The sequence below is a fragment of the Eretmochelys imbricata genome, chromosome 14 (assembly GCF_965152235.1).
Source record: "Eretmochelys imbricata isolate rEreImb1 chromosome 14, rEreImb1.hap1, whole genome shotgun sequence".
Classification (NCBI taxonomy): Eukaryota; Metazoa; Chordata; order Testudines; family Cheloniidae; genus Eretmochelys; species Eretmochelys imbricata.
In genome coordinates, this window is record NC_135585.1 from 43,138,145 (window position 1) to 43,209,311 (window position 71,167).

Here is a 71,167-nt window from a genome sequence, read left to right on the forward strand (position 1 = left end):
CCTGCTCTAACTCGTACTTCAATGAAGTTGGAGTTATTGCATTTGGTGTGTGTTTAACCCTAAGTTGCTTTGTTTTTATAATTGTGACATATGTTCAGATCTTGACCACGGTATTGAGAATCCCCTCTGAGCAGGGCCGACATAAAACCTTCTCCACATGCCTTCCTCACCTCCTTGTAATTTTCATGTTTCTTTCCACTGGTGTCTTTGCCTACATGAAACCCATCTCCAGCTCTCCGTCAGCTCTGGATCTCGTGGTGGCTGTTCTCTATTCCGTGCTGCCGCCAGTGATGAATCCGATCATCTACAGCATAAGGAACAAGGAAATCAAAGCTTCCCTGAGGAAACTAACTGGGTGGAGGTTATTCAACTAGAATAAAATGTCTGCGTTTCTCTGATGAACATGGTTTTATCTCTTTTTTTTACAAATACAATCAACTGATGACATTATTGTCCCCATAAGAATATGGTGTGTGATTTTTTTATGCAAAATGCTGTCTGTATAGTGGTAAATCCACACTAACTCCACTAAGTCAGTGGAGTTCTTCCAGGTTTATACTAGTATAAGTAAGATGAAAATCTATCGATCTCCTGCTTTTATACTGCCACCCCTCACCATGTTATCTGAGTACCTTCCACATAAAATCAGTAGCCATTAGAAAGTACCCAGTGGACTTCATGGAGTCTCTGGTTCTTCTCCTTTTCTGGGGTCAAAACTTTGCTTGGGGTATGATGGCTTTTGGGTTTCTGTTTGCTGATGTGACAGAGTGGGATATGGCAGCATCAGATCATGAACTCTGTGTTTTGCTGTCTGGGTAAAATATTGACATGGTGACTTCAGAAGCCTTGGCTTGCTCAATAGCTGTCTATCGCTCTTTGTTCATGGCAGCTCTCCTCCTACCTGAGAAAGGTGCATGTTACTTTGCTGAAGAAAGAAGAGAAATCACTCAGAGAAATCAAGACTGAAGTCTGGGGCCTTTGATTTTTGTTGCCTTTCACCTACAGGCCCTGCTGCATGGAACAAGTCTTTTGCTATATAGGGAGTCTGGAAGTGAGGGGGGGAGGGCGGGGGCATGGCTGGTGTGTCTGGAAGTCTTAATTTTAGCACATGACAAAGAGACAGGGGACCTGTTTAAGTGCAGAGTCCTACCCTGTGTCAGGTGCCAACCATAATCCCACGTAAGAAAGACTTGCAGGAGTTTGTTCTATCTAATCTAATCTATCTATCGTAGGATTCCACACTGTCACCCATCACCATGCTATCTGAGCACCTTCCACATAAAATCGGGAGCCATAGCAAAGCCCCTAGTAGACCCTGAGGAGCCAGAGACTCCATTCCTTTTTTTGTTCTTCCTTCTCAGGGTAAAAGATATGATTGTGGTATCAGTGCAGTTGTTTGGTTCTTGCTTCTTTCTCAGATTTTTTAAATTTTATTTTAGCGGGTTTTTTTTGTTTTTCTTTTACTGGTGAATTGATTTGTTTCTTTATGAGGTGGGAGTGCCTGGGGACAGGAGCGCTGGAAGCTCCCTAGAAGTGTGGGGGGGGGGCACCGACACCTGAACCAAGGTCCCACCCCCACACGTCCTCTTCCCCCAAGTCCCCACCCTCGTGCCGCCTCTCCCCCCCAAGGCCCTTCCCCACGCTTGCTCCTCTCTGCCCCTTCCCCACCATCGGTCTCCCTTAAGGCCAGTAAAAAGTGGGAGAACATACCCTTCCCACTTTTAAAAGTGATGGGGCCATGGCCCCCTGCCCCCCCACCCCCATCTCCAGTCTGGTTCCTCTGCCTGGGGAGAGGCTGAGTGTTTGGGTAGACAGTGTTGTCAGTGTTTTCTTCTTTATTGGGCGTGCCCGTATGTCATCTCCTTGATGGGGTTTTCCGAGCAGTGGGTGAAGTAACATCCTGTATTGGCCCAATTTCTGTTGTTGGGAAAGACAAATTTCCAAGCTTACACAGAGCTCTTCTTCGGGTTTGGGACAGGTGTTCAGAATGTCACAGCTAAATACAAGTTTCAGAGTGGTAGCCGTATTAGTCTGTATCAGCACGTTTTAAATTTTCATCCAGATTTGGGATAAAAACCAATTTCAAAATATTGGAATTTCCTCTACAATGAAAATTCCAACCAGCTCTAATTAGGCCTGGGACTTCCAAAGATGCCAAAGGGACATAGGTGCAAAAATTCTATTAAAACTCTCTCAGGTTCCTTTGTTAAACCCAGCCTACGTCTTTACCTCCTTTGAAATCCCCAGCCTTAATAAGTAAAACACTTTCCAAAAGGTAGGGGGATACAAAGGTAAAAGTTAAAGTTTATTTACACTTTGATGATAAGACTGGTCTAGATACAAATAAACAAAAATACAAATAAGTCAGGCATCAAGGGCAAGATATGTAAAGGTATTCAGGAACCTAGTGGGATTCTCAAAAGCATCTAGGCATCTATCACCCATTAAAATGAACAGTTCCTATCAACAGTTATGTTTTGAGAACTATCAGTTAGCCAGTTTTTAATCAATTTACTATTGTTTTTGTGTAGTGTTATTTTTAAATAGTGTGATGTTACCCTGAATCAAACCTTTAGAAAAATGCAAGTCTATCACGTCAATACCATTGCCTTTAACAATCAGAAATGTCACAGTCAAATCAAGTTCATTTGATAAAAAACATTCTGTGAAAACATATTGATCACCATTAATTGAAATTCTTTCGCCCTTGTAATTCCTTTTTGTTGAAAAATGACCATTTTCAAAAATAAAAATTTTTGTAAAGAACTGTTGATTTAGTGATTTTTTTTCTTTTTTTAATTCAATTTTTCATTTCAATTTTTGACCACATTTCAACGGAAAACTTTATAAAAAAACATGATTGAATTGTTTCCATTTACCAATATGTAGGACCCCCAAACTTAGAACCCTTAAAAAGGGAAATAAATTTGATTTTTTGAAATTCTTCACTAATTAAAAAAAAAAATCCACCATCGTTGTTCATCATTCTTTATTTCCTGCATGTTGTTCTTTAGTCTGCTGTTTAATAATTTTTCAGCTATTGAACCAAGGAACAGACACAATGTCGTGTGAGTTGGCCAACCAGTCATACATCACAGATAATGAAAATTCTGGAGTTGCTACAAATTTAAACTTAGGACAAACTTCTGAGTGCAGATTCAGTGTCACTAAGGTCTTGATCCTGCACACGCTTTATGCACAAGCTTTCTTTCCTAGTGTGAATAGTCCCATTAGAGTCAAGTGGACGACTCAAAATAATATAATTTAGCACTTGAGTGAGGATCTCAGGATGGGGGCCTAAATGTGAATTGCTAAAAGTAATGTCTACATAGGGCCTGATCGAAAGGCCATTTAATTCAGTTGAAAGATGTTCATTCATGCCAATGGGACCTCTCGAGAGATTTTAAGGGACAGATTTTCAAAAGTATTTGTAGCTACCACTGAAATCAATGGGATTTTGGTGCCTCATCTGCTGAAGTGCTTTGGAAAAGCCCACTAAACAACTATCTGCATCTTTAGACATCTAAATATCTTCGAAAATATGCCAGTAGATTTTCAATAAAAATTAGGCTCCTAGAAACCACATCTTTCATGGTGTTTAGGGGCCAATCTGAATCTTTAGGTGCCTAAATTCCTTTGCAAATCTGGCCCTTAGGCACTTCTGAACATTTTACCCAAATACAAAAGTTGTAAATGTAAAACTGGAACCAGGATTAAAAGAACAACAACAAGGACGGTTACTACCAAAGGGAACATGAGCACAGGCTGAGAATCAGACCCAGTAACATCTAAGCCATTCAAAAACAACTTCATGGCCCACTGAATACCTTCCATAAAGGCTCCTTCATCTCTTTGTTTCTCAGACTGTCAATGAAGAGGTTGAACAGCGGAGTTACAATAGTATTCAAAGTGTTGACAGTCTTGTTCATGTCCAAGGCATTCTGTCTGGAAGGCCTGACATACAGGAAGATGGTGGAGCTGTACCATATAATCACAAGAGTGAGATGGGCAGAGCAAGTGGAAAAGGCCTTTTGCTGGCCTTGGGCTGATGGGATTCTCAGTATGGTGGAGAGGGTGTAAATGTAGGAGACCAGAGTTATTGAACATAATCCCAGGATGACGATGATCGAGATGATAAAAGCTGCCATCTCAATCACATAGGTGTCTGGGCAGGAGAGAATGATGAAGGAATCTATGCTGCAGAAGAAACGAGTAATGACAGTGCCACAGAAGGACAATCTAACTCTCAAAGATTCTGGGATAGAAATAGCCAGGAAACTACACACCCAGGAGCCAAGGGCCAGCTGAGCAGACAAGGTGCTGTTCATGATGGTGCTATAGTGCAATGGGTAGCAAATAGCCAGATAGCAGTCATAGGCCATGGCAGAGAAGAGGAAATATTCTGTGCCCCCCAGGAAGAAAATGAAGTCCATCTGCAGGATGCAGCTACTAAAGGGTATGGTTCTACTTTTCCCCAGGAAAATCTCAATGGTCTTGGGAACACAAGCTGTGGTGTATCATATCTCCAGCAAGGAGAGGCTGCAAAGGAAGAAGTACATGGGGGTGCGGAGTTGATGGCTGGCCCTCACTAGGACTAGGACGGCAACATTTCCTGCAACTGTCAGGACATACATCATGGTAAACACCACAAAAAGAGAGATCTGCAAATATTAACTACGGGGGAAGCCCAGAAGGATAAATTCCTATATCCTGGAGTAGATTTCCTTCTCTATTCCAGTCACAGGCTCCATCTGTCAAGATACAAGAGATCATAATTAAGGAGAAGCTTTGTTACATGGATTGCTAGACATCACAGGTACAATTTTCAAGGGTGCCTGTCAAGATTCCTTCCCCACTCTGAACTCCAGGGTACAGATGTGCGGACCTGCATGAAAGACCCCCTAAGCTTATTCTTACCAGCTTAGGTTAAAAAAATTCCCCAAGGTACAAACATTGCCTTGTCCTTGAACCCTATGCTGCCACCACCAAGCATGTTACACAAACTACAGGGAAAGAGCCCACTTGGAGACGTCTTCCCCCAAGGTATCCCCCCAAGCCCTACACCCCCTTTCCTAGGAAAGGCTTGATCAAATCCTCACCAATTTGTACATGTGAACACAGACCCAAACCCTTGGAACTTAAGAACAATGAAAAAGCAATCAGGTTCTTAAAAGAAGAATTTTAATGAAAGAAAAGGTAAAAGAATCACCTCTGTAAAATCAGGATGGTAAATACCTTACAGGGTAATCAGATTCAAAACATAGAGCATCCCTCTAGGCAAAACCTTAAGTTACAAAAAGACACAAAACCAGGAATATACATTCCATTCAGCACAGCCTATTTTACCAGCCATTAAACAAAAGGAAATCTAACGCATTCCTAGCTAGAGTACTGACTAACTTTTTACAGGAGTTCTGAGCTGCATTCCTGATCTGTTCCCAGCAAAGGCATCACACAGACAGACAGACAGACCCTTTGTTCCTCCCCCTCCAGCTTTGAAAGTATCTTGTCTCCTCATTGGTCATTTTGGTCAGGTGCCAGCGAGGTTATCTTAACTTCTTAACCCTTTACAGGTGAAAGGGTTTTGCCTCTGTCCAAGAGGGATTTATAGCACTGTATGCAGAAAGGTGGTTACCCTTCCCTTTATATTTATGGCAGTGCTTAAACGATATAGAAGCCTAAATCCCATTACAAAATCATGTAAGTTGCTTAGGAGCCTAAGAGCTAGAGTTTCAAAAGTGTTTAGATGTCAACGGTGCAGACTGACAAAAATGCTTAAGCAGATTAGGCACCTAATGTGGTTAGGTGTTTTTGAAAATCCCGCTGAGCATCTATCTGAAGCTTTAGACATCTTCATACTTTTGAAAATCTGGCTCTGAAAGATTAAAGCTCTTTTGAAAATTGGATGTAGGCTCTCAAGTCACCCAGGGCCAGATTTTAAATGGTATTTAGGCATGTAGTGGGATTTTCAAAAACACCAAGGCACCTAAACTCATTGGTTTCATTGATTCATAGATTGCAAAGCCAGAAGGGACCATTGTGATCATCTAGTCTGACCTTCTGTATAACACAGGACATAGATCTTCTCCAAAATAATTTGTAGAGCAGATCTTTTAGAAAAACATCCAATCTTGATTGAAAAATTCTCAGTGATGGAGAATCCACCATAACCGTTAGTAAATTGCTCCAAAACTTAATTACTCTCACTGTACGCCTTATTTCCAGTCTGATTTTGCCTAGCTTAAACTTCCAGCCATTGTATGGTGTTATCCCTTTCTATGCTAGACTGAAGAGACCATGAAGGAATTTATAGACTGTGGTTAATTCACCCATTTACCTTCTTTTTGTTAAGCTAAATAGATTGAGCTCCTTGAGTCTGTCACTATAAGGCGTGCTTCCTAAACTTTTAATCATTCTCATGGCTCTTCTCTGAACCCTCTCCAATTGATCAACATTCTTTTTGAATTGTTGACACGAGAACTGGACGTAGTCTTTTTCCTCTTTATGCATCCAAGAATTGTATTAGTCCTTTTGGCACAGCATCACCCTGGGAGCTCATGTTCAGCTGATTATCCACCATGACCACCAAATCTTTTTCAGAATCACTGTTTCCCACAATAGAGTTCCACGTCCTGCAAGTATGTCTTACATGCTTTGTTCCTAGATGTAGACATTCACATTTAGCCATAGTAAAATCATATTGTTTGCTTGCGCCCAGCTTACCAAGCGATCCAGATTGCTCTGTAACCCTGTCCTCTTCATTATTAACTACTTCCTCAATTTTGTGTCATTTGCTAACTTTATCAGTGATGAGTTTATGTCATCTTCCATATCATTAAAAAATGTTAAATAGAGTTAGGATATGAACAGAACCCTCTTGGACCCCACTGGAAACATACCTGTTCCAAGACAATTCCCTTTAACAATTACATTTTGAGACCTAACCGTGAGCCAGCTTTTAGTCCATGTATTGTGTGCCATGTTATTTTTGTATCCTTCTAGTTGTTTAGTCAAAATGTCAGGCAGTACCAACTCAAATGCCATAGAGAAGTCTATTATATCAGCACTATTGCCTTTATCAATCACAATTGTAATGTCATCAAAAATGATACCTAGTTAGTTTGACAGGATACCATAAACCCATGTTAAATGACATTAATTATATTACTTTATTTCTTTATTAATTGAGTCCCTTATCAGTGTAACGATGCTGGTTCTGGCGGGACCCAACGGAGAGTGCCCATTCAGGACAAATTGCTTCAAGCAGGGCAGTTACAGCCCAAGGCTGGGGTTTCTGTGCACACCAAGGCAAACCAAACCAGCCAGACAGAGAAGACTTTGCTTTTACCCCACTGGCTAACCACAAGTCACACAAGCAGTTCCCTTAGACACCCCAGTTTCCCAGTATCACCACCAGTGCCACAAGTTATGAGGACAAATGGTGATGAAAACCAAGACCCCAGTAAAGGGAAAAAGCTTCTCTCCATCCCAAAGGACCAAGCCCCAGACCCAGGTCAATATACAAATCAGATCTGACCCACAAATCACGCTGTTGCCAATCCTTTAGAATCTAAAACCTAAAGGTTTATTCATAAAAGGAAAACGATATAGATGAGAGCTAGAATTGATTCAATGGAATCAATGACATACAGTGATGGCAAAGCTCTTGGTTCAGGCTTGCAGCAGTGAGAGAATAAACTGCAAGTTCAAATCAAGTCTCTGGAGAACATCCACAGCTGGGATGGGTCTTTCAGTCCTTGGTTCAGAGCTTCAGTGTAGCAAAGTCCCTCCAGAGGTAAGAAGCAGGACTGAAGACAAGATGGAGGAGCTGCAGCAGCTTTTTACAGTCTCTTGCCATGTGGTCTTTCTTTCTTTGTGCCAAAGACAAGCTGTCCATCACCTGGCCTAGAAACACCTGAGAGTTCTGTCCATAGGTAGGTCCCTGAATACCTTGCTGAGTCCCAAGGCGTGTCTGCCTTCTCTCAATGGGTCAATTGTATATCTGGTGGTCCTTAATGGGCCATCAAGCAGGCTAGGCAGAGCTGACACCAACTTGTCTGGGGTGTCACGGAGAAGCGTAGCATAAGTTTGCAATACAGACAGTATAGAGCCAATATTCATAATTTTAACTACAAAAATAATACACACAAATAGACAGCATAATCAGAACCAGCAAACCATAACCTTGTCTTTGACACCTTATTTGACTCCCTTTATACAAGATTTGGTGCCACTACAGGACTTTGGTTGCAACAATGATCTATACGGTCCCAGCTCATGTCAATCACCTCACAATCAGCCACTCCCTTATCTTGCCTGACAGGCCTATAATTACCTTGGTCCTCCCATTTACCCTTTTTCAATATTGGCACAACATTAGTTTTCTTCCAGCGTTTCAACAGTAAAGGCCCAGTGAGCTCCTCAGCTAGCATTTTTTAAACTCCTGGATGCGGGTTATCTGGATCTGCTGATTTAAAAATGTCTAACTTTAGTAGCTTCTGTTTAATTAGTGAGCTCCTGAGGTACTAGTGGGTTTGAGTGGGTTTTAGCCACCTCGATGCTATTGAAAATCCCACTAGGTGCCTAAAAACCTTTAAAAATCTGACCCTTAGCTGCTGTAGAAAATTTTACCCCACCCCACACAGTGACCAAATTCATTTGGTCCACAGATTTCCTAACATCTGGAGAAACAAATGATACTTTGTATTGAATTCTGTTCTTCTCAGTCCTCCTGATGAGAAACAATCTCATCATCCATGGGAGTGGACACTTCCTTCCATATGCAAATAGCAGCAATTGGGAAATCCAGGACTCAGAGGGTGAAAACCAGCACATCAAATCAGTTTTTCATCTCTACCCCAGTCTTGATTTCTGTAGGTCACAAGAGATGCTCATGGAGTTAAACAGTTAAAATGCATTATTTGATGTTCCTTGAATGTTCAAGTCAGAATCCTAGTGCCTGAATAATTATTATCACCTCCCCTATCTCCCGAAGCCTCAATCAGCTACAACTTACAACTAGAGTTTGTCAAGAAACAGGGCAAGGGAAGGGAAGGGGATCCTGATCATTTCATCATTTTTCCCATTGACATTGGAAATGTTGATGGCACTTTTGACCTACTAATTGTTCATTCAATCTTCAGCCAGTGCTATTCCTTGTCAAAAGTCCCTCCATGCTCTTAGCTGGGATTTTCAAAGGGGCTTAAGAGAGTTTGGTACCCAATACCCATTGAACTCCATTAGGTTATGGACACACAGTATGTAGAATTTCCCTTGATTCTGGATGTCCATATTTAAGGGATGATCTTGACTTGCAGTCTGGAGAATCACTGATATGCAAATCCCATTTTAACAGATTACGGAATTTAGCATGAAGAAGAATAGGAAGAAAAATATCCCAGTTTCCCTGAAAATTTCCTTTCTTCTAATATTAAGGTAAATGGGTCAGTCTTGTCCTCTGCTATTTTCTCCTTCATGAATCTCTGCTGTGCTCTGCGGCAGGCACGACTTGTCTTTGTTCCTCAAAGGCTCTACGATGAACATTTTACATTGCTATATTCCAAGGCAGAGAATCCTAATCTCTAGTTCCAGCACAACATTGCCAAACTTGAACTCCTAATCTTTTCTCCTAGATCCTCCCTCATTTTCCATTCTCCAGCTCATTTCAGAACTCAGCTACCCTTCCCAATACACACCTTCGGAACACTGGGGTTATTTATGTGTCTTCTTCTGAGTCCAGGACCATGATTTTTGTCTTTGGTGAAAATTTTCAGAGGCAAAGAGGGCAATTCTGTGGCCCAACTCCCATTGAAAATCCTTTGACAATCTCCCCCTTTGTATCGAACATGAAAACTGATTTTACAGTTTGCCCAGGATCAAATTCTAACAACCGAGGAACAGACGTCATGACTAGGCTTGGAAGGATTAGATTTGTATTGGTGAATGTTGGTAAATGTCGATTTCACCACACACACACACACACACACACAAACTGATGAAAATGTATTTCCATCGATAATACTCAAAATTTACAGATAGGCAAAGTAAGAAAAATACTGCGGGAGAACTTATTAGAGTCAAAATCCAGTGATTTAGACTTTTGAATTAGGCTTACAAATAGATTAGTGAATGAACAGTAAAAACAGGTATGATCTGTTGAATTAAGGATATTTACTTTCTATAGTTTAACACATGATGTTGACAATTTGTGTTTTAATGGTTTATAGAGCTTTCACTTTTTGAATCTCAGTGTTAACTATCATTTGTCCGACAGTCTCCCACGCCCCACCCCCATAATTTTGTACAACTATGAACACTGAAATAAATAAAAAGTGGAGAAAATGCTTAAAAACAAACAGTGACAGTACCCATCAAAATTATAAATAATAAAAATAAAATGCTGCCAAGCCTATCCATGACATATTAACGTACAAGTGAGAACAGAACAAGAATTTCATACAGAATTATGTACCAGACAGTGCTTAATTGTCAATGCTCATTAAGTATAATCCCTAGCTTTTGTGCAATGGTTTTCATCAGTAGATCTCAACACATTTTACAACTGGAGTCAGGGTCATTGTCCCCATTTTACAAAAGAAGAAATTATAAACCAAAATAAATGTACCTGATTTTGCAGTGCCGGACCTTAGAGGCACATTCCATGCTCAGCTGAGACGGAAATAAGACTTTGCCCTCAAGGATAAACGATTGATTGTCACTGTGCAATGGGATTTTCAAAGGAGTTCAAAGCAATTAAAAATTCAAATCTCCTTGTGATTCAGTGGAATGTAAATGCCTGATTCCCACAGACTCTTTTAAAAATCGTACCCATAATGATTATCCTCCTTATGCTAATCTGAGCTAGTCTGGCAAAGATAATAATACCTTGTACTTATAAACATCTTTACATCTTCAAATCACTGTCCAGTCCTAAGCTATTTTATTCTACAACAGGTTGAAAAGAACTCCCTTTGTAGCCATAACTTCAGTGTTGTTTGGAATGGGCCCAATGCCCTTCTGTAGTAAATAATTAAGCATTATCAATCCTCTGCCATATGAGGAGACATTAGGGCAGAGGGGTAAAGGATCTTGCTTAGGGATGCATCGGAAGTCAGGGGAAAAGCCCGGAACAGAGACCATCTCCTGCCTTCTAATACCCTAAACTTCATAGTTACAGAGGGCCTGATCCAATGACAGAGGATGTCAAAGTTATTCTATTCATTCACTCTAGTAGACTTGGGAAGAAATTCATGGTGCTTTTTCACCTGTAGATTTCAAACCATTTTACCAAGGTGGGTGAGTGGGATTATTTCATTTATTTACAGATGGGGAAACTGAGGCACAGACAGTTAATCTGACTTTCACACAGTAAATGAGTGACAGAGCTGGGACAAACTCCAACTCCTTATTTCCCATCTACCAGACCAGGCTACAGCTGAGATTTCAAAAGCTGCCTAAGGGATTATGGGGCAAATTCTTAAAGGCTTTTAGGTGTGTAGTGGGATTTTTCAAAGCAGCTAGGTGTCTAATACCCATTGCAATCAAGGATTTTTAGATGCCGAGATACTTCTAAAAATCTCATTAGGTGCCTAAAAACCTTTAAAAATCTGGTTCTTAAACAAACAAATGCCCGTGAAAATGAATGAGGAGTGGGTGTCCATGTGGCATTTGTGGCTATGAAAACCTAAGTCTACCTCTTAGAGAACTATCCATTCCATTTTTACATTCTTATCTATGCGACTTAATAAATTACAGCAGCAGCGAGTTCCACAGATCTATCATATAGTTATTTTCTCTTCTGCATTCAAGAGTTGAAAAAGATGAGTGAAATTTAGAAAGTGAGAAAGTAAGTGAGAGAGAAGGAAGTATGTTACAGATGAACCAATTACTCACTGGGAAACCTATTCCTTCCAACCAGATATGGCCCAGTAGGTCACTTTACCAAGTATACAAAAAATAGGTCTTAATACAAGTGGTTTAAAGTATATTTCTGGGATCCTCTCTCTCTCTCTCTCTAGTGGACCTAACTTATTAGCTTTTGCTGACAGAACTAGCCAGAACAGAGCTCCTTCACACATTATATTCTCTCCTTAGACTGAGGCGTTCTTGGATTCTGAGGAAAAAAATGCACTGCGAGCCATATTTTTTCCTCCAGCTATAAATCAAACATTTAAAGGTTTCATACACAAAATCGTCCTACTATTGCATAAATTTCTATATTGATTAGAATCTCATTGCATTACCATTTTGTCATCACCCTGCTGTCTTTTTCCCTTACCAGTTTGTTAGCCGACGGCCAAGGATGTTTGGTGAGGTGCCAGCTATGCCCGTTTATACCATCCGTGACTTTAACCGCTAGGACGCACTGTCCCTTCGCGGCGGGCAGCCCGGGCTAGGCTGACGGATGCCCCAAGGTCCTAACCACCCGTGACTTTAACTGCTAGAGCTCAGAGCTCCTTCGCAGCGGGCAGTCAATACTGACTGACAGGTGCCCCAATGGCAGCACTAAGAGCCTCTCCACACCCGTGACTTTAACTGCTAGAGCTCAGAGCTCCTTCGCAGCGGGCAGCCAGGATTGACTGACAGGTGCCCCAAGAGTTTGCCCCGTGGAGGCGGCACAACTCAACGCTAGGCTCTTAGTACTCTCACCTAATGGCCAGGCTTTAGAGCCAAAACGGCTGAGGTTCTTTAATTGTGTTGGCTGCTTTACAGTAAACCAGAGAAAACAAGTCAGGCTTATGCATAAATGGTTACCAAAATTTATTAAGCTAGATTCTAATCATATGGTTACAAAATTGCTAGTGCCTACTTATTTAAATGTAGAGATGTTACACACACAAACAAGTTACAAAACTGAAGCCACAATCCCAAAGAAAGAAAACAAAGTATAGAGCTCTATTTCAAAATATGTGTACATAAAGATAGGAGATCAGGTGTGGGTGCTTCTTACCCTCCTTGCATCTCTCGATTCCAGCGGTGCCAAGCCAGGATCGGTCACTCAATTCCGCGGAAAGACGAATAAGGGACAAGGCGTAGGGACCCTCTTAGCTGCACAAGCCTTGGGAGGCTGTCACTTATCTGACCAGCAGATAGATAGTGAAAAGCACTCAAAAATCATGGTGCTGTAGGTCCCCTACTTATACCTCTGTACTCCTTTATTCTCTTTCTCCTTTCTTATGCCAAATTGAGGCTGGTCTGTCTGGGTGACGCCAGCTTTCGCAAGAGTAGTTTACACTTGCAAGGGTGAGAAACAATAAGTGTCGACTACTGGACATTTCTTTTATCAGGGTAAATATTTTCCCAACTAGGATGTTGGTGTGTGTGCATCACGCTAGTTAGTAGGGGCTAAAAGCCATGTCTGTCACAGGGCCTCTGCCTGCTGTGAGCTTAATCGTTGTATCTGCTCCCAGAGGCACATTGTAGCAGCACACCTGTGCTTTCACAGCTTCAAAGGCTGTGCTGGAATATATGTTAAGTGCCCTGTTCCGGCTTCCTCCTGTGTTTCCAGCAATGCTGGTCTGAGGGGGGGGGGGCTGGCTGTCTGGCTACACTGTTTCGTTTATGTATGGCAACTCAACAGGTCCAAGAAAGAAGACAAATTTATGTTCCTCAGAAGTGCTCTTGGGATTTGGTCTCAACAGAATTTCACTGTCTTCTCAAGAATGTGCCAAACCCCTGGCTTAGTGAGGACGGTGTCCTTGTTTAAAGAAGAGCACTGGAAGTTAGGAGACCTTGGTTCTGTGTCTCCATTGACTTGCTGATGGACCACTGTGAAATTGTTTAAGTTCTTTGTTCCTCAGTTTCTCCATTTGTAAAAGACAAAAGGACAGATTTCTCAAGGTATTTAGATGCCTATTGAAATTTCCAGAAGCACCTCGGAACCTACAACTCATTGATTTCTGTGGATGTTAGGTGCCTCTGTCCTTTTAATAATCTCACTAGGTGACTAAATACTTTTTCAAATCTGGCCCTAAGTGGCTGCCCAAAGTTAGGCAACTACGTCCACATTTAGGCAACCTAATAGGTGGTCTAAGATACAGAAGTATAAAGCACCAGAAGCTAAAGACATTCAGACATCTGAAGAAAGGCAGATAGGCACCTAGTGGGAATTTCAGAAGTACCTATGCAGGTTAAGCACATAACTCCAATTCAATTCAATGGGGTTTAGGGGCCTAGGCCTTTGAAAATCCCACTAGACACCTAATAACCTTTGAAAATCTGGTTCTAAGACACTTTGGTGCTTTTGAAATATTTGCCTCTAGTCTACACAAAAAGTTGTACTGACATAATGAAAGGTGTGATTTTATACCAATTTAGCTAAAAGAGTGCAACTTTGTATAGGGATATTATATTGGTTTAAACCTCATGTATATCAATTTTCAGGTGCAAACTGAACTGATATAACCAGTTTTCAACCTAAAGAGTCCACAAAGGCACAAAAGTTGCAGTGGACTAAATAAACATATTGAAGTTAAGTTGCTGTGTCTTCTCTGTATAGACAAGCCCTAGGGCCAGATTTTTAAAAGTATTTAGGCACCTAGTGGAATTTTCAAACCTTCTAGTTGCCTAACATCCATTGAAATCAATGATTTAGGTACCAAGGTGCTTTTCAAAATCCCACTAGGTGCCTAAATACCTCAACTAATCTGGCCACAAATCACTTTTGAAAATAGGATTGACAGTTAAATTTTCAAGTGCAGCTAATTGCCTAAAGAGCCAATGAGACTTAAGCTCCTAAGTCACCTAGGTGCTTTAGGAAATTTTACCCTAAGGCTCCCTAGTGTGCTTGAATGTAGTATAGTTTGAATTCTAGGGACTTCAATGGAAGTTAGACACCAAGGTGCTTTTGAAGATCCTGCTAGGCACCTGTTTGTCTCTTTAGCACCTTTATACCTTTGAGGATCTCAGCCCTGGTGCTTAGCTATCCAGTTCCACCGGGTTGTCATTGTGCTCATGAAATCCTGAACTGCTCAGAGCATTTGCCATCCACAGTGTAATATGCCGAGTTTCTAAAACACCTTCAGAAAAAAATACCAGGTTCCTAGTGCTGGCCAAAATATGGCCATTCACATGAAATTTACTCAGTGAAAATTACTGAGCAATATCAGGCATCATCCTGGTAAATACAATGGGAATTTGCTGGGCTAAGGACTGAATAAAATTTAAGTCAGGGGTAAAATAATTGCTGAAATTATGCACCTGATCTCCCTTCCCCTTCCAGAGATTTAGGCTGGGATTTTCAAAGGCGACTAAGGGAGTTAGGTTTCCAACTCCCATTTAAATTAATGAAATTTGGGCACCTAAATTCCTTTAGGCACATTTGAAAATACCAGTCCACTTTGGCATGGACTTAATTGAGGCAGGACTGGCCCCTAAAGCAGAAGCTACTCCCCATAATAGTGTAATACATGTGCGAAGAGAATCAGGATCTGTGACTTTATGGCCCTCAACTCAGTGAGAGATTCATGATAACATCGTTAGGCTTGGCAACATGGACACCCCATTCTAAGTGATAGGTCAGAGCTCCTAATGTAAATGAGCTGCAAGGATGAGAGCATGTGTGTTTGTGGCTAGAATACAGAAATTGTGACTTATTGCAGTTCAGAGCCAGTGGGCAGATTCTGTACGCCTTAGGGTGAAAATCGTCCTTTGCAGAGAAGTACTTACCTTACACCTAACCCTCACAGAATCACTTAAGGAGGTCTTCAGTAGTGCAGCGGCTGAATTCGATTCCTCATCTCAGCATGGGACACAGGACCAAAGACATAGGTTGACAGAAATCTACAGCTGATATAGTGAGTTGATGACCTGTATGATATGAATTAGTAAGTCTTTGCTCACATTGTGGTGGAGAAATATCAACATTGCATTTGTCACCAGTTTGCACCCTGTTGTTGGAGTCTAAGGAAAGCATCTGTAACAGTGACCAGTGCCTGGTGTTGGAAGAGTCCTACACATGGGTCTAGTCTGGTGAAGAAATGTGGACAGGCCAAGGTAATACTTATGCTAAGCTCACTGGCTTCAGCCAAGTTTTTGCTCGACATGAGTGTTGCTTGCGAAATTCGTCCGAGTGGAGAGACTTCTTTAAAGAATGCTTACAGCGGCTGGGTAAGACAAAGGTGTTTTGTACTGTGTTGAAGGACATAGATAAAAGGAATTTAATCAGTACAATACATAAAAGGTATTGCCAAAACGTCCCTGTATTGTGAAAAACAGAAAAGTCCCTATATTTGAGTGATACGATCCAAGTAAATAAACCAATTGGAAAAGGGACACGATGACATAAAAGTAGCCTGGACAGAAAAAGTTTTGTAAACTGAAGCCTGCACATGTATATACTATGGGTTAAGTAAGACACAATGCTTAATGTTGATTGGATGGTCAGATAACGTGTAAAGGTATAAATATGCTAGAGTGTAAGGGAATAGTCAGACCCTCATAGGAAAAATCGACAGTGACTACGCCCCCAAGAGAAGGTAATTGGGCAATATCTTTTTCTGTATATCTGTCATTCATTGCTTTACCATGCATTACCAGCAGGAGAGTGAGTTTGTGTGTGTATGGGGGTGGGTTTTTGGAGGGGGGTGAGGGAGTGAGAGAACCTGGATTTGTGCAGGAAATGGCCTAACTTCATTATCATGCACATTGTGTAAAGAGTTGTCACTTTGGATGGGCTATCACCAGCAGGAGAGTGAATTTGTGTGGGGGGGTGGAGGGTGAGAAAACCTGGATTTGTGCTGGAAATGGCCTAACCTGAAGATTACTTTAGATAAGCTATTACCAGCAGGACAGTGGGGTGGGAGGAGGTATTGTTTCATATTCTCTGTGTATATATAAAGTCTGCTGCAGTTTCCACGGTATGCATCTGATGAAGTGAGCTGTAGCTCACGAAAGCTCATGCTCAAATAAATTGGTTAGTCTCTAAGGTGCCACAAGTACTCCTTTTCTTATTGCTTTTATGGTAATTGTAACGTGCAGGGCCTTGCTTTTGGTTCAAAGAAAGGTTTGAATGAATAAACCTGACTGTCTCAGTCTCGAGTGTATGGTAATCCTCACCAAATTCTCATACTTCAGAAAGAGCTGTAAGAGGCCACATGCAGAAGCAGTTATGGGAACAGCCTGCCCATACTGGAAGTTTCTTCTGTTAGTACAAGCAAAAGTGAACAAGAACAAATGTAATGCATGATAGCAACTGCGAGCTGAACAGAAATTTCAGCCACCCACGGGATCATAAACTGTTCCTCAGAAAGTACCTCATGTGTGACTTTTTCATAAGACCTCAGAAAGGATGTAAACATTCTGTGGAGAACTAATCATAAGGGAGTTTGCAAACATACAAAATAACTCTTCCTCTCCCAAAGACCTTGTATTTTCCATCAATATCTGAAGCAACCACCAAACTTGATCTGAGGTTAGAAAATTATTTTAACTTTGTTAAAAGGGTATTATCTAGACCATCCCTGACAGTTTTCAGAGTAACAGCCGTGTTAGTCTGTATTCACAAAAAGAAAAGGAGTACTTGTGGCACCTGACAGTGTTTGTCTAACCTGCTCTTAAAAATCTCCAAAGATAGGGATTCCATAACTTCCCTAGACAATTTATTCTAGTGCTTAACTACGCTGACAATTTAGAAGTTTTTCCTAATGTCCAACCTAAACTGCCCTTGTTGCAATTTAAGCCCGTTACTTGTTGTTCTACTTCACAGGTTAATGAGAACAATTTACCTCCCTCCTCCTTGTAACAACCTTTCATGTACTTGAAAACTGTTATCATGTCCCCTCTCAGTCTTCTCGTCTCCAGACTAAACAAGCCCTTTCCCTCCTCCCCCCCCGCCCCAATCTTCCCTCATAGCTCATGTTTTCTAGACCTTTAATCATTTTTGTTGTTCTTCTCTGGACTTTCTCCAATTTGTCCACATATTTTGGCCAGCACTAGGAACCTGGTATTTTTTTCTGAAGGTGTTTTAGAAACTCGGCATATTACAGTTTTGCTGTATTTGTGGGGCTTGCTGTCTGTTGCTTAGCACAGGTGTCTAGGAGTGAGGGTACCTGGATTCTGTGCCGAGCTCTTTTAGGGATGTGTAGAATAGCTGTTGTATCAAAGGACCAGGAATCAGTACACTTGGGTTCTATTCCCATTCTTTGAGGGGAGTTAGGATCGTGGTTGGAGCAGAGCGGGGGCTGAGAATCAGGGCTCCTGGGTTCTATTAACGGTTCTGGTTGAGAAGTATGTTCCACTGACTAAACGGAGAGAAGAATTGCAGACTCCTGGCACAGCTGGTCAAAAATGTTTGAAATTCACAGTTTTGAGGAAATTCTTCATCAGAATTTAAAATTCTGATAAAAAAGGGATGCATTTTTTGTGATTTTGTTTAGGAAAATTGCTTCCTTTGTTCTTTGGTCCTCTCTGGCCCTGAGCTTTGCTGTAATTGGCGCATTGCATGGCCTTGCACACCTCAGTCTCAATTGGTCAAAGGAGGTTGCAACTGACTCATTTTCAACCACCCAAAATGAATGCAGGTTTATATATGTAAATGGTTATTTATGCTCCAAAATTGAGTAGCTGTCCTCTTAACTGCAACTTTGTATAACATCCCCACTCCAACTTGGGACTTCAGCAGGCTTAGAACCTGAGACTTTCTGCACAAAAAGAATTAAATGTCCTCTTGCATTGTAGGAAGGAAATTGACAGGTACAAATCTCATGTGTTCAGTATTGACCTAAGTCTGCTCCCACTGACTCAATGACAATAATCCTATTGACTTCCTTCCTCGGGAGCAGAAATAGGCCTATACTGAGAACTTTTGAAAAGCTCACCCTATTTAGCAGGGATTTTCAAAAGAGACGATGGGGTTTTGTTCACTTCTAAAGGAATCTCAGATTGTGCTGAATGCCTAACACCCATAGGTCTCATTTGAAAATGATTTGGCTCCTGAATCCTGAAGAATTTACAGGAAAAATGTTGTTTCTTCTGTTGACATTTTTCAGAGTTTTGTCAAAAGGACAACTCCCATTCCCGCCCCCCCACACACACACATCCAGAAAACAACTTTTTATTTGAACATTTTCAATTTAAAACAACAAAAATATCAATTAAAATAAAATCAATCTTGGGCTTTGGATGCTGACCGTGGAAAAAACATGTTTCATTGACAAAAACTAAAAATTGTGTTTTTCAAGGAACACCTGAAAATGGAATTTCTATCCGGAAAGTTTCTTTTTGGTCCAAAAGCCACTTTCCACTGGAAAAAAAGTTTCCACAGGAAAATTTAGGACAAGCTTAAATTCACCCTGTGAGCAGGAAGGCTCCAGAAATGTAATAGCAATAGGATATTTTCAGCCTTAAACCATTATTTCCTGCCTCTTTTAATTATCTGCTCTTTCTGTGCATCAAAATCATCTGTAACCCACAAAGCCACGGTTCTGTTTAATCAGTTTAATTTCATGTCTTCATTTGTTTTGGCAGGTAAAGCTGACCGCACTGGAAAAGGGCTATCACACCAGTGTGAAGGAATTTATTCTCCTGGGATTCCCTGGGACCCAATATTTGCAGATCTCGCTCTTTGTGCTCTTCCTTGTCACAGGAAATGTGGCGATCATAGTCCTAGTGGCAACCAGCCGTCCCCTTCGCACCCCAATGTACTTCCTTCTCTGCAATTTCTCCTTCCCGCAGGTATGGCAGACCACAGCTTGTATCCCAAAGACGCTTGCCAACCTTGTGTCCCAAAGCAAATCCATCTTCTTCGTCAGCTGTGTCCTACGGATGTATTTTGTTTTCTCCCTAGGATGCACAGAGATTTTCTCTTGGCTGTCATGGCCTACGATTGCTATTTGGCTATATGCTATCCTTTGCTCTACAGCTCCATCCTGAACAGCACCTTGACTGCTCAGCTGGCTGTTGGGCTCTTGGTTGTGTGGTTTCCTGGCTATTTCTGTCCCAGCATTTCTGATCACCAGGTTGTCCTTCTGTGCCCTAGTGTCATCCATCACTTTTCTGGGGACCTAGCACCGTGGATAGTTCTTTCCTGCACAGATACCTACCTTATTGATCTGGTGGCCTTTATCATCTCCTTCATCGTCATCCTGGGCTCCTGTGTCATAACCCTGCTCTCCTACCTTTACATCATCTCCACTGTACTGACAATCCCATCAGATAAGGAATGGAGAAGGGCCTTTTTAACTTGCTTTTCCCATCTCACAGTTGTGATTATCTGGTACGGTTCGACCATTTTCCTACATGTCAACCCTTCCATGCAGAACTCATTGGAATTGACCAAAATAGTCACCGTCTTGAATACTATTGTCACAGCCCTGTTGAACCCTTTCATCTACACACTGAGGAACCCAGAGGTAAAAGAAGCCCTGAAACATGTATTCAGGGAAGCGATGTTTTTCAAAATGTGCTGGAGGTCATTGGCTGTCACAGAAAATGTGGTGAAAGAAAAATGAGTCTGCACATGAAAGATATACCAAAGTTGATAGGGTATTGAAAAAACAACAACAATCCCTGAGGGCCAGAAGTCTAAAGATAATTAGCTGCCCAACTCCAATGGAAATCAGTGTGAGTTAGGTGACTAAATACCTTTAACAATCTGGTCCTTAGTGTCTCACATCCTTGAACATTTACAGCCAGATTGTTAAATGTATTTAGGTGCCTAATGGGATTTTCTATGAGTTTTAAGGGCCTAGATACTTTTTAAAACCCCATTAAGCACCTAAATACCTTTCAAAATCCAGCCCTTATGCATTGTTATCCTCTTACTTTGTATTTAATTTAAAATGAAACAAATTGCACATGTGCCAATTATTTATTTCTATTAAAGCCTGGCCTGTGGAGAGGATAGAGATATCGACAGGCTTGGCAGAATTCAATTTTTAATTTTTATAATTTTGACAGAGAATATCAAGGTTTATTTGTGAGCATTTTTTAAAAAAATATTGTCTATTTGTATTTTCACACTTGTGGGAAATTACTGTGGCATGTCAGACAACAAGGTGGGTCAAAGAATAATTATTTAACGACAACTGGTTTTTTGGACCTTTTTTTTTTTTGGGCGGTTGACGTTCTGCGTGGCGAAACTGGCATTTCCCGACATTTACTGATAAAAATTTAACCCTTCCAAACCAAGGTAAGATAAACCCACAGGAACCTCAAATCAAGACCCCAGTGGATTTTGAAGGGGATTCAGAATAAAGTTCCGGTTCCAGTTCCAGACTGGGTAAAAACCCAGATGGGTATTTTTGTAGGCTTCTTTTTTTCTTTGTTTTTAGTACACGGGCATTCCAAAATTTTGGAAAGATTGATTTCGCACGGATTCTGCTGGTTTGGACTGAAAATATGTGAGAATAGCTTACAAAATTTTGATGATGTCAAAACTGAATCCAGAATCTTAGTCCTGATTCACCTTTAAAATCACAGTGTGAGTGGAGGGGGATCCCCACCCCCCACTCCCTGATACCCCCTCACCCTCGCTGCGAGCATCTCAGCAAGGAGAGGAGACGTCATTAGAAATCATGAGATTGGCTTTAAATAATAAATGTTGGGTTCTTTTGATTTGCTGTCTGGTTTTTGAGTCTGTAGGGTGCACTTCATGTTTTTATGCTTTTCTCTGTAACCATGAGTGTGCCCTGGTGGCAAGAGGACTGGACTGCGACTAGGAGAATGAAGTGAGCTGTAGCTCACGAAAGCTTATGCTCAAATAAATTGGTTAGTCTCTAAGGTGCCACAAGTCCTCCTTTTCTTAGTTCTATTCCTGGCTCTGCCATTGGCTTGGTGGATGACTTTGGACAAGTAATGGTGTTAGGGGGCTGTATAGTCTGCAGTCAATCAGGAAGTGAATGGGTGGGTGGGTGTGTGGGCAGGGGGAAATGGGAACTGTGGATGGGGAAATTGGAATCATGTTTGGCTAACGGCAGGAATGGAAGAGGGAGACAGGTCTAAGGCTCTTTGGTATCAGAGCTGGGAAGAGGGACACTAAGGAAGGAAACTGGAATCATGCTTGCTGGAACTTCACCCCAATAAACATCGAATTGTTTGCACCTTTGGACTTCGGGTATTGTTGCTCTCTGTTCATGTGAGAAGGACCAGGGAAGTAAGTGGGTGAAGGAATAAGCCCCCTAACAAATGGCTTCTCTCTGTGCCTCAGTTTCCACATCTGTAAAATGGGGATAATGATTCTCACCTCCTTTATATAGTGCTTTGTGATCTATGGGTGAAAAGAACTACCGAAGAGAGAGGGATAATGATTATGTAAAAGAAAATATGAAAGCTGATCTGTTGATTCAAGCAGTTGAGATTTGAAGAAAAACAACAAATATTGTGAGACAGACATTAAAAATCATAAGAAGATCCTAGCCACACTGACGTCAACGACAGAACTTAATTTCAGTGGGGCCAGGATTTCACCTTACATTGTCCAGAATTTTATCTTAACCCAACATTCAAACCCTTTGAGGCTTGCCTGCTGTCTTGGCCAGACCTTCAACTGCCAATTTACAGTAGATTAGCATCCAGTCTACCAAATGTACTTAAAACATAAGGATCTGTTATGTACAATTAATATCGCTTCATAAAATAACATGGAACTGGTTAAGATTTTGTGCCATCTGATTTACCTAATATTCACATAAAGATCATTGTAAGTGGTCACTCACTGATTCACATAAGCAGTGTCCATGTTTCCATTGAATCTTGAGCCCATTGAGTTTCATGAGTGTAAATTCTAACGTTTCCATGCACTCACAGGTGTTAGAATCATGAAATGCCACCGAAATGTGGTGCTTTTGTGGATAGCTATCACTTTGGGCCTGGTGGAGGCTGTTTCAAAATGTTAAAGGTTATGAAAGTGATATGTACAAGGAAGATTATGTCCCCAAATCATTCTCAACCAATTTAGTTTATTCTGTGAATTCTACTTTTGTGAGACACTATGCACTTGATTAGTCTGAATATATTTATTGTTGGAATACCTAGGTAGTACGATAAATTAGATTAGATAGATAGATGTGTCTGGGGACACAGAGAGAGATATTTTTTGTTAACTGTGATCTCCATACAGTTAATACACCTTCATTTCCCCTGATACTTGAATAGAATTTTACTGGTAGCTTTGGTTTCTCTTGGCAAACATGGATGTTTCAAATGGAATTTCTAGATTGTGCTTCACTGGACCATCGGAGCACCTGAAACAATTCAGGAAATATCCTTTGATGGTTCACAAGGATAAAAGAATAATTCAAGTTACTGATTTCACAACATACTCAACTCAGTGTACAGTGATAGCAAGACACAGAAACACAGCAATTAATGTGAATGAGGGACCTGATCACCTCATACGATATGATTTTTATTGTGAGCTTTTTGTCTAATATGCAGTATAAATCCCAGGCTCATGGTTTGAGGATCTGAGTATTTAAATTAAAGACTTATTTATCCTTCCTATGGAGTTATTATCAAGTTGGGATACAAGCTTGGGTACTGATGTTACAAAGGGACATTGGACCAAATTCACATCTGGTGTAACTCACTTGACTTTGGAGAATTTGCCCTAGTGTCTCACAGGAACAGAGTGGTGGACAAAAATCTCCTTCAACATGAGCCCTATGTAAATACAAAAGAGGGATACACATTACACTTTAAAGTAAGAGGACTGCAGTTACAGTGCAATGGCCCTCTGAGCTGAGCGGTGACTGCGCCTAAGGCTGTGACTTCCTCTGCCTCCATCAGAGGGGAAGGGCCCGTCCCCCTCCCTGCATCCAGACGGGGCGGTGGCTGAGCTGAGAACCCAGCTCCCACCCCAGAGCAACCAGCTCAGGATGGCACGAACTCTCCTTCTGCTTGTGCTGGGTAAGTGACCTCCCTCGGCCCGCATCCCTCTGTCTGTCTGTCTGGAGATCCCCCCGTCCAGCATCCCTCCATCCCTCTGCACCCCCATCCCCTCCCTGGAGCTCTCACCCCTTCTCTTCTCTTCCCTTCTCTCTCCAGATTCTCCCCAGGCCGGAGTCCCCCGCAGGTAACAACCTCTTCTCTCCTTGCTGAGAGACTCGCAGCGAGGGTGAGGGGGTATCAGGGAGTGGGGGGTGGGGATCCCCCTCCTCTCACACTGTGATGTTTGGAACTGCAAGGAAGGGGGGATCCCTGGGTGCCCCCTGTGTCATCCCCTGGGTGGGTCAGGCTGCCCCGTTCACAGGTGCCTCCTATGAACCTACCCCAGAAGCAGCTACGGTCCAGAGCCACTTCCGTGGGGGTGAAAGAGCGACCCCAGCTGATGCCTGCTTGTGGGGTCCATTTGGTGGGTCCCAGCTCAGGCCGTAGGGGAGAAGATGCCCCCATCCCCCTGGGCACTACCTCATTGGCAGCCTCAGCAGAGAGAGCGAGGTCTGGAGGGGCCATGGAGACTGACCTCCTACCTCCCCATTACAATGAGTCCCCCCAGGCCAGAGACCCATGGGTATGGGGCTGTGTGTGGAGGGGGGGGCTCTCTCTGCCCCAGCTCTGGGCTCCCACCCACAGAGGACTCAGGGCTGGGGGCGCAGATCCAGCACCATCCAGCGGGACATTAAAAGAAGGCTCTGCAGAGACCCCAGAGGAAACGCAGTGGGTGGAAAAACTCCCCACTCCCTTCCCCACATGCCGCAGAGCTTCCTCATGCTCTTGGATGCCTTCTCACTACTGAGAGACCGGTGTGAGGGTCGACTGATGGGTTCTCCCCCGTTTCCACCACTGCCCCCTGGATGGAGAGTGTGGGGTGAATACCCTGATGGGAAAGGGGTATCTTGGAGTTGAAACATTTGCATCCACAATCCTCCCCGCTTTTTGCACCATAAAGAGGCAGGAAGGAGCAAGGGGCAGTTTGGAGACCCCCTCTCCCCAGCCCCAGTTCAATGCGGGGACATAGCAGGATGTGTGGAGCGAAGAGTTTGCAGACAGTCCCTGGCTCCCGGCTGGGGGGGCGTTGAACTGTGCAGACGGTCCCTGGGTTCTAGAAGCTGGGGACGGGGAGCTAGCAGACGCTCCCTGGCTGGGTTGGGTGGGGGGGTGAGGCGTTTGCAGACGCTCCCTGGCTGGGTTGGGTGGGGGGGTGAGGCGTTTGCAGACGCTCCCTGGCGGGGGGCGGGGCTCGCGGGGACACTCTCCCTCCCAGCCTGGCTCAGGGCCTCGCTGCTCATGGACCGAGCGAGAAGGTACCGGGGGTGCAGATCGGGCTCCAGTCGAGCCCCCTCCCCTGGGGGGCCTGGCCCCCCCTTCCCCTCCGTATCCAGGGCCCCCCACCTCCTGGTCTGGGCCCATCCCCCGACTCAGGGCTTCGCCCCTGCAGAGTCTCCCCGCCCGGGGTGTAGGGCCCTGCGTGCCGGGGCGGGTTTGGGGGTGTTTGGAGGGAGGTGACCCCGAAACGTTTCTGCTCCGCCCCCCCCCCCCTTTCCGCGCTTCTCCCTGCGTGGGTTTCCCAGGGGCCATCCCCGTGGCGCCCGGCCGGTGTGACGACACAAATCTCAGCCCTCCTCTTTTGCACCGGGGGGCACCGGCCCTCCCCTGCTCCCCACAGGCTCCTGGGGTCCGCTGGGTCCCATGAGGGGTCGGAGCTCCCCACCCCCGCCCACCCCGCCCTGCGGCTCCGCCGCACCCCAAGAAGCAGCTGCTGCAGCAGGAGCCGCCGCCTGTGAATCGGCCGAAGTTTCACGCCGACTCCCTTCCTCCGGGCGGGGAATTAGGCATCAGAGTTCAATGCCTGGAACAGCCAACCCGCCCCCGCGCCCCGCTGGAGCCCTGCCCTGGCCTCAGCCCTTTCCCAGCCTAGGGAGCGCAGCCCAGAGAGGCGGTAAATACCTGCGGGGGGAACGTGGCCTGTCCTGTGGCTGGGAGTTGCAGGCAGATGAATTCAGGCGAGGAGGGAGGCTCACCTGTCTGGCGGGGAGGGGGGGGAATTAGCTGCTGGCCCAACCCCCTGGGGGCTTGGGTGGATTCTCCATCCTGGGCCATGTGTGAAGCCGGGCGGGAGGTTTGTCTAGAAATCTGCCTACGTTCCCCCCCCCCCCGACCCCCCAGGTGATCCCAGTCTCCCCGTCCCACCTTCCAGCTGGGAATTCTCCAGGGGGCTGGAGTGGTGGCGAGCAGAAACGAGGCTCGGAGAGTGGGGTTGGGAGCCCCTCTCGCTCACGGCAGCTCTGGCGTTCCTTGCCCCCATCCCACCCTCAGCTCCCCGCTCCTCCGCAGAGACTCCCTGCTCAACTCAGAGCCAGATTTCTGCTGCGGGAGAAATCAACCGGCTGCCGCCCTTTTACCCCGTCGAAAGGCAGCAAATCCAAGGCCCAGGCCGAACGGCTCCGGGGCGTGGAGCAAGAACGCCGGGAGCCCCTGGGCACGGCCAAGGGCTGGATTTCACCCTCGTTGGGGCGGAGGGTCTATGGCAACTGCTCCAGCCTGGGGTGAAAGCTGAGTAAATAGCAGGGCCGTGTCCCTGCCAAGAATGGCCAGGAGCTGGAGCCTGCTCCACAAACCTCTGCTTCTCTGCAGGGCGACAGTGGGGAGAAGGGCCTAGCCGGGTTAACAACCCCCCAGTGACCGAGCCGAGTCCCCTGCAACCCCTGTCGCTGTTCCAGGGGCCCCCCCAGGGGCTGGGGATAAAACCCAGCAGTCCTGGCTCCCAGCTCCCTCATTCTAACGCACGAGTCCCCCATCCCCCTTCATTCCGTCTGTCCGTCTGACCCCTGCACCTCTCCTTCCTTCCATCTGTCCATCCATCCCCATACACCCCCCTATGTTTCTCTCTCCATCCCCCAACTGCCAGCTGTACCCCAGTCCCTGCCTGCCCCTTCCTGCGGGGGGCTGGCGCAGTTGGGGCAGAGCCGTGACTCTGATCTCAGGAGCTTGGGCCTGTGGGACTCCCTGCCACAGGACCTGGCTGAGCAGAGGGGTGGGGCTGGGGTCTCAGAGCCATCGCCGAGTGTGTGTGTGTGGGGGGGAGTGTCAAGGCACCCTGTGCTCATCAGTTTCCATGGGAACCCCGTATCTCACCCCCCGCCCTTCCCCTCACACAGATCCCCGACCCCGGAGCCGAGATGATGAGTTGCAGCCTCCTGACCAGCTCCAAGGAGCCGGGTGAGTCAGGGCTGCGGGGGACGGGGGACGGTGCCATGAGGGGGAGGGTTGCCCCATGGCTGACGTGGCTCCTCCCCCCGGTGCCCGTGGGGGGCCTGTGGCTGATGTCCCCCTCCCCCCAGTGCCCCTACACCACAGCTCAGTGTCGGTGTTGATCCGAGGCTTTGTGGCGGACATGGGCTGCCAGTTGCTCTGCAGGAACGAGGAGCCGGGGCCCGTGGAGTCTGTGTTCAAATTCCCCGTGGACGCCGAGGCGGCTGTCGATGCCTTCTAGGCCCGGCTGCAGGGGGCCTGGATCTAGGCCCAGCTCCAGGAGAAGAGACAGGTGCTGGGGGCGGGGGTCCTGGGGGAGAGAGAGGAGGGGACCGGGCTGGGGGGATCTCGGGGTAACCCCATCTCTCCCAGCAGGTGCATGAGCTGTACAGGGATGTGCTGGTCAGGGGGGGCAGGGGATCTTGGGGGACAGGGATCTCAGGGTGACCCTGTCTCTCCCGGCAGGCACAGGAGCTGTACGGGGACGGAGCCACCCGCTACGTGCTGCCGACCATGCTACACCCTCGCTACATGCCCCACAGTGAGACCCACAGATCCCCCTGCGCCTCTGCTACATGCCCCACTGTGAGACCCACATATCCCCCTGTCCCCACTCCGCGCCCTCCGGTGAGACCCACAGATCCCCTACCCCCATCACAGTGACACCAACAGACCCCCCCCCCCCCGCACATGCCCCATGGTGAGACCCACAGATCCCCCCATACTCCCCTGTACCCCAGCTGTGTGCTTCCAGCCATGCTGCACCCCTTTTACATGCCCCATGTTGAGACCAGACCTTTAGGTGCCCTAGATCCCGCATAGCTCCCTGTACCACATAGCCCCCAGAACCCCAGCTACACACCCCACTGTGAGTGACCCCGCAGCCTGTACCCCCTGAAACCTCCATAGCCCCTTCTACATACCCCACAGTGAAAGACCCATATAGCCCCCATAATGCCCCATAGGCCACTACTGTCTTCCCTGAGGTAAGTGTGCCCCACCCCCCCCAGGGTCTGCAGTCCCCGTCCCAGGGTATATGACCCACCCTAGCCATCTCGAAATCCCCTGATATCCAAGCCCAATACCCCCCCAATAACTCAAACCCCCCATCTTCCCCCCACTCTCCCAGCCCCCTGGCCCTCACCCCTGTGTCTCTCTCTGCAGGGTGGGATGGGGAGAACATCACCCAGGAGGTCCCACGGGTCCTCCAGGGGGAGCTGCCCTACACCCTGAGCCGAAGCGCCATGCTGCAGTCGCCCCACGGCATCGACCACGTGCTCTCCAACTGCCCCCTCACCCCCCTGAGCTATACAGCCGGGAACCTAACCACTGCCCAGGTAAGGGCTCACCTGGACACCTGGGTCCCAGCCATCCCTGCTGGGAGGAGGGTGCTGGGGGTGGGGTAGGGTTCTGGGCTGAGGGGTGGGTTCCAGGGAACGGGGCTGTGGGTGGGGGGAAGGTCCCGGGGGTGAGAGATGTGGTGTAGGGCGCGGGGTGGGTCCCGAAAGGGGGAGCATGGGCCAGACTCTTTGGGTGATTGAGGGGGTGGGGGATCGAGTGACAGCAACGGATCTGGGGAATTTCCCAGAAATTTCCCCTCCACCTAACCCGGGGGGCCCAGCCAGCGTTCCCAGGGTCTGCCCCTCACCCCGTCTCCATTGGGGGGTGCCGAGCCGGGCGCGAGATCCAGCGGGACCCTGCCCCCCCCCCCCCCGGAATCGTGTGGAGGTGACTGTGTGTCTGTCGCCCCCCAGGTGTCACTGGCCCAGGCCCCCCCGTGGGACAGGGAGTTGGAGCTGCTGGTGTATTACACGGAGCCACCCAAACCCGGCGCGGTGCTGGAGGCCGGGCTGCCCGGAGCCGAGCCAGGTGCGGGAGGGGATCCTAAACCCTACTACCCCTGGGCGGGGGCGCAGAGGGGGATCCATAGGGTGGGAATCTGGGGAGGGTGAGGTAGGTGCTGAGCGGTGACATAGGATCGGGGGGGGCATGGTGCAATGAGGGGGATGATGGGGGAATGGGGAGTCCTAGGGCTGCTGTGGGTGGGTGCTGGGGGAATCGGGAGGCAGGCGAGGGTGGGGGGACAGGAACAGGGGGTCTTGGCAGAGCTGGTGTTGGCAGGGCGAGGTGTCTGGGAGCAGGCGGGCACTGGGGAGCACTGCAGGTTTGGGAGGCATGGGGGAGAACTGGGGATGGGAGAGCAGGCACTGGGGGGCTGGGTACGGGGGTGGGGGGGATTTAAGGGGAGAGGGGGTGGGGGAGGGACAGAGCAGTGGGGGTGGGTCTCTGGGGACAGTCATGGGGCTCTGAGGGGGTGGCTCATGGGCTCGACCCTATGCCCACCCTATTAGGGGGCTGGCCCCCATCTCCCCGCAGGCTCCCTGATGGGCGACCCGGCCGTGATGATGACCCTGCTGCCCAGAGTGCCCGAGGTGGTGCCGGCCCAGAGCCAGCCGGGGAGTTTGTCCTCCTGCTGGGCCGCTCCGGCAGCACGGCCTGCCCCATGGACGCAGAGACCTGTCCCGCCAGGGCATCAGCAGCACCAAGGGACGGCCAGGCGGGAGGCTGCGCTAGATGGGGCCGTGCCGGGGGAGCAGCCCAGGCTGGCTGGGCCCGTGGGGCTGACTCTCCATCCGTCTGTCTGTCCCCAGGAGACCCTGGTCCTCCTGTTGAAGAGTTTGCCCCTGGGCTGTTATTTCAACATCTATGGCTTTGGGTCTGAATTCGAGTCCTTCTACCCGTGAGTCCGAAGAGCAGGGAGGGGGCTGTCTGGGTTAGGGGGCAAGGCTGGTTAGCTGACAGAGGGTGTCTCTTGGTCAGGGGTCAGGGTGTGTCTGTAGGTTGGGGTCAGGGCATGTCTGTTTGTTGGGGGCAGGGGGTGTCGGTGGGTTGGGGACAGGGCTGGTTAGGGGGCAGGACATGTCTGTTTGTTGGGGGAAGGGCTGGTTAGGGGGCAGGGGGTGTCTGGGGCTTGGGGCAGGGCTGGTTAGGGGGTGTCAGTGGGTTGGGGGTCAGGGCATGTCTGTTGGGGACAGGGCTGGTTAGGGGGCAGGGCATGTCTGTCTGTTGGGGGAAGGGCTGGTTAGGGGGCAGGGGGTGTCTGGGGCTTGGGGCAGGGCTGGTTAGGGGGTGTCAGTGGGTTGCGGGTCAGGGCATGTCTGTTGGGGGCAGGGCTGGTTGGGGGACAGGGGTGTCGGTGGGTGAGGGGGCAGGGCTGGTTAGGGGACAGGGGTGTCGGTAGGTGAGGGGGCAGGGCTGGCTGGGGGACAGGGGTGTCGGTGGGTGAGGGGGCAGGGCTGGTTAGGGGACAGGGGTGTCGGTGGGTGAGGGGGCAGGGCTGGTTAGGGGGCAGGGTGTGTCTGTGGGTTGGGGGTCAGGGCATGTCTGTTTGTTGGGGGCAGGGCTGGTTGGGGGACAGGGGTGTCGGTGGGTGAGGGGGCAGGGCTGGTTGGGGGACAGGGGTGTCGGTGGGTGAGGGGGCAGGGCTGGTTAGGGGACGGGGTGTGTCTGTGGGTTGGGAGTCAGGGCAGGGCTGGTTAGGGGACAGGGGTGTCGGTGGGTGAGGGGGCAGGGCTGGTTAGGGGACAGGGGTGTCGGTAGGTGAGGGGGCAGGGCTGGTTAGGGGGCAGGGTGTGTCTGTGGGTTGGGGGTCAGGGCATGTCTGTTTGTTGGGGGCAGGGCTGGTTGGGGGACAGGGGTGTCGGTGGGTTGGGGGCAGGGCTGGTGAGGGGACGGGGTGTGTCTGTGGGTTGGGAGTCAGGGCAGGGCTGGTTGGGGGACAGGGGTGTCGGTGGGTGAGGGGGCAGGGCTGGTTGGGGGACAGGGGTGTCGGTGGGTTGGGGGCAGGGCTGGTTGGGGGACAGGGGTGTCGGTGGGTGAGGGGCAGGGCTGGTTGGGGGACAGGGGTGTCGGTGGGTTGGGGGCAGGGCTGGTTGGGGGACGGGTGTCGGTAGGTGAGGGGGCAGAGCTGGCTGGGGGACAGGGGTGTCGGTGGGTGAGGGGGCAGGGCTGGCTGGGGGACAGGGTGTGTCGGTGGGTTGGGGGCAGGGCTGGTTGGGGGACAGGGGTGTCGGTGGGTTGGGGGCAGGGCTGGTTGGGGGACGGGTGTCGGTAGGTGAGGGGGCAGAGCTGGCTGGGGGACAGGGGTGTCGGTGGGTGAGGGGGCAGGGCTGGTTAGGGGGCAGGGTGTGTCGGTGGGTTGGGGGCAGGGCTGGTTGGGGGACAGGGGTGTCGGTGGGTGAGGGGGCAGGGCTGGTTGGGGGACAGGTGTCGGTGGGTTGGGGGCAGGGCTGGTTGGGGGACAGGGGTGTCGGTGGGTGAGGGGGCAGGGCTGGTTAGGGGGCAGGGTGTGTCTGTGGGTTGGGGGTCAGGGCATGTCTGTTTGTTGGGGGCAGGGCTGGTTGGGGGACAGGGGTGTCGGTGGGTTGGGGGCAGGGCTGGTTGGGGGACAGGGGTGTCGGTGGGTGAGGGGGCAGGGCTGGCTGGGGGCAGGGTGTCCCTGGCTCCGGCTGTCCCAGCCCCAGACCTGTCGGCGCCCCCCGCAGGCAGAGCGTGGAGAATACCCAGCAGACCAAGGCCGAGTCCCTGCAGCGCCTCCAGCTGCTCCAGGCTAACCTGGGGGGCACCGAGATCTTGGAGCCGCTACGAGCCGTTTACCGCAGCCCCTGCCGGGACGGGCACCCACGCCAGGTGCCGGAGCCCTGGGGCCAGCCGGAGGGGCATCCTGGGGCGGGCCTGGAGAGTGATTGTGGGGCCGAGGGGTGATGTGGGGGGTCTCAGAGAGGGATGCGGGCCTGCGGGGACAGACTCACAGACTTTCAGGACAGAAGGGACCGTCCTGATCATCTCATCAGGCCCCAGCTCCTCACTCCCCCCGGGGACAGCCCCACCCCTCAGGCTGAGTCACCGGCACCCCCAAACCCTGAGTTACAGGCTTCAGATCACAGCGACTCCCCCCAGTTGCTCCGGTTCAAACCAGTGAGTGCCCCAGGCTGCTGAGGGAGACCAACCCCCTTGGGTCTCTGCCAGTCTGAGCCAGGGGAAAATCCCTTCCCCACCCCAAACGTGGGGGTCAGCTTGCCCGGAGGATGGGGGCAAGACCCCCCCCCCAGCCAGCCCCCTGGGAAGGATTCTCTGCAATAACTCTGAGCGCCCCCCCACTCCCAGTGCCCCGCTGCCGCCCATGGGGTGTTTGCTCCCAGCTGTCGCTGTGGGCCATACGCCATTACAGGCCCCTCTTTGCCCACCTTCCCCCCCACACTCCCCTCAGAGGCTGTTCAAGGGGGAGACCCTGGGAGAGGGGATCGGAGAGGGGCTGGGGGCCCTGGGGGGCAGCCGAGCGGGGCTAAGGGGTTGCTCGGAGTGGGCCTGGGGCTCTGGGCCAGATGGGGGGCCACTGCCCCTGGGGGTGTGAGCAGGGCGTGGCACGTAGCAACCCGGGGGGGGAGGTACCTCTGTGTAGAGCTGGGAGGGGCAGCGCTTTGTGCTCTGCCCAGCTCTGGGGGGTGCCCTGCAGCCGGGAGGGGCAGGGAGGTCACTGGTGGGGGGTCAGGAGGGAGCTCCTGGAAAAGTGGCCACAGCAGTCGGTGGGTTCTTGTCTCCAGGGGCCGGTGAACAGGTGATGGTTTGGGGTCATGCCTCGGGGTTGGGGGTCACAGAGATAGGGGAGGTCAGCAGTCCCCGTCTGTCAGCCCCTCAGGGGAGATCTCTGGGAGGGGAGGGATGGGGCTGGGGGTCTCTGGGAAGGTCAGTGGGGCAGACTCCCCAAGGGGCTGCTCCCGTTCCCAACAGGAAGGGGGTGTCTCTGAGGGGGTTGGGGTCCCTGGCTCTGACAGCGTCTCTCCCCCCCTCAGCTGTTCGTGTTTACGGATGGGGAGGTAGAGAACAACCAGGACATAATCGCAGAGAACCCACAGGTAACTGGGGGTGCCTAACCCCCCCCAGCCCTGCCCCCATTAGCATTGCCATAATGTGGACCCCCACCACCATAGTGCCCAACATCTGCCCAACCCTTTGCCTCACCCTGCCTTCCAGCCCCACGAGCATGGGGAGTCCCCCCCCCCCCCCAGTCCAGCCAGCCCTACTGGCCCCCCTCCAACTGCCCTGCCCCCACCCAGCACTGGATGGGCCCCACCAGCTCTGCCCCTCCCCCTCCGGTCTCTGCCCCCCCCCCTCTCCCCCAGGTGCTTTTCCTTCGGCATTGGGGACAGAGCCTCCACGGCTCTGATCAAAGACATTGCTCGGGCAGTCGGGGGCAGCGCCAAGTTCATCACCGGACAGGACCGCATGCAGCCCAAGGTGAGAACCCAGCAATCCTGGCTCCCAGCTCCCCCACTCTAGCCTACTAGACCCCACTCCCCTCCAGAGCTGGTGACAGGACCCAGGTGTCCTGGCCCACGTGTGTGCCGGTTCCCCACCAGGTGCCGCAGTCTCTGAAGTGGGCCCTGCAGCTGGCAGTGACCGGGATCTCACTGAGCTGGGATCTGCCCCCTGGGATCCAGGCGGAGCTGCTGCACTGGGACCCCGAGGTGATCTTTGCTGGGCAACGGTGCCTTGTCTACGCCCAGCTCCGCGGGCAGCCCCAGGTGGGAGAGCGAGGTCCCCCGAACTGGGGTGCCCCCAGGGCTCGGGGTCAGTGACTGAGGCAGGAGCCCCACAGTCCCCTCCTGGGCGATAACTCTGGCCTCTAATGATGGCCATTGGCTGGAGCTCCCCGAGCTACCCCAGCCCCATTGTTCTGAATGGGGAGAGTTCACTCTGACCCCTAACGATGGCCATTGGGCCAGGGATCTCTGTGTTACCGCAGCCCCATTGATCTGTGTTGGAATTGATAAATCTGACCCCTAATGATGGCCATTGGGCGGCAGGTCTCTGTACCAGCCTGGCTGCATTGATCTCAGGGCAGGTCTACACTATAAGTTTTCATTGGTGCAGCTGCACCGCTGTAGCACGTCTGGTGAAGACGCTCTAAGCCGACGGGAGAAGCTTTCTTGCCAACGTAGCACCGTCTGCACGGGGGGCTAAGGTCCGTGTAACTACGCCACTCGTGGGTGTGGATTTTTCATGCCCCTGAGCGATGTAGTTCTACCAAGGTATGTAGTGTAGACGAGACCTCGGTGGGGATCGATAACTCTGATCTCTAATGATAGCCACTGGGCTGGAAGTCTCTGAGCTGCCCCAGCCCCATTGAGCAAAATGGGGATTGTTATCTCTGGACCCTAATGACGGCCATTGGGCTTACTAAGCCAGCCCCCCAAGAGGTGTTCATTGGGTGTATTTGCCCCCTTTGTTCTGTAAGCTGGATCTGAGGGGTCCCAGGGCATCTTCTCCCCCCTTGCATTCTACCTCTGACCACCTTTCTTTCCCCACAGCCCCCAGACATTCCCATGGGGAGCATCACCCTGCAGTATCACATCCAGGACCAGACCTACTAGGAGACGCCGCAGTTCTCCCTGCAGCCACAGGATGGAGACAGGTGATAGCAATGCTCCTCTGGCTCCCATCCCCCACCCCAGGCAGCTGGGTCCTGCCCCCCCACGTCCTCACCCCAGCAGAACAGAGACAGGATGGGACCAGCCCCCCTTCTGTGACCACTAGACCCCACTCCCTTCCCGGGGCCAGGATAGAACCCAGGAGTCCTGGCACCCACCCACCTCCATCCCACTAGACCCTGCTCCCCTCTCCGTAGCGGCTAGAACCCAGGCGTCCAGGGCTGACCCTGTGAATCTCTCTCCCTGGCACAGGCTGCCCGTTCATCGGCTGGCCGCCAAGTCGCTGCTGCTGGAGCTGGAGCGGGCCGTGGGCGCGGGGTCGGAGGGGGACGTGCGCCGGGCACTGGAGGCCAGCCTGAGCTCGAGAGTCGTCTGCTCCCTCACGGCCTACGTGGGGGTGGACATGGAGCGGGGGCAGCTGGTGAGGTGGGATGTCCCGCTGGCAGGTAACCCCCAAAGCAGCTGGGGCTCCTGGCGCCAGGGGAGGACTCAGCATGTGGGGGGAACTCGGGTGGGAGGGGGAACCTGGCACTGGGGGCGGTATGGGGAGGTGGGGGTAACCTGGCGCCAGGGAGGGATCCCAGCACAGGGGGATCCCAGTGTAAGAGGGGGGGACCCAGAAGGGGCATGCAGGTGGCATCATGTTTATGGGGTAATGTCCCTTTGCCCCTCTCCCTGCCCCCCTGACTCCCGGGGGCTGTGCTGCCCCCTCCCTGCTCCAGGGTGACGGCGACCCCAATCCCCATACCTCCGGGGCATGGGGAGAGCAGGGGCACTAGCATGGTGAGACGGGGAGTAGCACCGCCCCCCACCCCAGCCGGAAGAGAGGGGTCTGTGCCAGACAGACAGACACAAGTAGACAGGCATGCGGATACCCAGAGTCAGACAGGGACAGAGACCGAGAATCAGCCGACAGACCCAGACGGGGACAGGACGGAGAGACGCAGAGAGAGAAACAGACCCAGTCAGACAGACAGACCGACCCGGGCAGATGCAGGGACAGGAGGGGCGGGCACATTGCTGTCATGAGCAGACCTGGCTAGTAGGGGCCTCTCGCCCCCCAGCATTGTGCCCTCATCCATGGAGTGCAGTACCCATCCCTGCATCCCCTGGGGCTGGAGGAAGCGTCCTGGCTGGGGGGAGAAGAATGGGGCTGTGGGGACTGGATCTGGGGGTCACAGCCAGGGGGGAAGGGGCAAGAGCTGGGAGATCCTGGCTGTGATGGAGCTGCAGGGAGAGGAGGATGGGGCTGGGTGTGGGGGGGTCCCAGCTCGGGGAAAGGGGCTGGGGGGTATGGAGGAAGGGTCCCAGCGGTGCGTTGGCTCTAAGTGTCTGGGGGGGGACGGAATTTTCTTCCCTCCCTTTGCTTCTCTGGGTCTGTTTTTGTGTCCGTCTGTCTCTGTGTCTGTCCATCTACTCGCTAAATTTCTATTTCATCATGGACTATATGGAGGTGATAGACTGCGTCTCCATAGACCCCATCTGCGAGCGGCCGGCGAGTGGAGTGCGCCTGGACGAACCGAACCAGCGCAGCGTCTTCGGGCGCTTGTCCCGTGACTTGGCTGCGGCACGTGAGTACCTCTGCCCCGCATGCCTGCAGCTCCCAAAGTCCAGCGCCGGCCATCTCCTCCCTCGCAAGCGCCTGTCCTGGCTCCGTGGCCTCCCAAAGCTCAGCCGGGGGGGCCCAACACAAGGGCAGACAGTCCTGCAATCAGGGGGCCCCACCGGAGACGGCACCCCAGAACGGTGAAGGGGGCTGGGAGTCAGGACTCCGGGGGTGGGCCAACGCCAGGGTGACGCTTCATCGGGTTAGAGACCCATGTGCCCTGAAGGTCACGGAGCTGTGCAAGTCTTTAAAAACGACATAGAAAACGAAGGAAATTCCTGGGTGAAAAACCTTTGTGTCGCTGAGGGAGGGGGATTTCTTGGCTGTTTTTTTTAGTGTCGTGAAGCAAATTATCTCGAAAGAAAATGACTAAAAAAATAAGAAAACCCCCAAGCAAAAAACTCTGTGAAGGTGGAATTTGGGGTGTGAGTTTGTGTCAGTGAGCTAAGGGGGTGTGTGTGGGGCAGAGATCAATAGTTTTTCGTAACAGGAATGTCTCTGGGCAGTTTTCTCTGAAATAAAGCCAGAGGGAAATTCCCAGGCAAAAAAACCTTGTGAAGCTGGGTCTGAGCTTGGAGGTTTGTACAGGCGAGTTCAGGGGCAAAAGTCTTTCTTGGCACCTTCTGGTTTATAAACGAAGAAACCCACGAAAGGCAAAAATTTTAAAGTTACCTTTAAACCTGCATTTGGAGAGTCTGGAAATACAAAGTGACTGTAGCCCAGATAACTTTAACTCTGCCCCGTAACCCTGGCCCATGCATGGCTATAATATCATATAAACTCTGTAACATCCCATCCCCCGCTACCCCTTTAGACTCTCGTGTCTCTCTCCGGCCATAGGTCTGTATCGCAGGTTGTAGTGGGGGATAGTCCCAGGGACAGACTGTGTTTGAGAAACACCGTGGGGTTGTGGAATTAATGCCTGGGCAGGAACAGTCACAGGGAGTTGGGTGCCCATCTCGGATTGAAAGTTAATTGTCATCCCATGGGTGCAAGAAGGGGCGGAGTTAAGGATGACTGTGGTGGGGTTAAGGGTGCAGAAGAGCAGGTTAAGGACACCCATAGAGGGACAGAGTTAAGGCCACACAGAGGGTGACTGTTAAGGCTGTTGGCTGTCCCCCAGCCTGGACAGACCATGTCGCTGTTCTGTACCCACAACCCTGCGCCAGCCCCATCTCCCTGTGTCTCTCCCCAGAGCGGGCACCGGAGGAGTCTCCCTTGCTGAGGCTGGTGTCTCTGCAAAATGCCGACGTCTTGTGGAACCTGGACCCCTGGCTGGCTGCTGTGCTGGGGGTGAGCGAGACCGACGCCAGGGGGAGGATACCCAGTGAGGTGAACGGGGTTGCAGAGGAGAGGGGAGAGATCTGGGGCAGGTGCCATTGATTGGACCTGTTCTCTGCTCCCAGATGAGATTGGGGGAGACCCATTCGGGGGGGGAGTCTGAGGGTGACTGGATTAAAGGACCCCTGAACCTGGAGCCCAGTGGGCGATACAGGCCCAGATCGGGGGGGCTGGGAACCCTCTAATGGGGTCGGAGCATTGGATCGAGGGGGCCCAGGGCCAGATGGAGGCGCCCAAGTTGGGCCCTGTCTCAGGCCATCTCTCTACTCCCTGGACATGGCACTGGGCATCTGGGTAGAGGGTCCATGGTGCTGGAGCGGGGGCCATAGGAACCCTCCGAGTCGGGGTGGGGGGATGGGGTAGGGGGTCCCTAGGGAAGGGGGAGGGCTGGATGAGGGATGGAGGTCAGGGGAGGGGGCCAGGCTGGGCGCTGACTCAGGCTGTCTCTATCCTGCCCCCCACAGGACGTGACCCCCAGCATCTGGGCCACGGTGCTGGCCATGGTCTGGCTACACGACTGGGCCGTGGGGTAGCGTGATGAGTCGAGCTGCTGGAGGCCAAGGCTGTGGTCTGGGTGCAGGACTGAGCAGGTGAGAGGGGGCCTGGTGGGTGGGGGGCAGGGACAGTGTCCAAGGTCTCAACCCTGAGAGTCCCTGCCCCATGGGGCCCCTGAGCCTGGGCCCCAGGAACCTCCATCCTCATTGCCCAGAGCCATGAGCCTTCCCCCCATGTCCTATAGCCCAGCCCCCTTCAGGGCCCTGAGAGCCTGTGCCCCATGGGTCCCCATTCCTGAGATTCCTGCCCCCCAGGGCCCCACAGCCCAGCCCTCGAGAGCCCCATCCCAATCCCAGCACCCTTCCGGGGTTTCCATGCCCCGCCCCCCAGCACCTTTACTTCCCAGCTTCCCAACCCCCACACCAGTCCCCCACGTGCTGTGAGCTCTGTTCCTTTTGCCCCCAGGCCCTCCCCTCGTTCCCCGGGCTGGTGTCTCTCCAGTGCCCCCCTCTCATTTCAGGGGCCTGGCTGAGCGAGTGCCTGGAAGCCACCAACGCCCTGCTGGGCTGCAGCGTTGGCCCTGCCATCTTCGGGCTCTGAGCCCCCTCCAGGATCCCCGCACCCACTCCCCAAACTACCCTGGGCGTCCAACTGGGAGCCCGAGGGCCAGCAGGGGACACTGGGTGCAGACCCACCTGGGCGGCCTGTGCCCAGCCCGGAGCAAACCCCCAGCTGGGATCCCATCTCTGCCACCAGTTCGGATGCATCTGCCTCCCACTGGCTGAAGACGAGCGATGGCTGCCCCCCAGCTCCACCCCACTCTGACCCACTCTTGAGTAACCCCCACGCTGCTCACAGCCGCCGTCTCCTCTCTGCATTGTGGGGGAGTCCTCGGGATCGCCTGCATCAATGTCACACATCTCTTCACTTTTTACAAACGACTGAGGGGTCCCTCTGTAAACAGCCCCCGGCCCCCACCCCAGAGGTGGCTGCACTGACCTCGCCCTGCATGAGCCATCCAATGTCAACCTAGTCCCATCTGCACGGAGTTCAGCTACTGGACAGCCAGCCAGACCAACAGGATCTTTCCTTGTCCAAACACAACCTCACTTTGTCATAATGGCAGTTTTCTCTTCGCTGGACAATCCTGAACGCAAACATGAGCACAGTGATTGGCTTAATTCTTCATTTCCTCTCTGTCTAGGTCCAGACTAGAGCTGGTCAGTCATTTTCCAGCTGAACAGTGCTGTGTTGGCAAGTGCAATTCCGTGGTGAAGGCTGAAAGGTGGAATCAGGCAGCAGATGGAGGAAGCTTGCCCCGTGCTGCGTGTTGTGAATCCCTCCCTGTTCACCAGCTGCTGAATTCTCTACCACAGGAAGAAATGCTTCAAAACCTGACCGTCCATCTCGACGGTTAATGCTCACGCTGTGTCCATCCTGGGCAGCACCGGGCCCTTCTCAAGACATCCTGGGACTCAAGCAAATGATGAAAGACCTCAGCTGGTTAATTCCCTGGAACGAAAGTGCTATTTTTATCAAGAAACTGCAGGAACATAAGGAAGAAGCAAACAGTTTTCCCGTTTCATGTTAGCCAGCACTGACCTCCTTTGAACAGCTTTCAGCATATGACTCTGTGCTGGGTGGTGTCCCTATTTCAGCCTTTCTGTGTCTGAGAAGGCAACTCAGCAAATTCAATTTACAGCCACATTGCGCAGCGACTCCAGGGAAGGATTAAGATACCAGGTAATGGATTAATTGCCTTAAGGCCTGAAGGAATGCTGCCCTGGGACGGAGATTTCCCCAAAGGCCAGACGGAATTCAGAGATCTTAATTCTCACTTCCCGCTGTGAATAGTGGAACTTCAATACCAGCAGTGACACCCTGGTCCATTGAAATCAAAGGCGGTTTTGTCTTCAACTCCAGCGGGCACAGTATTTTAGCCCATATTACGAGGCTTTTGCAAATTGAAAATCCCAACCTACTGTCCTGTTCCAAACCCAATGAAGTCAGAGGAAAGGCTCTTTCAGAGAGAGCTGGGGAACCAGCTCCCATTGAAAACTCCAGCCAGAGTGAGTCTTTCCAGTGGTCTTTAGATAAACTCCGTTGGTAGAAGCTGATTGCCTAGCTCCCTTCGGTGCCTTTGGATATCCCAGCTTCCAGCTGACTCCAGTGGACTTTGAAGCAGACCCAGTCTGTATTTCTGAGCCTTTAGATAGATAGACAGATAGATAGAAAATCCACACACAGAATTACAAAATAAAATCATACGACCGTCTGTACTCACACGTATGTGACCATAAATAGCCTCACGTACTGTAGCACACCCATTAATGTATGAACCCTCCAGCCTGTAATGCCCCATCCGTTCCCATCTGGTCCTGGCTCCTAGGTCCTCTCCTTGGCTCTGGCTGGGCTTGGCATGCTAGCGACTAGAGCAGGGGACTGGCCCATGGCGTTCCCGGGTTCTGTTTTGGTTCCTGGAGGCAAATGTGGCCTAGTGGGTTGAGTAGGTGGGACTGGGACTCAGGACTTCTGGCTTCTACTGTGGTAAAAGCATCACAGAGAAACCAAGACAAGAAACCGATGTAAACACACTGAGCATAGCAGGAGTCACGCGTCAGTCTTATGGGGCCCCAGCAGGTCAGAGTCTTTCCAACGCTTCCGCCAGCCCAGAAGGTCCTGTCCATCGATGGGTCTGAGTCAGTTCAAGCTCATCCTTTCAGAGCAAAAGTCCTTTCTTTGTTTCCTCGTTTCTGGAAAAGCCAGCTTGACCCAATGTGTGCGAATCCCCGTGAGGGCATGGAACTTCTGGGGAGCGGATCAGTTTGCAGTGGGGTGTCTACACTGCATTGTAAACCCAGGCTTGTGGACTCGGTGTTTCCAAGCCCGTGCTTGAGTGTCCACGCTGCATTGGAAGCCTGGGTTTACAATGCTGGGTCTGGGTTAGCTGTGCTAACATGTCCATACTGCACTGTGCAGACCTTCTGACTCGGGTCTGCGGCTTGACCCACGTCCACACTGCACAGTGACAGGGCTTGGACACGAGTCTCAGTGGGAGTCGGGCTCTGACCCATCCCCCGAGCAGCATCCTAGGACCCTGGCCCTGAGTGCTTCCTGCCCTGAGTCAGACTGACCTGTGTGCACGCAGAAGGGGGCCTTGGGCTCAGACATGAGTCAGAACCCGGGCGTAGGGTGCAGTGTAGACATAGATGCTGAGTTGCTTTGCTTTACTCACCCCATCCCTGGTATTTTTGGTTCCTGGAGGAGCTGGTATAGCCCTTTCCCATGGAGTTACGTACAATTCCTGGCCCACAATGATACATAAACTTAATACAGTGTGGTCCTCAAAATATTGATGGGGTGCGATATCTAAGACTGGCCTGCAGAGAGCATCCCAATGATGCCCTGGATTGGGGAACATGGGTGCTGAGTTCGATTCTCAGCTCTGTCACTGAATCATAGCGTGATCTTGGGTAAGTCTCTTCATTGCTTTGTGCCTCAGTTTCCCCTTTGAAAAATAGGGATGAGGATGATATTCCCACTTCCAGTTGTGCTATGAGGATAACTCGAAAAATACTTGGGAGTCAGACACGACAGTGCTGGGTGCGGTATAATGCCTAGGGTAGATACATGATGGGTAACATCTTGGTCAGTTACTGCAGCAGAAATAGTTCTGAGCAAGAAACTTCACTTATCAAATGTATATTTCACACCTCCTCTTGGAATAAATCCTTTAATCTTTACTCTCGCTGACTCAAACCTAGACCATCCCTGACAGGTGTTTGTCCAACCTGGTTTTAAAAATCTCCAGTGACGGGGATTTCACAACCTCCCTTGGAAGCCTGGTCCAGAGCTCGATTACCCTGAGAGAGAGAGAGAGAGTTTTTCCTAATATCCAACCTGAATCTCCCTTGCTGCAGATTAAGCCCATTGCTGCTTCTCCTCCCTTCAATGGCAATGGAGAAAAATGGATCACCGTCCTCTTCAGAACAGCCCTTCGCTTATTGGAAGCCTGTTGTCGGGTCCCCCTCAGTCTTCTGGTCTCAAGGCGAAACATGCCCAGTATTTTAACCTTTCCTCACAGGTCAGGTTTTCTAACTCTGGTCATTTTTGTTGCTCTCCTCTGGACTCTCTCCAATGTGTCCACATCTTTCCTTAAGTGTGGTGCCAAGAACCGGACACAGTACCCCAGCTGCGGCCTCGCCAGGGCCGAATAGAGCAGGACGGTTACCTCCCGCGTCTTACGTACGACCCTCCTGTTAGTACAGCCCAGAATGCGACCAGTGCTAGGGCCTGTGTTACACACGAGGGAAGATGAGATGGTCCCATAGTTTCCAAGGCCAGAAGAGACCAGGGAGTCATCCCCTCCCGTCCACTCCCTATAATGCTGCTTCCCTCTCATTCCTTATCCTTTGCTGCCCTCTGGCGACTGCATGAAGCAGCCAGAATTTCATGGAGATCTGCTGTATTCTCCATCTTTTCTCTTTACCGGTTCGCTTCCAAATGCTTCCCATTTGTCAGTCAAAACTCCTGAGCAACAAGGGCTGGTTGGGGCGCTTGGACTGTGGATGGGATCGCAGCGCCCCAGGCACCCGCTGAGATTTGCCTTTGTAATAAATCACCAGCAAGGAACGCACGTAGGCCCCAGTCCTGGTGAGACAGGGCCAATGGGAGGTTGGCCTTTGATCTCAGTGGGGACAGGTTTTGCCCCCACTGTCTATCTAGGTAGGTAAATGCCTCTGAGCACTGTCGTGTCTGAGGACACGCAGGGATGAGATGAGTCCAGTGGAGCTACGGCCGGGTCACACCACCTGGGGATCTGCCCAGCGACTCCAATGGAGCGACGACTGATTGTGGGCCAGATCCTCAGCTGGAGCCAGAGTTTAAGGTTGATATTTTCCAATCCTGACAAGGTGATTTGGGCACACAATTCCCATCACCTTTAGTTTGAAAACATCAACCTACGTGACGCGCTCAGTGCCACACAGGGAGTCTGGGGCAAAGCCAGGAACTGAGCTGGAAGTTCCGGGGGCCAGTCCAATGCCTCCAACACACGCTCAGCCGTCACCGCCTCGCTGGGGTCCGTGGGTGAGGGTCTCTGGCCTGTTCTATGCCCAGAACAGACTATATCACAGGGGTCCCTTCCGGCCTTGGAACAGCTGGGAACCTATCAGTCTCCTGGCGAAACTGATCCATGGCTGTTCAAAAGAATCGTTTAGCATTAAGCATCCTTCTCCTCAATGAAAATTGCAACCTCTGCTTTTCCCAAATGAACAGCTTTAGGAAGATTGATTTGTGGCCAACATTTTCAAATTGGGGGACCTAAAATTAATAATAATTAGGCTGGAATTAGGCACCTAAATCCGACTGAATTTCAATGGGATTTGGACATCTAGCTTCTATAAAGCTGCTTTCAAAGTGCCAAACTTAGCTCTCATCTGCCCAACCGTAGACCTCAGCCCCATTTGGCGAAACTGAGGCACAGAGAGGAGATGGGTCATACTTTCAAAAGCATCTAATCCTAGTATCCAGAGGGACAGGTTTGTAAAGGTATTTAGGTGCTTTGTGGAATTTTCACAAGTGCTTAAAGAAGTTAGATGCCTGACTCCCCTAGAAATGAAGAGAAATTGGGCATCCAAATTCCTTTGGCAGTTTGAAAATCTTAGCCTTAACGTCTCTGTTTTAGTCTGGGTGTGTTTTTCAGGATTGCTGGGCAGCCCTGGCTCCCAGACAGGTCACTGAGAAATGCAGGTGCCCAACACACCTACAAGTCTGGCCACTTTGATTAGTAAGGATTTTTGCTGGCTAACTTTAGGCACCTGAGTTTGAAAACTTTTGCCTAAGTGATTTGGCTGAGGTCGCAAAGACAGTCAGGGCCAGCTCCGATATTAAAGCTAAGGTCTCTGGATCCCCATCACGTGCTCCAGACTATGCTTATGAATTCTTCTTCTTCTCCAAACTTACACCAGTGAGACCAAGGTTAGAAACTGACCTCTGGAGACAAATCAGGTCTCAGGTGCCCCAATGCATTAACCGCACTTAAGTCACGGAAGGTGAATTCTGATTCACACTATGAAGACCCAGAACTGTAACAGAAATTTAACATTTTTGGTGATATATTGCTCTGTGTGTATTTATATATGTGAGGAAGGGGGAATTTTTGGTAATATTTTTACGACCTCACTATGTGCCTCGGTTTCCCCTCTATGGCACATGGTTACCCAGTGCGGGGAAAAGGACTCCGTGTGTTTTCAGGAAAGGCTAAAAGACAGAGGAGTGTGCCTGTCAGCTCCCTGTCTGGGTGGCAGGAAGAGTCGTTAAGGAACTGGTTGAAAGTGACCCAGATGAACAAGGGGGCCAGGGAGACAATGCCAGCGCTGCCTGGATTTCCTCCCTTCTTGCAGGGAAGCTGAGCCAAGACACCCACCTGCCAGCTGGAGAACGGAGGACTGGGCAGTGGTGAGCTGGGGGGTCAGAGGCAGCTTCCGGACGCTCTCTTTCCTGGGAACTGACTACAGAGGTTCGACAGACACAGCCTGGACATGGGGTTCACTGCGGCTGGGCGGGACCCCGGGCTCACCAGAACGGACAACGTTTTCACCTTCATTTCTCTGTGCTAACCGAAGAGCTTCCTAGGCTGTGTCTACGTGACTAATCAACCCGGCTGTTTTGCACACGCTGCCCGAATGTCACCGCGAATCCTGGGGGAGGCGCCCGGGACCCTGCACAGTGGACACATCTGTCTCAGGAGTCTGGCTCCGCTGGACAGAGCTCACGGGATGAAGCAGGGGGGCTGGAGCCCCAGAGGGTCAGTCCAGGAGGTGGTGAGGCCACGTGGCCTCCCCTGAAGGGAGAGTGAGACCCTTTGGGGGTCTGGCCCATCGAAGGGGATCCTCCAAGGGACTGTTCCAAAGCTGGGGGCGCAGCATGGATCCTGTGGATCTGGGACAGTATGTGTGTGAGGGTGTTCCCCCTGCCGGAGGCTGTGGGATCTCCTGTGTATTTGTTTCAGAGTAACAGCCGTGTTAGTCTGTATTCGCAAAAAGAAAAGGAGTACTTGTGGCACCTTAGAGACGAACCAATTTATTTGAGCATAAGCTTCCGTGAGCTACAGCTCACTTCATCGGATGCATACTGTGAAGTGAGCTGTAGCTCACGAAAGCTTGTGCTCAGATAAATTGGTTCGTCTCTAAGGTGCCACACGTCCTCCTTTTCTTTCTGTGTATTTGTGTGTGTGTGTTTTGTTGTTGTCCCCTGCTGGAGGGAATGAGACCTGCTCAGTGTGTGGGTGCAGGTGCGTGCATCCCTGCTGTCCTCTTCTCTCGCTCGGGTGTGGGAGGCGGGATGCGTATTTCCCTTCTGCGCCCTCTCGGAAGGAAGGACACTTGTTCTGTGAGAGTGGGTGGGTGAGGAGGGAGAAGTGCAAGCTGCTTTGTGATGCCTGGAGACAGCTCAGTTCTGGCCTGGGCCTGGCCTGGCAGGGGCTGCCGGAGCTCAGAACTCCACAGAAATACCAGAGCTCTGAGGACGCAGGGCCTGGGCCAGGCTCCTTCGCCTGCGTGCTGCAGACAGGGCAGGAGCAGTGCAGGAGGAGAGCTGCCGGTCACAGCTGTGGTGCATTGACAGAGCTCTGGTGGGGGGTGGACTTGGATCGCAGAGGGTCAGGACGGATAGGAACTGTCAGCGCTGTGTGTTTGGGGCAGGGCAGCAATGACAGCTCCTTGCTGTGATGTATGGGCAGCGTCAGGACGGGCACAACAGGGGTATTGTCAGTCAGGGCTGAGATCCCTCAGCAGAGCTGTCAGGGAGTCAGGGCTGGGACCGCAGGGGGCTGCGGGTCGGGATGGAGGGGCAGCAGCACAGCTGTGTGTGTGAGCCCAGAGATGGAACGGGGTGGGGGAGAAGGGGGCTGTGGGTTAGGACCGAGGACATCGGCAGAGGTAGGGGTTGCGGGCAGGACAGCAATGCCCATCAGTCACTGAGGTCTAGAAACCCAGAATTGCCTTTTGCTCAGTGCCCCTGGGCTGTGACGCCTTTGCTAACCTCCTGGGAAACTGAGGTTTGTTTACATGTCTGTTTCACTGCACCCCCCCCACCCCCCAGCAAGCCCCTCACATTCCCTTACTACCTGAGGGTCTGATGGAATTTACGAAGGAGGGGACCACCTGTCACAGGCACTGGGAAGGAACGGCTTGACTCCTTTGGCCTTACCCATCAGGGCTATCTGCATAGGAACAGGCCTGTCCCTTCCTTTGTCTAACTTTAATCAGTGCCTCTGAGTTTCTGTTCTAATCAGCCCCACGAGACTGCCACCGAGACTGGCATTTCCCGGCAGTGTTGCCATTCTAATGGCCCGCGGCGGGACCCATTAAAGCAATGAGTAACTTTGTTTCTGCTGCTGGCCCATAATTCCTCGAGAGGGTTGTCAGCTCGCCAGGCCGGGCCCAGCCCTGTGCTGGGCTGAGCCCTTCTCCGAGTGCTCATTAAGACAAGCAAAGTTCTAATGATCAGCGTGTCCTCCTGTCGGTCTCGGTACACTCACAGACGCTGCAGGGCTAATTGGAGAGAGTTCTTTTTAGAAGGAGCTTTGCTAACAGGAATGGTTTTAATGAGCACAGAATGAAGCAGCCTTTTGGGTTGGTTTGTTTTTCTGTTTGTTTTTTCAAATATGTTTGTCCTAAGCAGAGCGTCAGTGAAATCAATGTGTTTCAAATGAAATGGATCCAGGCTGTACAGCAGGTCACCATCGCCTCCTGCAGCACCCCTTGCAGCTGAGGGGGGCTTTGCTGGGTGCTGCTTCTGTCTTCCCCCCGGAGATCACGTTGACTTTAAGGCTAGTAGGGACCATCATGATCATCTGGTCTGCCCTCCTGCACATCGCAGGCCACAGAACCTCACCCACTCCTGGAATAGACCCCAAACCTCTGGCTGAGTTACTGAAGTCCTCAAATCTTGATTTAAAGACCTCAAGTGACAGACAATCCACCATTTACACTAGTTCAAGCCAGCAAGTGACCCCTGCCCCGCACTGCAGAGGAAGGCAAAAACTCCCCAGGCTCTCTGCCAGTCTGACCTTGGGGAAACCCCCCCCAAAAACCTGCATGTTCCCATGTCAACTTTTGAATTAATCACACATGTATCTCTGTTAGTTAACGTCCATTCACCTTAGTTCATAGCACTGTCAGGGTGCTCACGGCAAGAGAATCTCTCCTGTCTCATGTCAAGGAGAATAAACACATGCAAAAAAAAAACAAAAACCCAAACATTGACATAATATCCCCTCTATTAGGGTTGGATTTTAAAAGGGCTTTGAGAGGGATATAGAGGCCCAGCTCCCCTGGAATTTCAGCTGGCCCCCGTGAGGCCCTTTGACAATCCTGGGCTCTATCATTTTCTTCACTAACTTGGTGTTTATATCCTGGGAGGCAGAAGCTGGGAGCCTGCTGTCTATTTCCATGCCTACCACTGACCAGCTGGGTGACCCTGAGCAAATCACATGACTCCTCTGTGCCTCAGTTTCCCCATCTGCAAAAGGGGGTTAGCCATGCTTGTCTTTCTTGTAAGGACTTTGAGCTCAAGAAAATTGCACTGGGTATGTGGGTGTGATGGGGTGTCCACCCCACACAAGCCCTGAGTGGGTTAATGTGGGCTGGGAGGGGCCAATTAACCTTCGATGCTGCACCTGGAAGGAAACCAGGGCTTGATAGGGCCTAATGGCAGGTAAAGCCCAGCTGTGGGAGGAGCTGGGTGAGCATTATCAAGCCAGGAAGCCCATGCAGGAATGAGCTGCTGGGAGGCAGGATGTCTGCAATTGTTCCTTGGAGAGAAAGGGAGTTGGTCTGGGACAAGGAGGAGATCCAGGGGGATAAAGAAGCCCTGGAGTTGTGCCCTGAGCCAGGGAGTCTGACAAGAGATCTAGAGGAGTGAAGTAGCAAAGGGGCATGGAGGAAACTCCAGGGGTGAACCCAGGGGAAGGCAAGGAGATAGAGCACTGGGCTGCAGCAACCAGGTCTGAGACTGAGCAGGCCTAGCTTGCAAGTCAGAGGGTGCCTGGGTCCCCCCACCGGCAAAGTGGCCCAGGACCTGGCGTTGGGACAGAAGCTGCCTGAGAAGGCAGATGGATAGCTTGTTGGCTGGGACTGCGTTACCCTGGGGTGCCACATAGTGACCTGACCGGAGGGCTGAGTCACAAGAAGGGAGCACCCTGAGTTATAGGGAGGGGTAACAATGTGAGCAACTCATGGAAGAGGGCACCAGATGGGGAGAGAACTGATTCCCAGACCAGCTAGGAGGAGGTGTGCCTGTGTTGAGTCACTCCCTTCCCAGGGAGATCAGGCTGAGATTTCAAAAGTGCTGAGGGGATTTGGATGTCCACAACCAGCTGAATGGCAGTGAAAGTCTGTGTGTGTCTGTACTAAGGTCAGGGCTAGCTCATGCGCATTTACAGAGATGTCCTGGTCACTCCAATTTATGGTCCCCACACAGCTCTGCAGTATTTTTTTGGCCCTGCCTGCCTGCCTGCCTATGGGGGTCTGACCCCTTCTTCTAGTCTCCTCCTACCTGAATCAGGTTCAGGTGGAGCTAGCCTTTCTGTGGGCCAGGATCAGGGGAGCCCTTGCACCTCTGGATGGGGGAGCTGAGAACAGGCAGGTTTGGGGCATGTACCAAGGACACACTGCTGAGAAGGAGGGTGCTTGACACACCAGAAACTCTCCAGCCCTGGGGTGGGGGGAGGGGAACCCCCAGTAAAGTGAACAGGGGCAGTTCACGTGCCTCAGAGCTGTGCTTTCAGGCTGTATTGAGCCCTCCTGGGTGTTCTCTTTCAGCTGAGAACCTCTCAGGGAGATGAGTGGGCCACTTCCCACCTCTCTGAGCCGAATCTGCTGCAGATAGATGGGTGGATCCTCTCTCCTTCATTCTCCCCCTGCTTCATACAGTAATGGAGTGGCAGGGTAGCTCCGCCCTAGCCAAGGTTGGGAAGCCCTTCTTGTTAAGTGGATGACTCCAAGTGCTCTAAAATTCACATGCTTATGCAGATTGTGTTAAAACTTGCCATGGCAGTCCTGGTAGCAACTGCAAACATTGCGAGGCACTGCTATTGCACTAAACCAGTGGTTTTCAGCCTGTGGTCCACAGACCCCTTGGGGGTCCGTAGTCTGTGTAAGATTTCCACAGGGGTGCATACCTTCCTTGGAAATTTTTTAGGAGTCTGCAATGAATAAAGGTTGAAAGCCACTTCACTATAACCAAAGTATGGGGAGGAACACTGCGGAATCACAGAGCAACCGTGTGGCTAAGGGGAAAGCTTGTGCCCTTCCATACCATTGCGTTCAGCAAAACTCAAACTTTGGGTAAGGTAAAAGCCCATGTCACCTTAACTCTGCCCTCAGTGCATGCTGCCCCTCCCCCATGACCATAATACACACGCTGCCTCTCTGCCTTGTCACGGCAACGGACGGGTATATCTACAGCTGCCTGGCCCTCAGTGCTGAGCCAGGCCCTGTAAAATGTAACCAGACTTTTACAACTATGATGCTTCTCGGGGTGCCCAGGGCTGGGAGTCACCTTGTTACCCCCTGCCTCCAGCACGAGGGAGTCCTGCCTGTGCTGGCTGAGTGAGAGCTCCGGACACAACTGGCCGCTCAGACGCTCTCCTTTGGTCTCCACCAGCCCTGCAGCCTCACAGTCGATGCACCCCAGCTCCTGAGTCCCTTCAAAGTGTCCCCTTCTGGCATCCACCGCGATCACTGGGTTCCTTAGTTTCACCTTACTGCCCCCGGTCCTCTGTCACACAGCACTTGAGTTCAGTCACAGTAAAACAAAAGGGAATTTATTTAATAAAGAACAGAGATTCACACAGAAACAAGAGTGAGTGACAGAAGCAAATGGCTACATACAAAACAAAATCATAAAGCACAAACTAGGGCCTAAGCTTACTCATGGTCACCTTTCCTATCTAATAAAGTAGATTCTCACCCCAAAGTTCAGTCTGTCACAGGGATTGCAGGCCCCACGGAGCTAGGACCTGGTCTTTCATAAAGTACCCCTGCTTGGCCAGGTACCTCCTCAGTGACCGAGTGCAGTCTCTTTCTCCTGTCATGTACGGAATCAGTCTTTTGTCTTTATTCCCAGACAGGGCCGTCCCCTCTCTGTCATTTCGTCTTTTTTGCTTCCATGGGGTTTTGATGTTTATAGTGTCTTTGGCTTTCCGTTGATTGTTCTGCGTTGGTAGACAATTGAGCGAAACATTACATAATAGATGAGCCAGGGAGGGATGACAACTCCCTCCCAGTTAAATGGGCCATCACCGAGACAGGATTCCCTGCTGACTAACTCTTACTCCAAGAGCATAAGAGCAAAACTTTTAGTACAGCTACATTATTCCCTATATGTACACCTCGCAATAATTGAGTAGCAGTACATTACAAGCTTTCAGTAGACACCTTGGATGCTACCCTTTATGGATAAACACGTTGAAAAAGATGTATTAGTTGTAGTGAGTTTGTCAGTTCTCAGACAGGAGTTGCTTGTAAACAGCAAACTCTTTGCCAGTTGGCACCAAGGGGCCCCTGTGTCACAACAATCCCTTCGCTGTTGCATGCATGATACCAACAAACCCTATGCTTTCCCTACCCGTCATTAAAGCCGCAGACCACTCTCACATCCTATCTCACTGCTGTCAGTACCCATTCCAATACAGAATCATTTAGGTCAGTAGTTTTCAAGCTTTTTTTCATTTGCGGACCTCGAAAAAATTTTGAATGGAGGTGCAAACCCCTTTGGAAACCTTAGACATAGTGTGCAGATCCCAGGTTGAAAACCACTGATTTAGGTTGTGTCAATAGCAGGGCACTGGGGTCATCTTGCGCCGGGCAGTGAGGACCTGTCAAGGTTCCTTCCCACCCTGCATTTCTGTGATTCACACAGGAACGTAGAGTGGAGCAACTCCAAGCTTGTCAGCAGCAAGGAAAACACCCTTGGGGTTCACAATGCCTGAGACAGATACTCAGGCTCCCTGGACAATGAATGGGGAGCGACAGGACTAAGACTGGGAGTCACAAAAGCCAGCGTGCTCTGCAGGCAGGCGCCTAAGGTAGCCCCTGGGAGATGCTAAGAGGAGTGTGTCCCAAACCTGCCCCCTCAAAAAGTTCAGCACCTAAATCCTGGGCTGGAGGGAGGTGCATCCTTCTGACTGGGGCTCTCAGCCCCTCTCTTTGAATCAGACACAGCTGCCCCATAACTCTGAGCCTCAGGGGTTACAGCACTCCCCAAGGACATCCCTGCTCTAAAGGCGTGTTCATTATTTAAAGTCAATCAATTATGACCCTACTTGGAGTGTAGCTTTTAGAAGGAGACTCCAGCCTTCCTGTAAAGTCCCCAGATGATGGCAACTCCACCATATCCCTTGCTAAAAGGTTCAGAGTTGTGATGTCCATGGCAATTGGAATCTGGGTTGAATGAATGAAAGACATAATCCTTCCTGCAATGTCTGTCACTAAGTCCAGTAATTTTGTCAAGTGTCCGTCGCACAACATGGTGGTGCTGACCTGTGCTCCAAGAACGATTTGGGGATCTGGAAAAGCAACCTTACAGTGAAAGACTCAAGAACCTCAAACTATGTAACTTAACAGGGAGAAGGTGAGCAAAGCTTCCACAAAGAGTTGACTTGAAGTACCTACAGGGAGGGGTTGATGGTTGCCAGGGACTCTTTAGTCTCCTAGACAAAGGCGAAATGAGAGCCAATGGCTGGCAGCAGAAGGGAGACAAATTTGGGTGAGAAAGAAGGGGCACATTTTTAACAGTGAGGACAATTGGCCATTGGAACAGTTTGTCCAGGGCTGTGGTGGATTCTGGGTCATTTGCAGTCTTTAAATCAGGGCTGGATGCCTCCTTCTAAAAGATCCTCTCTAGCTCCGGGACAAGCCAGGGGTGTTGCCAGGGGTGGGCTCAGGCTAGAGGGGGTTCACCCCCTGCCAGATCTGAGCGAGCCTCCTGCTTGGTGAGAGCCCGCTGGTTGCCCAGCAGGAGGACGTGCAGGGAGAGTCCCCGTGGCCTGATGTGGTGCCGCGGGCAGAGTCCATCCTGAGCGTGCCCAGCGTGCCAGGCCTGTCCCCGGTGTGGGGAGTAAGATGGAGGGAGGGGAGGGGGAAGGGGCTGCAGGGGAGGGAGGGAGACAGACACAGCCAGCTGCTGCCATCGGCACTGCCACACAGCTGCCTGTGCTCCCAGCCCCCCACCGCCCTTCCCTTTCCCCTCCAAACCCCCATCATAGACCCCCCAATTAATCCCTTCCCACAGTGCCCCTCAACCCTCTCCCATAGCCCCCCAACCGACCCTCTGCCATAGACCCCCCAATACCCTCCTGCAGTCCCCAGCCAACACCCCCACCACAGACCCCCATATAACCCCCAACCCTCCCCCCAGCTCCTGTTTAAACCCATCCAACCCCTTTTACCCCATCCCCAAATAAACACATCCACGCACCCCCGGAGAAACCCAAACCCCACAAAACCTCCTTCTGCCACATCCCCCACCCACCACACTACACCAACCCCCTTCTCCCCACATATATCCACCTCATGGCACACCCCTCCAAATACACACCCCCAGAAAACATCACCCTGACAGCACCCCCTCACCCCACCCAGACCTCCCCCCGCCGCTGCTCATCATCCCCCCAGCCCCATTGCCTAATAAACCCACCTCTGAAAACCGTCCCTACGCCCCCATCCCCCACCATCCTCAAACCACTTCCCTCCCCACACCTCCCTCTGTCTTCACCCCAGCCCCTCCTGCCACTGCTCCAGCACCCCGACTCCCCCCAGGGCCCTTTTGTGGCCCCCAACACCCAGGTCCATCTACCCTACCCATCAGCCCGAATGCCCCCAGCTCCTGGCTACACCAACCCCCCTCTCCCTTCTTCAGTCGCTCCGGTCCCCTGGGGCTCACCCCGGAACCCCCCACAGGGCCCCTCACCCCTTTACCCTGACATCCAGCCTCCTACCTTCACCATATGTGGGGCTGGGGACCTTTTTCCCCCTCCTTAGCCCTCCCCTTCCTTGTCTCCTTGGGGTGGTCGGAGGTCTGAGCCCCACTCATTGGAATGAGCCACCCAGCAAATCTGAGAGTGGGGAGAGCCAACAGACCAGAGCAGGGCGCCGGGCCCAGCCCCACAGCACGCTGCTGTAGGGTGAGCGTGGGGCAGGCTGGCTCTCCAACCTCCCTCCCCTCCTTGCTGGGGCCTCATCTCCGCACCAGGCTGGGATAGAGACAGCCACCCCGACACCGGAGAGTGGGGCCTGACCATTTCCCTGAGCTCCCCCAAAGGGTATCTTCACCAGCCCCCTAGGGCGATGGGCCTGAGGGGGGAATCGCTGGCTGGAAAGCTCCAGCCTCTGCTATGTGGGAGATGTGACTAAAATGATCAGAATGGATTTTTTTCACCCTAAAATCTATGTATCTAGGAGCTCCTCTCCCCCCTCCTCTCCCCTCTCTCTTTCCTCAGCTGAGTAGAAAGGAGCACAGTTCAAACCACCTCCAAAGATTTTGACAGAAAACTGAAAACAACAGAACATTTTTTTTTTTTTTTTTTGAGAGAGAGAGAGAGAGAGAGAGAGAGAAAAGGTGGGTGAGGTGTTATCTTTGATTGGTCCAACTTCTGTTGGTGGGAGAGACAAGCTTTCATGCTTACACAGAACTCTTCTTCAGTCTGGGAAATGTACTCGGTATCACAGCTAAGTACAAGGTGGAACAGATAGTTTATCGTAGCTCACACACATTTCAGGGGACCATTCAAGTTGAAATGTCCCATTTAGTCGGGGATCGGTCCTGTGTTGAGCAGGAGGGGTTGGACGAGATGACCTCCTGAGCTCCCTTCCAACCCTGAGAGTCTATGATTGGGGACAAAACTGTGTGAGCGAACACACTGCAATGTCACTCCAAGTGACAAAAGTCTCCTGTTTTTGCGGCAAAATAAAACCGCCTCAACGAGAGGCGTAGAGCTTTTTGTGGCAACGTTTTGGCAATAAACTGTCAGTGTGGACACCACACTCAATGATCTTTCCCAGTGTTGTTCCTCGCTGTGAGCAGACTGTCTCCAGGGCAAGAAGCTTCACAGCTTCCACCTTCCTGGGTCTGACCTCGGATCATTCAGCATCCCCTTCCTCACCGTGTGCCTCCCGCAGTGAGTCCGCACAGGCGGGGCTCCCGCAGACGCCAGAGGGCCCTGCACCCCAACTCTGCCGTCAAACGTGACTCTCAGCCAGCCAGTAAAACAGACGGTTTATTAGATGACAGGAACACGGTCTAAAAGAGAGTTTGTTGGTACAGAGAATAGGACCCCTCAGTCAGGTCCATCTTGGGGGGCAGGGAAGCCAGACCACGTCTGCGCCTCCCTCCGTTTCCCCAGCCAGCTCCAAACTGAAACTCTCCAGCCCCTCCTCTGGCCTTTGTCTCTTTCCCCGGCCAGGAGGACACCTGGTCTCTTTGTTCTCTGACACCTTCAGTTGGCACCTTGAGGGGAGGGGCCCAGGCCATCAGTGGCCAGGAGACAGGGAATTAGCCAGTGTCTACGCTGAAGGTATGACACTGGCCCTCTGGGGCTCTGCAACTATCATACCCCCTTATCCCCCCACCAAGATACTTAAGAAATGCATAGGGGAAACTGAGGCACCCACAGAGGATTCAGAGAAAATATAAAGAACAGTCTCACTTCATCACAGTGCTACATAAAAAAAAACCCTTAATAATAATAAAAACTTTTTTGTTCTACACATAAAAGCACACAACTCATATTTTAATATCCATAGTCTTAAACTTTCTGATGCGATGGATGTGCCCTCTCTCCACCACCGCAGCAGCCCCCAAGCTGGGGTTGGGAAGAAGTGGGGTTCTCTCCCCCACCACAGTAGCCCCTGAATTCGAGCTGGAAAGGACGGGGGGTGGGGCGGGGGGCTCTCCCTTGCCAAAGCAGCCACAGAGCTGCAGCTGGGAAGGAAGGGATACTTTCAAATCTGGGGGCGGTGGAGAGGCTTTGTTTGTGTTTGTGTGTGTGTGTGCGTGTTCTCTTGGGAAGCAGAGAAGCATCAGGTCAGAAAACCCCTCCTCCATTATAGTCTCCAAAAAAAGTCTCTCATATTACAAAAATTGTAAGTAAAAGCCAGGCAAGGCATGTTAGATTATCTTTTGTTTTTGCTTGTGCATTTTTCCTTGGCTGGAGGGAGGTTTATTTCTGTTTTTTGTAACTTTGAAACTAAGCCTAGAGGAAGTTCTGATGGGTTTTTGAATCTTTTGTTACCCTGTAAAGTTATCTTCCATCCTGATTTTACAGAGGTAATTTTTACCTTTTTGTTTTTAAATAAAATCCTTCTTTTACGAACCTGACTGATTCTTCCCTTGTCCTAAAACCCAGGGGTTTGGGTCTGTACTCACTTTGTAACCAATTGGTTAGGATATTGTTCTCAAGCCTCCCCAGGAAAGGATATTTTGTGGGGAATAGGAACTTCAAATGGTCCTTTCCCTGATTCTTTGTTAAATCACTTGGTGGTGGGAGCATACCGTCCCAGGGCAAAGAATTTGTGCCTGGGGGAAGTTTTAACCTAAGCTGGTAGAAATAAGCTTAGAGGGCTTTCATGCGGGTCCCCACATCTGTACCCCAGAGTTCAGAGTGGTGAAGGAACCTTAACGGGCCGTGGGGGGTGCAGGCTCTGGGGTGGGACAGGGAAGGGGATGAGGAGTTTGGGGTGCAGACAGGGTGCCCCGGGGCAAGGGCCAGAGAGAAGGATTCCCCAGCCCTCTCCATGCAGGCAGCAAAGAGCTCCGGGGGTGGGCCCCCTACATTCCCCCCCACATCCCCCTCCCGCACCACACTCACCTCACACCACTGTCACTGCACTTGCTCCCAGGGCCCCTCTCAGGTACAGGAAGCCCACTCGTCTCCCCCGTGGTGGGTGTCACCGAGGGGGGGGAAAGCCTTGGTGGGGGTGGGGCTGCCCTTGTCCAGCGTGGAGCAGGAGCGGTGACTGCAGGCGGGGGGACCCCCTGTGCTGGTGGAGGGTCCTGCCAGAAAATGAAAGGGTCTGAGGGGGAAGGGCAGGCTCAGGGTCAGTCTGCCCTGGCAGTGGTAATTGGGGGGCACTAGGGCCCTGCGATGGCAGGTGATGCAGGAAGGCAGCATGGAGCTGCATGGGAGAGACAGGGATACTCTGGGCTGGGGGGGGAGGTGCACAGGAGCAGCAAGTGGGGGCCAGGAGACACTCGGGGGAGGCACATGGGGGCGGCAGGCGGGGCCGAGGGAGAGACACGGTCCCGAACCCAGGTGGATCCGGGAGCCCAGGCCCTCAAGATTACTGGAGCCCAGGCACCATGGGCCCATACAACTTGCCGCCCCTGTCCCCATGGCCATGGCGGCGGGGGGTTGCTGGGGCGGCAGCATGCTCTCCAGGAACCCTCCAGCCTTCCCTATCAGCTCCGCAGCAGCAGAGCCCGGACTGGAGCAAGGGAAACGCAGAATCCTTCCCTCAGGGCTGTCTAGGGTGACCAGATGCCCTGTTTTTATCGGGACAGTCCCATTTCAGGGGACTTTTTCTTATATAGGCACCAATTACCCCGCACCCCCTGCCCCGTTTTTTCACAGTTGCTATATCTGGTCACCCGAGGGCTGGCGCATTGAGAGCAGAAGTCCCTCTGGCAGTTAATGTTGCTCTAAACAAAGCGGGCGAGGGGTGTGCAGCTTCTTGACACACCATGTAAAGTGATCAGTTTGTAGGGAGGCATAAAGCCCTACACTGATTGCTCTGAGAGGATTCCCCCGAGCAATTGGGGAAGGCAGGACTTTATTCCTTACCTCTTGTAACAGGGCAACAAAGGGTTAAGGAGCTGCTCTGGCCTCAGCCAGCCCCACTCCAACACACCTGCAGGGCAAGCACAGACTGGGGGGAGGATTTAAAAGGGAGCAGGAAAGCTCTCTTGTGGGTAGACTTGGCAAGAGGTGGAGGGAGAGAGGCTGTCTGGGTCGTTGGAAGCACTAGGATCTGGAGAGAGGTCTCTGGATCCTCAGGATGTGCAGGTTAGGAGACATGTGGTTCCTGCCTAGGCCACATAGGGGCACCGTTTAGGGGGGAGCAGGGGAGGGCTCTTGCCCCCATGTTTTGGCCCAGAGGCCTGCTCACAGGGCATGCCTTAGGCCCAGATGAAGCTCCTAGCTTCAGCACAGCTTGAGTGTGATAAGTTCTGTGCTGCTCCCAGCTTCCCCCTTTGAGCCTGGGAGTTTGTTTATAAACAGAGGCAGGGTGATTAAGATCACAAAAGGCTTGTCATTCAATTCAATTAAGGATCATTGGATGATCCTGAAAGCATTGCCAGGTAGGCCAGTTAAAAGATAGGAAACAAAGGTTAGGAATAAATAATCTGTTGTCAGACTGGAGAGAGGTAAATAGTGGCGTCTCCCAAAGGCCTGGATGGGGACCAGTGCTGTTCAGCATATTTCTCCATGATCTGGAAAAAGGGATAAAGAGTGAGGTGGCAATATTTGTGGATGATATGAAATTACACAAGATAGTGAAGTCCAAGACTGACTGCAAAGAGTTACAAAGGAATCTCCCAAAACGGGTAACTGGGCAACACGATGGCAAATGAAATTCAGTGTTGATAAATGTGAAGTAATCCAAATCCCAATTATACATACAAAATGACAGGATCTAAATTAGCTGTTAGCTGGCAAAAAAGGGATCTTGGAGTCCTCGGGGCTAGGTTCTGTGAAAACATCAGCTTAACATGCACCGCTAATAAAAAAAAGCGAACAACATGTTGGAAATTATTATTGGGGCTCTGCCTCAGCCTGCAGCGCCCTTGCTGGGCTTGGTAACCCTCTCTGGGTGCATGTATGCCCCCTTCTTTGGGGCCAGTAGAGGAACCCTCTCCCACCTTGACACAGGTAGCAGCCCAGGCCTCTGTACTCAACAGCTACGTCTGCTCTTTTCTCTTTGCTGCAGGTTTCCCTGGGCACATCCTACCTTTCTTCTCAAGTTCCCTTCTCGGCTTTCCTTGCGGCTTTCAACTTCCAACCTAGTTCTCATTCCAGTTCATAGCCCAGCTGAGCTTTATCACTGCTGAACTCTGGTTCTTTTGGGACCAATACACAGTCCCTCTGAGATAGGACTCATTCTGTAATCAGTTGAGCTAAGCCCCAGGCTCTGCAGCCCAGGGGAAAGCACTCTCCTTTCCCTGTTACACACCTGCTCTGCCCAGCCCTGCTCTTATTGGGTTGAGGGGGTGAGTCTTGCCCACATACTCAGTGTTTAGCTGATGGCCATATTTGGGCTGGGGAAGAAATTTTCCTCCAGGGCAGGTTGGCAGAGTCCCTGGGGGGTTTTCACCTTCCTCTGCAGTATAGATCATGGTTCACTTGCTGGAGGATTCTCTGCACCTTAAAGTCTTTAAACCATTAATTGAGGACTTCAATAGTTCAGACACAGGTTAGGGGTTTATTCCAAGTGTGGACGGGTGAGATTCTGAGGCCTGGATTGTGCGGGAGGTCAGACTAGATGATCGTAATGGTCCCTTCTGACCTTAAAATCTATGAGTCCATGAGTTCAGACCTCTCCACTTCAGATCTGGTTTCCAGGTGGGCTAAGTTCACAAAGGCTCGACTGGATGCAGTTGGAATTTTCTTGGTTCTGGTGATTCTGACATTCAGGCCCTTCATCATTCAGAGGCTGACAGGTTTGTTGAGAGGATAGTAAAACCCCATTGCTGATCAGAAGGAGGTCAGAGTCCATTCTCTAGGAGCTGAAGGTTCATTTGTCCTGCTGCGGGAAGTGGAGCTGGAGAGCGGAGATGTTATGTGAATGAGACTGCATGATGGAGTTGGAGACTGAGGGACGGGAGCCTCCTCCCAGAAATGCTCCCAGGAGATCAGGTTTGAGGACATCTCTGGGGAGGCTCTTCCGAGGAAAAAAACAAGGGTGGCGCATTGATGGAGATGTCTCTGTCCCACGGATGGGGGAAGCTCCCAGCCAGGCTATGCAGCAGGGATCCTATTTCTCCCCCAAGAAACTGATACGCCCAAAGAAGTCAATGGCTCTTACCTCCATGAGGGAGCGGGCTCTTCCCTCTCAGCCTCTTTGAGAACTACCACTGCTTGGTTTCATAGGAAAAGGTGAAGTGTCCCCACTGCTCCCTGAGGTGGCTCAGCTTCTGACTGCACCCATCTGGGAGGCTGTCACACACCCCGGGGCCTAGAAGACATGGGGGGAGGAAGCTCCTCTTCATGTCAGACTCTGAGAGCCCAGAGAAGGGCCAAAGGAAGAAAAAAGGGCAGGAGATGAAGCTAGCCCAGAGCCTCTGTCCCATCCTCACCTCCTCAAATGTGGAGCTTCCTGAGCTTCAGTTGGGCAGACAGTCTGTAGCCCTGACCCAAAGGTCCTTCTGCGCCATATGGGGCAGGAAGATCTCTGCCTGGGAGCATGGGGAATGGGATGGGGGTGACATCAAGGAAAGAGGGGAGGGGTATGGGTGTGAAGGAAAGAGCTCCTGCCAAAGATGAAGGAATTTGGGGGGCCGAGGGAAGGACCAAGGTCCACAGAGAGGGGAGAGAGTTTCTGTGAGTGCCAGGGGCCTCCATTTCCGCTTCCACTAGCCCCCCATTTACAGTGAGAAAGAGCAGTACCTGCAGCAGGGAGCGGGACTTGCTGAACAGGGAGGGGAACCTTTAAGAGCATCAGATGAGCCACAGCCCTTGCAGCGCCTTGGGCATCTGTTGCAAGTGCCGGATGATGTGAAGCTGGCCCATGACCTTGGCTGTGACATCCTCGTGCTGCAGGGGAACGAGAACATGTCAGAGACTGAGACACTCCCCAGGAATCAGGGAGGATTAAGGGCACATGGAACCAGCACCTGGTCCCTGAGCTCCCACTTCACGCCGCCCCTTGCCTCCAAACCCCCCCACCCCACCTCAGCTCCCTTCTCTCCCCACTCATCCAGTCGCTCACACTTATGGCCAGTAAAAAGTGGTGGGCCCTGGTCCCCCCTGTTCCGGCACCCCTGGAGGAGAGTGGGAGAGGATGAAGAACTCCTTTCAAATATAACCTCCCCCACCTCCCCCCGACCTCAAAAAAGCACAATTTGCCAGCAACTGCAAAACACGCACCTAACCTATCCGGGCCAGTCACGTTGTGTTGTGTGTGACATTCCCATCCTGGGGCGGTTTATGTCTTTGAGAATGTGAGCCCTGCAGGCCTGGGTGTTTCTCTACGTAATGTGACCTCAGTGCTCCTGATGAGAACCATTGTTTGTAAATGTTTCAGTAGCAGACATATTTATCATTCATGTACATACAGACATTTATTCATAATTAGAACTGGTCAAAAATAGCAAGGGTGGAGAGGTTCATGAAAATTGAAGAAGAAACCACTCCCCCCTCCCCCCCACCATATTCTTCAAACTTATTTGCAAATGTTTTTAATGATCAAATTTTTGTTTAGTTTTGATGGGAAAAACTCCACCTTCTCTCTCAAGTGGGCAGAGAAATCCAAAATGTTTTTTTTTAAAAAGGGAACTTTGTTCAAATGAACAATGTAATCCAAAGTGGCATTTTTAGTTCAAAGGTTGCATTGTCAGTGTAAAACCCTTTTGAACCAGCTCTATTACTGTATAACAGGATGAGTTTATTTTTCATGATGCATTGTTTGGGCCAAGTTCCAAGTGGTATTTCAGTCTTTGCACAGCTCTTCTCTTCTTGCGTCTGCACCTCTCATAAACTGTGGCCTTAATCTCGGCTTAACACTTACATGCAGGTTTAACTTTAATTAGTGCTGTGAATAATTCCATTTCAATGGGACAACTCTGAGGTCGGGTTTACGCTACGGCCCTATATCGGTGTACTACGTCATTTATTTAATTTTCTTTCTTTTATATATGAAAGTTCTTGAGAGGTTAAAGCAGGTAAAATACATGAACAGGTTGGGACAGTCCAAGTTTGTCCGTGCAAAGTGACAACAGAGATGTGGGATCTGCTAGTTTTCCATAAGTCTCTCAGGGTTACCCAGGATAACTTTGGGGATCTCTGTCTTGCATTGGGAATGTTCCCTGAAAGTGTCCAAACAGCTCAGAGATACAGAACCATTCCCTGGATCCATTCTTATAGCTGTCTTCCCTGGAAAAGAGTCTGGCAAGTGTTCCTGTCAGCTCATTGCTAAGTTATCTGCCAAAACACTAAAGTTTTCAGGTGCCTAAGTAGCCCCTGGAATCATGGTGAAATTATCCTCCCCGCCATCACCAGAATTGGAAATGGTGCCCCGGAGTGCACGGTACCCTACCGTGCTTCCCACATGGGAGCTGCAATAACAGGCAACTCTGCAAGTTATCTGCATGCCTCTGCACGTGACCCCCATGCCTGTCCATTTCCTTGGCCACATGTATCCTGTCCCCATGCTGGCGGCTAATCCAGAAAAAGAGGGAAAGAGCTCACCACTGCTACCACCTGAGGGATGTGTTGGGTTGAGATCAGCTGGTCAAAGCAGGCAATAGGGACAGAATCTGAGACTGAAGCTCCTCGAGGGACCTCTGACCTTTCCAGACCTGCCCTTCAATCACACACAGCGATTGTAAAGTTGAATGTGATAGTAACTAGACCCATTTTAAACCCTTCACCACACAAGACAAAGCCCTTAGGATTCATCATGAACTATTTATTTCTCCTCCCCTGGCTCCCTGCAGCCACCAGCCACCTTGGCCGCTTTCCCTCGTCTCTCCCAGGCTGGGCTCACTTGATTGCAGGAGCTCAGCGGATGGTCCAGCTTTGCTCTTTCGCTTCCATTCTTCACGTCTTTGGACGGCTGCATTTGCAACTGAGCAGCCAGATGGAAACACTGAGTCCTCTGTCTCGGCAGGCAGGCCCAGCCACCAAAGCCAAAGACTCCCTGAGAACAGGGGGAGGTTTGCCTGAACTCTCAGGAGTGGAGGCTGGGCCAATAGAGTAGGGTTACCATATTTGAACTTTCAAAAAAGAGGACACTCCAATGAGGCGGGGGGAGTGGTAGCCCTGCCCCCAATCTCCTCCCTACCACTTCCTGCCCCCTGACTACCCCCCACAGAACTGCCAACCCATCCAACCCCCCCTGCTCCTTTTCCCCTGATCGCCCCCTCCCAGGACTCTGCCCTCTATCTAAGCCTTCCTTCTCCCTGTCTCCAACTGCCCCCTCCTTAGACCCCTCCACCCTAACTGCCCCCCCCAGAAGTCCACCCCCTACCTGTCCCCTTACTGCCCCGCCCCCTATCCACACCCCCGCCCCCTGACAGACCCCCAGGTCTCCCACACCTATCCAACCACTCCCTGTTTCCTGACTGCCCCCGCAGAACCCCTGACCCATCTAACCCTCCCTGCTCCCTGCCCCTGACTTCCTCCCCAAACCTCCGCCTCATCCAACCCCCCTGCTCCCTGTCCCTTGACTCCCCCGAACCCTCTCCCTATGCCCACCCCCTGACAGGCTCCCCCTAGAACCCCTGACCCATCCAACCCCTTGTGCTCCCTGTCCCCTGACTGTCCCTTGGGACCCCATGCCCCTTCTCCAGCCCTCCGGCCCCCTTAGCCTGCTGCTCAGAGCACTGTGTCTGGGGTGCGGAGCCAGACACAGTGCCGCGCTCCCCTGCAGAGCATGCAGGTCCCCGCCCCCGGCCTCCAGAGTGCTGCATTGGGAGGGAAATCCTGGACCTTTGGAGAGTTTGACAAATTCCTCCCTGAGGGCGATTGAAAACCCAAAAAGCCGGACATGTCCGGGAAAATCTGGACGCATGGTAACCCGACCAGAGGAACTCCAGGATCTGCAGCTGTTGCACCTGTATGGTGAATCCTCTGACTCATCACCAAACAGCTCTTCCACATTCTGCCACCCGGCCCCACAGTCTGACCGTGCAGGAGAACAGAAACCATTTGGGACAGCAGGAGAGTCTCCTCAATGCCGCACTTTTTGCTTGGCTTCCCGCGGTCACCGGGAAACACGACTACCCTGCCCCCAGGAGTCTCTCAAGGAGCTGCCGGCGCAGTCACTGGGCACCCACTCCTAATGGTCTCGGGCAGTGGCATTGCAGAGGGAGCTGAGCAGACCGTCCCTTCTGTGACTTCCTGAATTGCTGCCAGGACGGATTCTCCTCTGCGCTAGGGAGACCCCCCGAGGAAAAGAAGCTGTGGTGGGGGCAAGACAAGCATTCCCCCTGAGCCCTTGACTAGCAGGCAAGCAGGACTCTGGGAGCCAAGGGATCGATGTGTCTTGCTGGGAGAGCAGAGCTGGAGAGCAGAAAAGGGCATTGAAGGAATTGAAGAAAAGTCAGTGTCATGGCTGGGTCATGGGCAGCCAGACCTAGTGGTCAGAAGCAAAAGACCAAATTGTGTTCAGAATCTCAAGTCAGATGAGTCACCCCGAGTCCGGATGCCAGGAAATCAAGCCTGGGGAGTGGGAGCAGGAACAGCCAACACACGGTCCAGAGCCGGGGAGGAGCGCGGCTGTTCAGACAGCTTCTTGTTCCTGCTGCTGGTTTAAGGAGGTCCCGGGGGGCCGATAAGCTGCTCTGGGACTCTGCCAATAGGAGCCTCAAACTGGGTCTGGACTTCGTCAGTCCTAGGTAAGCAGTTTTTCGTAGGCTTCCAGGTGGCGTGCTGGAGGCTGGCTGCTCCCAGGAACCCGGCAGACCCGGGTTAATGACCCAGGGGTCAGGACAGTGAGTGAAATCTCCCCGCTCAAACCTCCTGCACGAAACAGTCTCCAGGGTCCCGGACGCATCCTCTGAGAAGAAAAAAACACAGACATGAGGGCAAATAGGCGATGGAACAGGAGCCCCCTCTTTCTTGCAACAGCCCCAAGTGCCCAGAAGAGTGGACGGTTCTTACCTCCAGGAGATGCCTGGGATCTTCCATCTAAGCCTCAATGGGACCCATGTTGCTTGGTCTGACAGGAGAAGATCATCTGTCCCCACTGCTCCCTGCGCTGGGCTGGCTGCAGCACACATCTGTGTAAGAGGCTGGGCCAGAGAGATGTTACAATCAGGGTCCAGGCACCCCAGAAGGAGAACAGAGGGTCTGAAACCAGAAGACGAAGCAATCAAATCAGCGGATTCGACAGAGAAGTTTTCTACCCTACAGGGACATCAAAGAAAGTCTGTTAGGAAAGCTGAGACGTTCATCTGGAAACTGCTAAGGCAAAGATTGTGACTTGTTAAGATTCAGTTTTAGTCACTACAAAGTGTGTTGTGTTTTGTTTCTCTCTTTGAAATTTGTCTCTTTCTCTTGCTTAGTATCACTTAAATCTCTTCTTTGTCACTATGCTTCCCGAACCACCTCAGTGTTGTGTGTTCGAGTGAAGTTTGAGTCTCCAGCCTACCCAACAGGCTGAGCTGTGCCCTGTCTCTCTGAAGGTAGCAAATAATTTATGACCGGTGCTGGGACCAGAGTTCAAGGGCAGTTCACCAGACATCTCGTGTCAAGCACAAAGAGACCAAAGGAGCTCGAGAGATTCCGGCCCCACTGACCCATGGGAACTTCCCACAGAAGAGGCTACACAGGACTCCAGACACAGCCACTTTGGGTGTGTACAAGAGTTCACTCACCGCTAGATGCTGGCCAGGCCTCGTGTCACCGCTTTCTAGCTGGGCTAGCAACCCCGCTGATACTCACTCTTGCACTTTGTTGGCTGGGAACTCAGCCCTCCAACCAGGTGACTGTCCTTTACTCCACTCCTTCCTGGGTCGTGCTCCTTGCAAACAAAGTCCAAAAATGTCTTGAACAGAAACAAGGCCTTCCACCCTCGTGGGGAGTTCTTCCTCAGCCTGATTTCGGTTGGGCCTGCCCTTCTTGGGTTTCTAGGGTCTTTTATATCCCCTTCCTTAGGGACGGTGAGAGAAGCCAGTCCTACCCTGGACTCCAGGGTTTGGCCCAAGGCCTTCTACTGAACAGCTCGCTCTGCTTCTGTACTTTTGCTGCTGTTTTCCCTTGTTTCCTCTCAGGTGGGTCTCACTTGTGGTCATCAATTTGGCCTAGCCCCAGGCTAGGCAGCCATAGGCCAAGCCACCCTGTTAGATACCCTCCTCCTTCAAATCCGGTCCAGCCCAGCTAACAGGTTGGCTGAGGGGATGGTGAAACCCCATTGCTGATCAGAAGGAGGTCAGAGTCTGTTCTCTAGGAGCTGAAGGTCCGTTTGTCCTGCTGCGGAAAGTGGAGCTGGAGAGCGGAGATGTTAGGTGAAAGAGACTGCATGATGGAGTTGGAGACTGAAGGACGGGAGCCTCCTCCCAGAAACGCTCCCAGGAGAACAGGTTTGAGGAGGAGTTCTCTGGGAGCCTCTTGCTAGGAAAGAAACAAGGGTGGCACATTGATGGAGATTTTTCTGTCCCAGGAATGGGGGAAGCTCCCAGCCAGGTTATGCAGCAGGGATCCTATTTCTCCCCCAAGAAACCCATATGCCCAAAGAAGTCAATGGCTCTTACCTCCATGAGGGAGCGGGCTCTTCCCTCTCAGCCTCTTTGAGAACTACCACTGCTTGGTTTCCTAGGACAAGGGACCTGTCCCCACTGCTCCCTGAGGTGGCTCAGCTTCTGACTGCACCCATCTGGAAGGCTGTCACACACCCCAGGGCCTAGAAGACATGGGGGGAGGAGGCTCCTCTTCATGTCAGACTCTGAGAGCCCAGAGAAGTGCCAAAGGAAGAATAAAGGGCAGGAGATGAAGCTAGCCCGGAGCCTCTGTCCCATCCTCACCTCCTCAAATGTGGAGCTTCCTGAGCTTCAGTTGGGCAGACAGTCTGTAGCCCTGACACAAAGGTCCTTCTGCACCATATGGGGCAGGAAGATCTCTGCCTGGGAGCAGGGGGAATGGGATGGGGGTGAGATCAAGGAAAGAGGGGAGGGATGTGGGTGTGAGGGAAAGAGCTCCTGCCCCAGATGAAGGTATCTGGGGGGCCGAGGGAAGGACCAAGGTCCACAGAGAGGGGAGAGAGTTTCTGTGAGTGCCAGGGGCCTCCATTTCCGCTTCCACTAGCCCCCCATTTACAGTGAGACAGAGCAGTACCTGCAGCAGGGAGTGGGACTTGCTGAACAGGGAGGGGAACCTTTAAGAGCATCAGATGAGCCACAGCCCTTGCAGCGCCTCGGGCATCTGGTGCAAGTGCCGGATGATGTGAAGCTGGCCCATGACCTTGGCTGTGACATCCTCGTGCTGCAGGGGAACGAGAACATGTCAGAGACTGAGACACTCCCCAGGAATCAGGGAGGATGAAGGGCACCTGCAACTAGCGCCATCATTTCCACCCAGCAGCTGCTCATGTCTGAGTGGTGGATTCACCCTCCTGACCCCCAGGATGGAGGCTTGCTGTCCTCTCTAGTGACCTCCAGTACCAACCCCCCTCCTTGTCGGGTGAGCTCCTGCCACCTCCCCATCAGTGCCCCTGACAGCTGTTCCACCTCCAACCCACCTGGGGACACCGCTCAAATTCGGAGAACCCTCTCCTCCACCCCCACCTCCATCCCCACCCAGGTAGGGCAGGGAGGGGGCTCTGGAAGGGTGGCGGGGGGCGGGAGGGATTCTGGCAGAAGTGAAGTGGGATGGGGAGAGCTTGAGACCTTTCCCCAAGTCACCCCAGTGACAAAAGCTGATGGCAGCCCTGGTGAACGGGGCAGGTCAGCAGCCCCTGCTGACTGAATCCTCCCGATCTCTTGAGAGCGGGTCCAGCCCTACCAGCAGCAAGACCAGCTTCCCACGCCCATGTGCCTCAGCCCTTCCTGCTCAGTCGCCATCACCAGTCAGTCCTTGGCCTCCCAGGCTGCCAGGGATGGGAGTAACTCTCGATGGTGGCTCGGGTGACATGGACACTAGGCCATGGGGAAATGGATGCAGCTCTGTGGGGCAGGAAAGGTTCCCAGAGGGCACTTAGGGGACTCTCCTGTCCTTCCCAGGAGTGATAGCAGAGCACCACAGCCTAAGAACAGAAGTTCATGAAGTCCAGAAGTCCCCACTAGGCTCCTTGCTACCAGGCCAGCGAATGCCGATAGGATTGGAATGGGGCCCTGGGCCCCACCCCAAGCTCCTCAGTCGATTACAGCTGCTTACTGTGTCCCCCATCAGTTGCTGGGCTTCCCCCAGGAGGGAGTAGACAAGCACCAGCCCAGCCTGGCTGACACGCAGCAGGGGGTCGTGGATGGCCAGCACTGCTGTCCGCAGGAAGGATCTTCTCTGCTCGACGGAGAAAAATTTACCAAAGACCTAAAACCAAGAGGACACGAGGATCAAGCAGATTGCCCAGAGCCAGCCTCCAAGTCCTGGCAGTACAATGGTGTCTAGTACCCCAAAGGGCGGGGAAGAGAGCTGCTGTGGCCAAGGCACTTCATTCCCCAGGAGGCTTTCAGGGTCCCAGGGCTCAGGGAAGCCCCTTTATTAAAAGGTGGCAGATGCTGAGGGACCAAAGCCTCCAGTGGCTCTTTCGGGAAGGCAATTTATGGCAGGGGCCAGGATGGGCTGGAAATGGATCTCTAATGTGTGTGAGCAGGCCCACTCTGCTGTGCAGGGCACAGAGATTACAGGGGACCCTGTCTTGCTTCCAGCAGAGAGATCTCCTGCACCTCAGCGGCTAGAGGAGTGTGCGTGTGCTGTTGTGGGGGGAGGGGGTTGGAGCTGACAGACCAGAGGTCTCTTCCCCCAGCTAAGTAATTTCTCTAGTTGCTGGCTATGGTCTCTGCAGCTCCTTGGTTTCTTCAAGGGGAATCCAACCTGCAGCCTGACAAGGACAAGGAGACTCATGGCCCAGTCCCCATCCCAGACGCTCCTCAGAGACTTTTCTTCCGCTGCAGCAATTCAGCTTGTGGGAGGCGGGACAAGCTCACACAGTCTCTCTCACGGGGCGTCTGTGGAGGAGCATTCTGTAGATGGCCTTGTGGATCCAGGAGCCATTCCAAGGCCTCCTCTGTGATGTTGTGGAAATCACCCATTTCACCTTTGACTCCAGTCTGGGGGCACTGTGTTACTGTGTGTTCGAAGGTTTAGATATTCTCACCACAGTTGTGAGACGGGGGTGGGGGGTTGTCTTTGATTTTCTACTTGTGCAGCAAGTAGCCGCAACTTGTCTCAGTGACAATGTACTTCTTTGGAACAGTGGCTGAGGTCCAGATACTCTGCCATTCCCTGGCCAGGTCTGGAGACATGAGGGGGGCCCATGTGGTCCATATTGGCTCTGGAGCTCACTGTGTCCCCTACCCAGTTCCCAGGTTGGGGCATTCTGCTTCCTGACCGGCAATGGAATTGGGCAAACCCCACCTCCTTTCTCTGCTTCTACAGGGTGCAGGGAATTCAACAAGGGTCTGATCAAGCAATCGTGACTGGCTGAGCCAGTGCTCTCCTCTCAGACACTTGGGGATCAGCCAGGGGAACAAGGAGCAGAGAGACACCCAGAGCCATAATCCTATCTTAACTCACCCACGGGGGATTCTCCTCAAATCACGGCAACTAGCGAGGTTCCAATGTGGGACCTTTAGCACCAGCCTGTCCCACTGGTTGCTGGATGAGGAACTCTGAGCTGGAAATAAGGAGTGGGCTCTTTTCCTGTCTCCAGGAGGCATCCACTGCAGGGAGCCAGCCAGCCACACTCCCTGAGCTGTGTCATGCCCTGGCACAGTGCCCTTACCTCCCCCACTCTGGCTGTGTTCTTGTAACCCAAGAGCCTGCTGTCCTGGTGCCAGTCATAGCACCAGAGATCTTCCGCCTCATGTATGGTCAGGCCTGGAAGAGAGAGAGAGAGAGACTTTTCTCCTCATTCTGGTTGCAGTTTCTGTGTCCTTCCAAGCCCATTGGTGGCTGCACAGTGGAGTGGAGAAGAACAGAGGCAGAGAGAGACTTGTCCTCCGGCTGGGGTCAGTCTGAGACAAATGGTCTGGGGTCCCATTATCAACCTGTGGTCACTCTCAGTCCCCTATTGGGTTCCGTGTCCCAGCTGGGTTCCTTACCCCTCTGTTGGAGCAGCAGTTGGTAGAGCAGGTAAGTCCCCTCCCTGGCCTGCCGGCTGATGTCCTTGTCTGGCTCGCTGACAAACAGAGCCAGCTGGGCCACATGGTGACCCATCCGAGGGAACTCAGCTGAGATCTAATGGAAGGGAGAGCAGAGGGGACTCCATCAGCATTTTCCTGTCAGCTCCCTGTCCCCCCTGGGCCAGAGGGCTCCTTCCTCTTAGCCCCTCTGCAGGAGATGCTGTTGGAGAGGAGCTTGAGATCAACCCTTCATTTGCTCTGCTGCCAAGGAAGCCCGCACCTGCTTTGGGATGCCAAGCAGGGCCTGGAGCATGGTCCCCTTAAAGGCCCAGGGACAACACTGAACCAGGACAAGAAGAACTTGACTCAAGCCTAGCTCAGTCCTGCTCTGACTCTGCCTCCCCATGAAGAACCCTCCTAAGCCACAGCCCCGGCAGCAGCAGCAGCAGATCCTGCAGCCCATTGGAGCCAGCCCGCCTCCCCCTGGAGCCAGCAAGCTGGGCTCGGAGCTCACTTACGTCAAACTCAGGGAGGGTGACTGTGTATCTCAGCAGGGCTGTGCTGCTCCTGATAGCCCTGGCTCGCTCCTGGGACACCCTGGACACGACCCAGAGGTTGACATGCTGTGGGGAAAAGAGGCAGGTCAGACTCAGTGGCCAGCTGCACCTGCTTTGCAAATGAGCCCCATACCCCCAGCTCCAGGGGCCTGAGACATTCTGCGCAGGGGGCAATATCTGAGTCCTTGATGGCAGAGCTTTAGAAGGGGATTCTTTCCCCCAAGATGCAGCTTGTACCCTTCAGGTCACAACTTCTCAGCGTCTCTCTAGATTGGGACAAAGTTCGGGGTCGGGGCTGGTCCCATCCTCCCAGAACGCCTAATTCCTGAACAGTTCACCAGAAAGGAGACTGAACCCTTGGCCCTTCCCTGCTATGCAAATCCTTGGGGCGATGTAGGGAGTGACTGAGAGCACAATCCCCCCAGGAATTTCAGAGCAGATCAGAGGAAAGGGCTGATTCCCTGGGCTCCTCCTGTTTCTCTAGGAAGGAGCATGTGCCTCTTCTCTGAGAACCATCTCCCAAATCTCATGGGCTCTGTGTGTTGGAGGGGTGGGGGAAGGGTGCGTTTTCAGAATCTCACTCCCCAGGACAGCCAGGAGCCCTGTACTTAGTGCTCAGCAGAACCAGGCAGAGCTCTGGCTTGAAGTCCCAGCTCCTTCCTCTGTCCCTCAAGAAGGAAGGACCTGACACTACATTGCTCTGACCTCCCCAGCCAAGGACGGCCCATTGGGGACCCAGCTAGGACCCAGCTAGGAGAGTAGAAAATGCATCTTCCAGTCTCTCCTTACCAGTCCCCCAAAGACTTACGGTCAAATGGGGCTCACCTCCAAGATGAAGTGGAGCCTGTCTGTGTCTGGGGACTCTGCCAGCAGGTTCCCCAGCATGGCATCCAGGACCTCTGGGATGACTTTGTGCAGAGCCTGCAAAGCATGGGTCAGAGTTAGGGAACCTGGGCCTACACCTGCCACAGGATGGGAAGAGGGCTCTCTGGGAAGCACTGGGGAGACTCCCAAACACATCTCCCGGCCTCTCTCCTTCACATCGCACTGCAGGCAATTCGCAAGAATTGATGACCCCTAGACCTTTGATCCATGAGCTTAGCAGGTCTCTGCAGAGGGCCTTGTAGGCAGAAGAGTATGAAACAGCCAAGTTGCTATGGATGGAAGCTGGGCTTCTGGGAAAACACGGCTTAAGAAAGAAAGAAAGAAAGAAATCCCCCAGGGAGGGGTAATCTCTTCCCTGCTGGAGGGAAAGATCCAACCCTGCAGCTTGTTCCATCTCCGCTACCCCACCCCTACAGCTGGAGCTCCAGCGAATCAAGGGAGCAGGGACCAAGGACTACTCTGGAAGAGGAGGAGGATGGAGGAGGAGGAGGTACCTGGATGCCGGTGGTGTCCTTTTCCATGCCCAGGGTGAAGACGGAGTGAAGGGCAGCTCGCAAGAGGTGGGTCTCTAGGGCTGGCTCCAGGGCAGGTTTCATGGTGCTGGCAAGAGAGAGGAGCTGGTATTAGACTGTGCAGTACAGGGGTGGGACTGTCGCCAACACGGA

General features: G+C 51.6%; 1 protein-coding gene and 1 pseudogene across 1 annotated transcript in view; both read left to right on the forward strand.

The window, feature by feature from the left end:
- The window catches only part of LOC144275131 (olfactory receptor 14A16-like), a 930-nt gene extending 556 nt beyond the window's left edge, over positions 1–374 (forward strand). Inside the window, exon 1 of the mRNA XM_077834269.1 lies at positions 1–374. This exon is cut by the window's left edge and continues 556 nt beyond it. Coding sequence (XP_077690395.1) covers positions 1–374 — 374 coding nt within the window.
- Positions 375–16,041: 15,667 nt separating this feature from the next.
- LOC144274087 (von Willebrand factor A domain-containing protein 5A-like) lies at positions 16,042–38,661 on the forward strand (annotated as a pseudogene).
- Positions 38,662–71,167: the final 32,506 nt, after the last annotated feature.